This window comes from Euleptes europaea, chromosome 1 (genome assembly GCF_029931775.1).
Source record: "Euleptes europaea isolate rEulEur1 chromosome 1, rEulEur1.hap1, whole genome shotgun sequence".
In the NCBI taxonomy this organism is placed as follows: Eukaryota; Metazoa; Chordata; class Lepidosauria; order Squamata; family Sphaerodactylidae; genus Euleptes; species Euleptes europaea.
In genome coordinates, this window is record NC_079312.1 from 126730170 (window position 1) to 126791032 (window position 60863).

The 60863-nt window shown below is 44.7% G+C and overlaps 1 protein-coding gene across 1 annotated transcript; it reads left to right on the top strand.

Moving 5' to 3' along the window:
* Window positions 1-6998: 6998 nt before the first annotated feature.
* On the top strand, window positions 6999-60507 carry EVPL (envoplakin). Its single transcript, XM_056856891.1, has 22 exons — window positions 6999-7182; window positions 24751-24853; window positions 25745-25899; window positions 26109-26232; window positions 28400-28525; window positions 32063-32101; window positions 35556-35717; window positions 36521-36628; window positions 37451-37546; window positions 38504-38629; window positions 39587-39733; window positions 42788-42936; window positions 45826-45923; window positions 46184-46365; window positions 46786-46964; window positions 47135-47273; window positions 49301-49494; window positions 51802-51952; window positions 52306-52389; window positions 52481-52591; window positions 53904-53996; window positions 56774-60507. Exons 1-22 carry the CDS (start codon window positions 7112-7114, stop codon window positions 60215-60217), a joined length of 6081 nt encoding a protein of 2026 aa, XP_056712869.1. The 5' UTR covers window positions 6999-7111; the 3' UTR covers window positions 60218-60507.
* The last annotated feature ends 356 nt before the right edge of the window (window positions 60508-60863 follow it).

The window sequence follows — 60863 nt, forward strand, 5'->3', positions numbered from 1 at the left end:
ATTTTCTAATAAATCTTCCCTTTTCAAAAGTGCAATATATTCAGATATTTAAAGGACTGGAATGTTAGTTTTTAGACAATGGCCGTTTCCGCATTAAGTTTTTGCAGTGTCTAATGAAACGTTTTATTTTCTCATGTCCGCACCATTTTCCCTCCATTAGGTATTGGAAATGTTTTGCAATCATTTAATGTCGGTGTTATGAGCAAACACTTACAAAGTGATGTTTTCCTTTTCTCCATTTTAAAGACAACTTCCCCTGAGGTACAGACATGTTTGAGGTGTTATTCATTTCTACACCCCTCCGTTGTCCACACCCACTTTGTTGCCCATCCCCTCCTGCTCTTTAATTTTTTTAATGTATTGTGTTTTGACTAGCACAGGAATGCTGGAGCATTGGACTACCACCACCCCCACCTCCACCGATTCTTCTTTTTCTGTATGTGCATTTCATTGCTCATTCACTCATTTCATTTCTCTGAAATCAATAGGTCTACAATACAGAGTAAACACATTTAGGTGCCAAGCTTTATAACTAGAAGGGGAGAATGAGGCCCCCACCTCAAAAGAAGCACTTTCTTTTGAACATACCGATTGGCCCGTTTGAATTTTCCGAGCCAGGCAGCCAGCCCACATGCTCCAAGCCACAGGAGTATGATCTGCCTTTCTCAGTAGTCCCACATGGAGCTGCTTTGGAGCGCGCCCGTCCCAGAGAGCCTCACCAACCCCACGCCAGCCTCCAGCGGCATTTCAGTGCTTCTGGGACCCCTGCACCAGCTCTGCAGCGCCCACCAGGCATGAAGCCCGCAAACAGGGTTATGGATCAAGCACAGATGTTATCGACGCCCTGTCACTTCCCTTTCAGCTCTGAATCCTTAACTGAATTAAGGTCGGTGTCTACATAAGCTTCTTCCCAAAGTGATTGGGGGAGGGGGGAGTGCTGGCATTTCAGGTGTTACTTTAAATGTGAAAGACCACAACGGCCACGTGGGGAGGGTGGGCAGCAATGAGCTTTCCTGGGTCGCCATCATCAGGTGGAGCCAGTGTGGAGATAATCTGAGATAGGAGTAGTTCCAGACCAAGCCACCACTAATTCTGCATGTAAGAACATATTAACCAAACACAGATAGTAAAAGCATAGCTGCTTTTCCATGCCAACAGCTAGACGACATGTTAATACAGATTTTCTTTAATCTCTGAGGGCTCAAGAGCAAACAGGGAAAGACTTGTGGGTATAACTGTCGTCTTAAATCACATAATAATCTGGTTCGAAGGTGGCTGTTTGTCCAGTCTTGCACGATCCAGTTGTCTTCCAACAACTATGAAACCCTTCTAGTGCTCCACATATCACAAAAACATTTCTTGAGCCTTGCCTGAGGAAGATGTAAATGCGCAGTGAGTGACCAAAACCCTAGAATTCTTTGAAACGTCTGTTCACTCAAAATCTTTTGTACTTGCTTTCAGTGGGTGTCTCAGAGGTTTTGTGTGCGCCACCCAAGAGGCTGACTTATTTTAGTTCAAATCCTGCTAAACGAGTACAGACTGCAAGGGTTTCTGCCCAGTGTGCGTAGAAAGTTACTGACATTGCAGCTGAGCCAGTTCTGCTGGTTGCCCTAATACCATCTTTAGGTTACCCATCAAACATTTGGAGATAATCTCTAAGTGGCAGGTGCTTTCTGATTCCCAGAATGCACTGGGAGGAACGGAATGGGCGGGTCAGTTCAAAGTTGCTTGTGCGTGTTATTTATTCATTATATTAGCCACTAGGAGCAAAATGCTATTAGTGTGGTTGAATTTTGATCTGACCCAATATGGGACAGAATTCCAAAAGCGACCTATCCCATTTATTTCTCCATGGAATATTTAGTAATCTAATGCCTAGTTCCCACATACATGTTTTTCACTCCATGTATGCAACATCACTTGCATGTATGAAACTGCTAACAGAAACTGCTAACATACACAGCTTTCATATAATCCATTATTACCTCTCCCATTAGTTCACACATTCAGCTAGGAGGAGTCAAGTGCTTGAATAATCAAGTCATGAGATGTCAAGTAGTGTAACATGTATATAAATCAGACCAGAAATACCAGAAGAGAATGCTTCCTCATGCTTCTGGTGGCATGAACTAAACTGAGAGTGATAATTCAGAGTGTGAGTTGTGTTAGACTGCAGAAGACCAGCTTCAATGTCCAAATACATAATTGCCAGGGTACATGTTGTGTGTGTGTTGCCGTCAAGTCGCTTCCAACTCACGGCGACCCTATGAATGAAAGTCCTCCAAAATGTCCTATCTTTGACAGCCTTGCTCAGATCCTTCAAATTGAGAGCTGTGGCTTCCTTTATTGAGTCAGTCCATCTCTTGTTGGGTCTTCCTCTTTCCTGCTGCCCTCAACTTTTCCTAAAATGATTGTCTTTTCCAGTGACTCTTGTCGTCTCATGATGTGACCAAAATACGATAGCCTCAGTTTAGTCATTTTAGCTTCTAGGGTCAGTTCAGGTTTGATTTGATCTATAACCCACTGATTTGTTTTTTTGGCAGTCCACGGAATCCGTAACACTCTCCTCCAACACCACATTTCAAAGTGTACATGTTACAATCAACTTTAACCTCATCTCATCCTGTGCTTCAACTATTCTGGGTATTCTGGAAATTGGAATGATGATGATATAATCAGCCAGGGATATTTATTTAAATATTTATACCCCACTTATCTCTCCAATGGGAGCCTAAACTTGCATTGTTCTCCTTTTCTCCATTTTATACTCACAACAATGACCCTGTGAGGTAGGCTAGGCAGAGTGTGTGCGACTAGCTCCAGGTCACCCAGAAAGCTTCTGTGGCAGAGCAGGATTCAAACCGAGATCTGCAGATCCTAGCCTAACCGCTAAATCATGTTCGCTCTGGCAATGCTCTGTTCAGTGACCCAATACTTTGTTTCCGTGGCCAGCTCCAGTTGCTAAAGAGAAGAAAAAGGAGAGTGGCGTGATATTGTAGTCTCCCAGCTTTCAGCAAGTCATTATTTTGGAAAATCTAGCGGTCCCCAACATAGCAGCCATGGGTGCCGTGGTGCCAGCCGACACCTTTCTCAGTGGCCACCAAGCATTCTTAGAAAGTGGGATGGGGCAGGTGTGGCTTTTGCCCAGCAGGGCTTCTCATTGGCCACTAGAGGTCTGATTGGCTGTGCAGATTTTAAAAATTGTAGCTGTCACCACAGCGCAAAGATCTTCACTGTGTGACTGAAGTGTGTGTATGTAAGAAAATATTTTAAACAATGTGTAATTTTAAAAGGCACCCTGTTAAGCAGATAGGATTGCCAACCTCCGGGTATTTGCTGGAGATCTGCTATTACAACTGATCTCCAGTCGACAGAGATCAGTTCACCTGGAGAAAATGTCCGCTTTGGTAATTGGACTCTGTGGCATTGAAGTCCCTCCCCTCCCCAAACCCCGCCCTCCTCAGGCTCCACCCCAAAAACCTCCTGCCAGTGGTGAAGAGAGACCTGGCAACCCTAGCTGGCGTGGATGCCACCCATGATGGCATAAGTGCCCCTTATCCTGGGTTAAATGGGCACTTACGCTGCCGCGGGTCATACCACCTCCTAAGGAATTTGCCTCCCCCTTTTAGGATTGCAGCTTTAATATAAGAAAAGAGCAGACCAGCTTTAACTCCCTCTTTTTGGATTATTTCGAAATTCATGGAATTAGATATTAAACGGACACAGAAGGCATCAGAAATACTCATTTGCACCAAGGTGCTCAAATTTCCTTTCCCCAGCAACGAACAAAAGGGTTGTTGTTTTCAAAATGCCCATGAATCTTTTTAGTAATTGTCACCCAGATCAAAGCAGCGCTCTTGCCTCTTCAGCCTGTTCTCTCTGCATTCTTGGCCCAGAAAAGGACTCCTGTAACCGCACAAAGAAACTATTTGAACTCCACGTTCATTGTGCCCTTCAATGAAGCCACACCCTAATATTTCCCTGGCAAACGTCACTCCTTTCAACTCAGATGCTTGGCATGTTTTGAATTCAAGTTTCAGGTTAGTTGCATTTTTCCTGCACGCCCAGCACAGGGACTTTTGCCTGTCAGAGCCGAAAGGTGCTTGGCAAAACATTTGTGTTTAACAGTGTGCCAGCCTTGATCCAGCTAGTGGTAGGAAATGACCACTGAGATTTGATTTCATAGCCTTTTCGAGAGGAGCTTCAGATGCCACTTTACCTGTCAGTCTGTGCATTGTCTTCGGCCACCAATATTGGCTTTGCTGTGAATTGTATGCGAATTGGGAGAACAGCAAATACTGCAACTTCTCAACCCACACATTTACAATTAAGAAAACAGGTCCTAATGACCACTGCACTTATCTATAGGAAATGGCTGGAAAGGCAATCAGATATTGCCAGTCGTCTCTTGTCACCACATTGCAGATAGGCATGATTTAAATGTGATGCTGATGAGGAAACAGAGCTTCCCTATGTGACAATGGATGGGCTCAGCATCTTACTGGTATTTTGTTGTAATCTTTGCAAAGCATCTGTGGCCTTTTATGCAGGGATGTTTCTCTGCAGTCACCCCCACCGACTGCTTCGGGGCTTCTTTTTGATTATGCACGCCTTTTCCGTCCATCAGAGGTTGCCTCGCTCTCCCTGTGCATTTTGCCCGCATTTTCCAGATTCTGGCTAAAACAGCATCTGGAAAACACAGGCAAAATGCGCGGGGAGAGCGAGGCGACCTCTGACTGGCAATACCAATACTGGCAGAAAAGGCATGAATAATCAAAAGGAAGCCCTGAAGCACTTGGCAGGGGTGACCACAGGGAAACATCTCTGCATAAAAGGCTTGTGTGTGCTCAGTTTGCACATCAGAGATCCATAGCCCTTGTAGATATAGGCCATTAACGCATGGCTTAGTCCTATTTGTTTTGTCCCTGTTTGTTGATCCCACATTTGAAAAATTCAACGCATGGCAAGAAGCAGCACCGGTAGGCGCCACCATTGCTCTGCACTCCTCCAGCCTGCTGTTCCCCGGGGGGAGGCGAGGGGAAGCCGATGGTGGGTGGAGGTGCAAAAGAGGGAGGAGAGAGAGAGGCCACGTGGTCTGGGGGCAGAAAGCCGGCAGCAATGGGTGGAAGGAGCTTCCTTCACTTTGTCGTCCCCCAGGTGCAGGCGAGGGGGAGCCGGCGGTGGTTGGAGGCGGTGGTGACTGGTGGAAGGAGCCACTGTCACTCTGCCATCCCCCGGGTGGGGGTGAGGGGAAGCGGGTGGCAGGTGGAGGTGCAGGAGAAGGGAGAGAGAGAGAGGCCACAGGGTCCGGAGGGCGGAAAGGTGCCGCCGCTACTGCTAGGGCTTGGCAGTCTCCCACCGGGGAGTTGACCCAGGCACTAAAACACACCGGCAAACTCTGGCAACTGCCGCAAACCTTCCTTTTAAATCACAACAATGCAGGACTTGGAAAACCTGGGAAAGTTGCGAAAGGAGGTGGGTTGATCATGTGCACGAGAGACTAACGTGCGTGTTGACTTCAGAGATTCACAACATTAGCGGGAGAATCACCGAACAAAACGGCCATGCGTTTTCAACCATAGTCTCCAAGCAAGAGAAGATCATCTGCCTTTGCTACTCATCTAAATCAGGCCTATCTGCACAACAGATAACAGATTATTATTATTATTATAGTACATTTTTTAAACATAATGCTATTGCACACTTACAATATAAAGATAACTTTTATATGCACTGGGAAACCAAAAAATTCATGTGACTCGCTTTATTGCGATATTCACTTTGTTGTAGTGATCTGGAACCGAACCCACAACGTCTCCGAGGTATGCTTGCATACCCCACTGAAGTCCCTCCCTAAACCCCTGCCCTCCGTAGGCTCCACCCCCCCGAAATGTCCAGGAATTGCCCAACCCAGGGTTGGCAACCCTAGTTTCAACCCAGAATTTTATGTACCAATAAACGCGTTACGGCCTCCAACACTGCCACGCAGAACACAGGACCTTCTGTTTATAACAGATGTGCTCAGAGCAGGCCACAATTTGGTCCTCTGGATGAAACTAAGGGTGATAATGCATAACAGTAAATTAGGTGGTAATGTTTATTATTTTGCCAAAGGGGTGAACATAATGAAAACTGGTTTCCAACTACCAAACCAATGCGAGTAGAGGACATTTAACAGCATTAGGGTTGCCAGGTCCCTCTTCGCTACCAGTGGGAGGTTTTTGGGGTGGAGCCTGAGGAGGGTGGGGTTTGGAGAGGGGTGGGAATTCAATGCCATAAATTCAATTGCCAAAGCGGCCATTTCTCTCCAGGTGAACTGATCCCTATCGGCTGTAGATCAGTTGTAATAGCAGGAGATCTCCAGCTAGTCTCTGGAGGTTGGCAACCCTAAACAGCATTCAAATTTGAAGCAGGTCCTTAAGAAAAGTGTTTCCCATAATCAGTATGCTTAGAATCGCGCGCTGCTTAATATGTTTAATATTCTGCCCTTGTTTGTTGTTCACATTTCACAATCTCAGCTCAGCATACATAGGATTCTAGAATCTCCCATCTCGGTACCGGCCAAACTAATTTTAACTCAAAGAAAGGTAGTAATAATGTATGAAGTATGACCCCACCATGAACCTGCATTGAGCTTTTTTGGCATGATGGCTACTTGATCTGGGCCCTCGTGATGAGCAAGCTGCAGATCGTATATTACAGTATCCATGATTTCCTACCTGGGGATTAATCTCTGTGTAGAAAATGGTAAGACACGAAATGGTTGTCAGAAACCATGTCAATAAAGCTGGGTATGTCTCTGCTTGTACTGAAACATTCTTCCGAATACCAGGGTGGGGTCTCCCACTCACCCTCTAGGCCTTCTCATTCAATCATAAACTGGTTTTTCAAGTCATTATTTTTTAAAGACAAGTTTTCATCTCTGCTCTTGATCACCTGCAGCTTGGGGAGGAGCCGTCCGGATTCTGCTTTTAACAATCCGCAGACCTTCTCAGCCCTTCCTGTCACACTATCTCAACAGACGAGCAGGCAGAAGCAGCTATAATAAACCCACCCCTTTTGTGAAGAGCCCTTTGAACCGCCAGGAGAGGGGAGCTAAATTACTTCCAATATGTTCAAAGGGGTGGGCAAAGGCTCACCAAGCAAAAGCTCCCCGAACAAGTCTCCAAGCAAGCAAGCCAAGTAAGTTGTTAACTCTTTCAAGTCTGTCTTTAATGTCTGCAGAACTGGAGGAGTAGGGAAGGATCACTGTCCAGAGGTCATCTCTGAGTGGGAACTATAAACGCGAGAGTAGGATGCTGCCTACAGAAACGTCAAAAGAAATAATTGCCAAGTTCATGGGGCAACCTGTGCTAATTTATCTTCTGTGCGACAGTCCCCCCTTCTATTCAGCATGCAAAACCCCTCTGAATATCTGCCTGGCTGTTGAGTCTTTTTGGAAGTATGACCAAGATTGAGAGCATGCATGACTGCTAAAATCTTACCCTGGTTTTGTTCCTAGCACATGAAGTCCTGGGTGCTTTGGAAAAGTCTGTCTCAGTAACCTACATGATGTGTAGTACTGTGAGAACTGTGAACTGCTTATGTGCTTTAGTAATAAGGAACCCAAAATGGAAGGGGATCTTGAAAACAATGTGCTTCTGACTTCTTGGTAGCGGAAGAATATAGAGAGCAATTCAAGAATCTATTCGAGAATCCAACAAGTGCAGAACACCAGGAAACAGAACTTGCCTTTTAAAAACTCTCTAGTCCACTTTGTTGAGAGAGACGTTTGGAAAGGTAGAACAGCATCTGTTGACAGCTCAGGAATCAAAAGGAAAATGTATTCTTGGAGAGCAGGGATGTGGTACCAAAATACATGCTGTGTCTCCCCTCTCATTTTCCTGTTTCTACCAGAATACGTGCACTTCTTCATTAGAAAGGCATTAGGAGAAATATAGTCCATCAATACTGATAGCTTTCTTCAGTTCGCAAGTTAGAAGTTTTCTGGCTACTTTTTTAGTGCCGAGATCCAGATACACACAGCCCTTGACAGAAAATAGGAATTTGAGATCTAGGACACTGTCAATGCAGCACCATAAATGCCTACTCTAGCTGCCACATTTCACTTCTCCTTGCTGCTATTTCAATACTTCTCTGAGAAGGGTGTCATTATCCTGCATGGTATAATATGTGCAATGCAATGTGAAAGTTCATGAAAGAACTGGCCTAAGTGGGAGAGACGAGTAAATCAAGTTGGCAGACAGTAATTTAGTAATTATTTTGGATGAAGAAAAGTTTCTGGATTTGTGGTTCCTTCTGGCGAATATTTCATTGCTCTGTTGGGTAAAGGCGCAAAAGGGAGGTTTTCGATATGCCTACCCATCGGAGACTATTGTGGGGACATTGGGGACTTAAGAAGATGATAGTAGGCAACAACCAGTTGCCTTCCAGTTCAGTTGTTTCTGAGGGCCTAACTACATATTACATAGTCTGTTGGTCGTGTCCAGGTCCACCAGGAGGACTTTCGATCACATGTGTGCTTCACCTACTCACTGTACACAGAGGTCCTGATCCAAACTGGATCCCCACGTACTGGGGAATTGTCTGTCTTACTGCAGGGTGCAAGTCTTTTGGAAAATCCTCATGGTGAACCTCGGCACAACCCAAGGACTGTGTGATGTGTAGTTAGGCCCAAGTTGCATGGTGCAGTGTTTATGGATTCATCCCAGGTCTTATCAATCAGATGAACTTTGGGAGTTCTGTGTTGAAGCTTAGGGTTGGATCCAGAATAATGTTTCTGGAAGAGCATGGAACATCTTTTTGGCCCCCTCTCCTTCCCATGGCAGCCCAAAATGCCCCTCCTGTTCCTGTAGGTCCCCTCTCACCCAGCAACAAGAGTTCAGGGGGACATTTTGGGCCGCCATGGGACAGGTCAAAGGCAGGGAAATGGTGCTCTGTGGACAGAGGTCCTTGTCCCTGTGGAAACGTTAGTCTGGATCTAATAATTATTTCCCAGGTATGTGGGGATCTGATTTGGATTGGAACCATGCTATTTTCCTAACCTAAAATGGCCCTGGGGAAACATTATTTGCCTTACTGGGGAAACTCACATGTAGCCCATCAGTACACATTAGAAGAAGAAAAAAAGAAGAGCTGGTTTTTATATGCCGACTTTCTCTACCACTTAAGGGAGACTTAAACCGGCTTACAATCACCTTCCCCTCCCAACAGACACCCATATACAATGCAGCATTAGTACAACCAGACCCATATACAATGCAACATGGAGTGCAGCCCTGAAGAATCTTTCCAGTCATTTAGAACACCGAATTTTATCTCTAGTGGGCAGATACTCATGCCAGTGTAGAATAGTGGTTAAAGTGTCAGACTAAGATCTGGGAGTCCCAGGTTTGAATCCCTGTTCTGTCATAGAAACTTGCTGGGTGACTTCGGGTCAGTCACACAGCCTACCCTACTTCACAGGGTTGTTGTGAGGAAACAGATGTAAGCTGCTTTGGGTCCCCATTGGGGAGAATGGTGGGGTATAAATGAAGTAAATAAATAATGAAGAATTAATGCTACCCTGCCATCCTTAGAAGGGCATACCTCTGCTGAGGATGGCACAGTTTGTCACCTGTACATATCCTTTGCCTGTGGAATGGAGGAGGAAAGGATAACAGTTTTGTCATGCTGTTGGTTTTTATTTTAAAAAAATAAGGAAATATTTGTGAGACACTGTTGGATAGGCAAACACTTCTGCTTAGAATGAATGAAAGCATTTTAATAAGTTCATGAAATGGGGGGATGTTGGTGCTGCAAGGAAGGTAGCTGTTGTCAAAATGCCATATGAGTACACTGTGAGTGAGCAAACAGCACTCGGATGTAAAGCGATGTTCACAAAATGGAGTTGGATTGCGGGAGGTTTTGCTCATCACCAGGAAGCTGATAGGCACTATCTGTCCCATGCATTTATTTCCTTAATCCAAAACTAATTACAAGACAATATTTTCCAATGCCGGTGACATCAACACAATCATATTCCCCACTGTTTGCTAGCACAACTGACACACTATCAGCATGGAGTACAGAACTGCAGTTTTCCAGTGACAAAATGTTACAGTTGCAGTCTTGGGGAAATGAGAGAAGCCCCGCCACAAGAAATATTTAGATTCCCCACATCACAGATGTGAAAAAAGGGCAGTTACGTTCCACATGCCCCAGAGGAAGCATGCCAAAATTCAAGACAGCTGGAATATTTCACTTCCTACAATTAATTTCCAGCTTGGAATACTTACATGTTCCCTTTGTAAGATGACTTGAGTTCCTTGCCATGGACTTATTTACAGGGCATTCCTAAGACCATACATATATTCTAAGTACCACTTCATAAGAAAGACTAAGTGCCATTTGAAACATTTTACACCCTTCTGAGTCCACCAAAGTCCACTGGTTTAGAAGAATGTCACTCAGCTTAGGATGGCACAGTTGGCAAGTGCCACATTCCCAGCAAAGGTTCTACTTCTGCCTTCACGCGGTTACCTTTTGTTCTTGAGAGAAATGAAAAGTTAAGTGGGACTGGAGTCTAACCCGCCTTAGATCCTCTCCTAGAAGAGATCTTAACTCAAGAGCATATCTGGCCAAAAGCTGTTTACATTGCTTTTCCTCTATATGTAAAGCTGGAATAGCTGCTGCCTTTTTGTGCAAAAACTTGATACATATAATACATTCGCTTTAGGATTGCCAACTCCAGTTTGGGAAATTCCTGGAGATTTGGGGACAGAGCCTGAGGATGGTGGAGTTTAGGAGGGTATGGAACTCAGCAGGGATGTAATTAGGGTTGCCAGGTCCCTCTTCACCACTGGTGGGAGGTTTTGGGGGCGGAGCCTGAGGAGGGCGTGGTTGGGGAGGGACTTCAATGCCATAAAGTCCAATTGCCAAAGTGGCCATTTTCTCCAGGGGAACTGATCTCTATCGACTGGAAATCAGTTGTAATAGCAGGAGAACTCCAGCTACTACCTGGAGGCTGAAGAAAATAAACAGCACCACAGCTCATTCAATTAATGAAGTTAAATTTTACCATTCTCAAGAAATTCACCACAACTTAGAATAAATATGCATGTGTGCAGAACGACATAATTCCATATGAAGTATAACAGAAATAAGGCTTAATATCACATAACAGCAGCCTAATATTTAAAGGAAGAGTCCAACAAAAACAGGTTAGAGTTCACCATAGGTTTTCCTGGTTGTTCTGGCAACAGCGGTTGCCTATTAGTCCTTCCAAAAACGTAAAGGTAAGTTCCAGGACTCCTGTTTCAGTTGTAAAAAGTCCAAACGAAAAAATATATAAAGAACAACAAAACGCCACTTCCGGAGTCTGTGCACGTTTCGCAAACTTGCTTCATCAGTTGTACATTTGTTTTAAGGCAATATTTCCACGGGTACAAAGACCTCTGAAAGAAAAACTGTTGCATAAAGAACCCAATAATTGCAAAAGGAGCCCAATACTTACAATCTGAATACGGAAGAAAAACAAAGGTTTCAGCTTACCAATAACACGACCAGCAACCCACACGGGTATCAATCTATCTCTGTAGGCTGGTGCATTTAATCACTCTACTCCTTCATTTTAACAAGTATTCTGACTCAGTCAGCTACAAGGAATCAGGTCCTTACAGGAAGCTAGACAAATCGAACTCATTGTTTAATCCTGAGGGGGACAATGTTTTAAAGCGATAGATATACCGTAATTCTTGTTGATGTAATATTTTCATAACATCCTCCTGGTGGTATCGTTTCGGTCGGTATTGCCATAAGGCAAAAAAACGAATGTCGTTCTCAGAATGACCAAATTTTAAACAATGCTCCGTGAGCGGCGCCTCCATTATTTTTGAGCGGATTCTCGTTCGATGCTCACTAATACGTATTTTTAATTGGCGTGATGTCGAACCAACGTACATTTTTGAACATGGGCAGAGGACAGCATAAACAACATTTTTGGACAAACAATTTGTGAAACTCTGAAGAGCTGCCATTTCCTCCAGGGGCACTGATCTCGGTAATTACAGGAGATATCCAGGCCCCACCTGGAGGCTGGTAACCCTAATCAGCATGAAGAAAGGGATTCTTTTTTCCAGAGAGATCTCAGGTGGTAAAATTAACTTTTGACCCATTTATATAATCATTCTGCATGTTATCTCCTTTTTTAGTTTGTATTTTTGCATCACACAACGTATCACACAGCGTTGTTGTGAGCATAATACTGAGGAGAGGAGAATCATGTACACCAGACTGAATTCTGTAGAGAAATGGTGAAATAAAACCAGTGATAGAGGCTAAAAGCACAGTTAGAGTGAACAAGAAATTCTTCCTTCATCCGTCGGGTTGCCCGGTGGTGGCGGGCAAACCCCCGGCAATTCACCCCTCTGCCTGCCGACCAACAGAGGGTCGGCAGGTAAACGTGCATGGCGGTGCACACTGCGACACATCATTTCCGGTTTACAACCAGAAGTGCCGCCTCGCGAGGGGCCTTATACCACTCAAACTCAAGTGGTAAAAGGCCCCTTGCAATGTGTTTACACCCGGAAGTGCCGCATCGCAAGTGGCCCTTTACCACTCAGAGAGTTTACAACCGGCGATCACCCAAGCTCTGTCCCAAAAGCCTCCCGCCAGAGGAGAGGGGGGACCTGGCATCCGACATCACGGTTTGCACTAGGGCTGGCAGATCAACCTTTTAGACACAAGGGAACAGTCTGGATTTTGGAAGGAGAAAGATCCATTATGCCCTATGGAGTTGCAATGTTCTAGAATAAAAAGCAATAAAATAAAGAATGTCTGTTGAAATAGGAAGCATCTACTACATAGGCTTGAGGTAATTTGAACCAAAACTCCAGTATATATTGCTGACATCTGTGTGTGTGTGTGTGTGTGTGTGTGTGTTTTGGTTGTGATCCAGTTTACATGTTTTGGACATTTTTGTTATTTTAGTTGTGAGGTTTTAAATTGTCACTGGTTTCTTAAAACTTTTCAGTGCTATGTTTTTGAAAAATAAATTGCCATTATTTCAAAGCAAGAAAGCCTGGTGGCTTAGAGTTTGGAGGTAAGCAAGATTCTTAAAACCATGTGATTCTTCAGGCTCAAAAAGTCAAACCTGTGTTCTTAGACTCTGTAGCAGAAATAACACTTCGTATCTGCCAAACACTCATAAACATTAACTAAAATGAGCCTGTCCATTTTAGTTACGCATGCATTATCACTGGGATGCAGTCAACAAAACACAGACTGAATAACAGGTCACGGTAGAGTTCGGATCTCTCGATCTTTATGCCTCCCTCACTTCCCTTTTAAGCTCCAAGGAATGGAGTGAGGAGACTAATATTGCCTATGTTGTTAGGAGTAGCTTCAGATATTACAAACATCTGCCAGCCCCCAAGCAATCACTTCCACATTCAAGTATACCGCTTCCTTGTAATGTTCAGAGAGGAAGTTGTGTAGGAATGTAGTTACAGAGGCTGACCTCACATCTCTCGCCTGTACAACTTTCCTGTATCCCTTTCGGACGGTACAAACAGGCACTACAAGGCAAATACAGAACTAATTGCAGAGGTAGCGCTTTTTTGTAAGAACTGGATTTTTTTTGTAAAAGGGAAGATAAGAAAAATATACATTTGCACTTAGGAACAAAGATTGTTGTTATATCAGAAGCAGCTGAGTACAATTTTATTTCCTAACTAAGTTTATTGTAAGTATATCTTAAACAGATCCAACTTCACTCCATTCCTTCACGTTTCCGCACAAATAACTTACAACAGTTTATCCTCATGGGCATGCCACCTCTTTTGCCGCTGTATTCCTTTCCCCTGAGAACGTTTCACCCTGTCTGCACTTTTTAAAAAACAATATGTTCCCCTGGGGAGCATTGCGTCATTCGGGATGTTGCTGATGCACAGGACGCTTCCCCCTCATCAGCTGGCCAGCAGGGGGACTAATCGGCAGTGGAGGAGGCCTTACACCAGCATCTCAGCATTGGCACTGGCAAGAGGGCAACGTTGCTTCTGGCATGTGCTGGAAGTAATGTCATTTGGTCACCTACAATGTGGGAACACTCTGGTATTTGGGCAAATCCTGTATGGTACAAATGGCAACTACCATAGAGTTTTTGCCCAAATACCAGAGAGTTCCTGGGTAGCTGGTGACATGAGGACATCACTTCCAGCACCAACATGTTAGTTTCCCCACCAGCCCCAGAAGTAGGGTTGCCAACTGCCAGATACTAGCTGGAGATCTCCTGCTATTACAACTGATCTCCAGCTGATAGAGATCAGTTCACCTGGAGAAAATGGTCACGTTGGCAATTGGACTCAATGGCATTGAAGTCCCACCCCTCCCCAAACCCCGCCCTCCTCAGGCTCCGCCCCACAAACCTACCGCCGGTGGCAAAGAGGGACCTGGCAACCCTACCCAGAAGTACCAGTGGGATAGGGTTCCCAGGTGCCCGGTAAAGGAAGGCAATCTCCTGGGGATTCCAGCTGCTGCCTGCTGACACTCAGATGTTCGATGGGCAGAAGCAGGCTGGCAGAAAGGGGTGGAGTGATCTCTGTCGGGCTGAAAGGGGGAGCAGAGAACTGTGCCCTCTGCACGATGACATCACTTCCGGTACGATGCTCTATCATTCTTCCCAAAACTCTGGAAACCAAAGAGTTTTGGGGCAAGTGTTAGATCATCCCCCGGTGCAATGCCAGCACTTCCACATTGTGCCAGAAGTGACATCATCGCACAGGGGTCAGATTTCTGCCCCCTGTACCCACCTCCCAACAGCTCCTGCCAGTTGCCAGGAAGGACCTGGCAACCCTACAGTGGGAGGAAATTTGGGGTTGGGATGTGAACTGCCATAATGTCAACATGGTGCCATCATACCATAGAGTTTTTGTGAATCCTAGAGCATCCCATGATGTCACTTTGTGGGATGTGTAAGATTTTAATTAATTTAATTCTAGCATATTAGAAAAATGTCTCATCTCTTTATTTTTGCTGCAAAAATAATTAAAAATCTCTTGCTTTCAATTGTGAAGTTGGGTTTCTTTTTATTCAAAACTTAAATCTGTTTAAAGAAATAAATCTTTTTATTTCCAACGACTTCTGGTTTTTACCAATAATGACAACAGTGCACTGGGATGACGCAGATTAGGGTTCCCATTGGTCCGCTTAAGGTGGGAGTTCTTCTGCCCATTATAGCCCTTGTCTGCTAATGTTCAACTGATCAGTGGGTGGAAACTGGGGCCAAAGGGGGGGCACGATCGTTCTAAAAATAAAAATAAGGCCTCAGATACTTACCAGAAGTTCTGACCGTAGAGTTCCTGGCTATTCCTAGATATACTCAGAAGTGATAAGGGTTGCTTTAGCAATTGCCAGAAACTCTACCGTCAGAGCTTCCAGTAAGTAGGTGAGGCTTTATTTTTCCTTTAATTTTTTCTTCTGACTCTTTGCCCTCGCACACAACCCCATGCACTGCCTGGCAACCCTATACCCCAACAGCACCACGGGGCCAGCCTGGAAACCCTACATACTTCGTGTTCCCTGTCCCACTATTCTACAGTTCCCAGCAGGCAGCGCTTCCAATTATGTTTATAGCCCCTACTATATTTAAGAACTTTTCTGGAAAATGCGGGGAGACAGCAAAGTGACTTCTAAGGGAAAAGACGTGCATAATGAAAACAAAGCCCCGAAGTAGTCGCGCGGGGGGGCGGGCGTGATCACCCTGCATAAAGGCCTCTGTTTCCCTATTTCTGTTAGCTACCTTGAGTTTTTCTGTTGAAAATAAAAGGTAGAAGATAATCAATAATAAACTAGGGCTGTTAAAGACAAATCGCTCAGGATTAGGCACAGAAAACATGTGACGCCAATGCACACTAGCTAGGACTTAAAATTTTGCCTTATCCAAACCAGAAGGCTTTAGCCAAGGAGCAAAACTTCATTTCCAGTGTAGAAGAGTATTTGATTTTTATTTTGTAAAATAAAATAGGTTCTTTTTTGATCAGGACTTTTCTTAAGGGGACAACATGGAGTATGTGTTTGTGGGATTTGCCTTTGAGTATTTTTTGATAAGTAGAGTCTATTGCTGGAGAGTTATTTGTATGTGATTTGTGTGTGTGTGAGAACTTTTTTGTACTGAAGTATTTTTTTCCTTTTAAAACTGGATTTTATGATGTTGTTTTATTAGACTCATAGAATCATAGAGTTGGAAGGGACCACCAGGGTCATCAAGTCCATCCTCCTGCACAATGCAGGAAATTCACAACTACCTCCCCACACATCTAGTGACCAGAAGATGGCCAAGATGCCCTCCCTCTCAGGTCACAGAAGGTCACAGAATCAGCATTGCTGACAGATGGCCATCTAACCTCTGCTCAAAAACCTCCAGGGAAGGAGAGCTTACCACCTCCCGAGGAAGCCTGTTCCACTGAGGAACCGCTCTAACTGTTAGGAAATTCTTCCTAATGTCTAGACGGAAACTCTTTGATTTAATTTCAACCCGTTGGTTCTGGTCCGACCTTCTTGGGCAACAGAAAACAACTCGGCACCATCCTCAATATGACAGCCCTTCGAGTACTTGAGCATGGTTATCATACCCCCTCTCAGTCTTCTCCTCTTCAGGCTAAACATACCCAGCTCCTTCAACCTTTCCTCATAGGCTTGGTCTCCAGACCCCTCACCATCTTTGTTGCCCTCCTCTGGACACGTTCCAGCTTGTCTACATCTTTTTTAAATTGTGGTGATAAAAATCACCTTGGCTTTTAAGCAAAATCAGTATTTAATGCAAAAAAATGTTTTTGTCAGAAGCAAACTTGGCTTCCCTCTCATCAGAGATGGCATTTGAGCAGCTGACGAGCAGACAAATCACTTTCTGAATTAGTACTTTAAAGGAACTAAACAAAAAGAGCTGAGGGATCATGGCTTTACGATCCTGGATAACTTCTGACCAGCCTTGGATGGTCTCCAAACATGCTTGTTAAAGTCAGATAAGAACACCAATTAATTACAGGAAGACAGTTACACAGAGGGTAGCACAAAACATACTTTCAGGATAAAGTTCTCCATCAAAATGAGGATTTTAAAACAAGTGTAGTTGATTTATTTACTTAATTTATACTTACCTTTCACCCAGGGTGGACCCAAAGTGGATTAGATCCTTCTCCTCTCCTCCATCCTATCCTCGCAACAATCCTAGTCCGTAGGTTAGGCTGAGAGTGTGTAACTGGCCCAAGTAGGGTTGCCAACCTCCAGGTACTAGCTGGAGCTCTCCCACTTTTACAACTGATCTCCAGCCGATAGAGATCAGTTCACTGGGAGAAAATGGCTGCTTTGGCCAATAGACTCTATGGCATTGACGTCCCTCCCCTCCCCAAACCCTACCCTCCTCAGGCTCTGCCCCCAAAACCTCCTATGAGTGGCGAAGAGGTACCTGGCAACCCTAGACCCAAGGTCACCCAGTGATCTTCTATGGCAGAGTGGGGATTAGAATCTGGGTCTCCTATAGCCTAATCTAACTACTGCATCACCTTGACTCTTAAGTGGTAAGCCTTGGCAGGAAACCTTTCGATGGAGGTATGATCAAAGAAAAGATCCACTACGTAGAGCCTTGAGCCTAGGGAAGGAGATGGATTGATTCTGGCGAGAATCCCAGAACGTGTGGGAACATTTCTCCTTATCTCACATGCATGAGGCAGCATCGCCAACCAAACACAGAACACTCTGTAATTATGTGAATTTAGAAAGGAACACTTACTGAATGACATGGAGACTGACAGATAACAAGGAAGGGCTTCATGAGCTGGTAGCTGTTCATTTCAGATGGAATTCAGTTCTTGGGTTGGTCTGACTAACAGTAAAGGTGGGTCAGCCTAATATTTACAAATACCTTGTGGTTTCCTACTGTAACTGATCATAGCATGCATTGTAAAGCATGAATAATTTTGCATTTGCTGTGACTTTCTTTCGATTAGGTCAGATGGCTAAAATGCAGAAAGCCAAATAGCTCCATGGGGCTGCCTCAGCACGCCCAGGAGGCCGTGTGGTAATGACTAATGTTCCTGCTCTCTAAAAAGAAAGAAACAGTTGGGCGGTGCTGGGTTTTTGCTATCGCTGCTGCTCCTCATTCCAGGGAGGGGGGGTGCCTTGGAGTGTCAGCAAGAAACAAGCCGCTTGTGCAACGGGCTGATAAATCAGAAACTAGTTTCTGTTATCCTCACTGTTATGGTCAATAGCCTCTTGAGAAGCGAACACGGGCCTGCCTGCGTACCATTTTCTGGATTTTCCCAGAAGTGGACATCACTCCATTTACAAGTGCCATTTTTATTTGTTTCCCCTTTCTCCTTCCATCTGCTGGGGTGCTGGCAGGCAAGGCCTACTGGGGGCAGATCTCCTGCCTCCAGCAGGCACATTGGTTGTAAATCAAATACAGTGTATTAATAACAAGATTACAAGAATGCAAAGAATACCTCACTACCTAGAGCATGCAAACATACAAATACAAAATGCAAAATGCAACAGATACTGAACAACACAATCACTAGAAATATATACACTATATACAATGAGTATGCTAACATGGTCCCACAGTTCACTTGTGCAAAATCAGTAGAGAAAAAGTCTTTTCGAAGTGGAGTGGAACAATGATTTAATCGGGAGCCAAGGAGCCCTCTCTTGGTTTAACTCACAGTCTTGAAGTCGAACTAAGTCCCTTAAAAAGGAAATGTAAACCGTGCGGTAGGGACCACAATCCAAATATGGTTCAAATTCACAAGAAGTAGTTCAGAATCTCAGGACAGAACACAGATCCCAGATAATCTTTGTGTTTCACCAAAAAGGCTTCATCAGCTTTGCATCTCTCTAGAAGGATTTCAAATCACCTTGATAAAGGTTTGAAAAATGTCGCCGCGTATAGTCAACTGTCTCTCTGAGAGCAACTATCTATTTGTGAGCACAGAAGCTGGCAAATGTGTAGAAGTCCTTAATGTATGCATATTATTAGTAACTACCATCTGGAAATATTTCTGATATACTACAAGGAACACTTCTCAGATGGGATGAATTTTGTTTGCTATGAGAATTTACTCCCGCAATATCATGTTTTGTCAGAACCCTTTACTAAAGGTGATGGGTATTTTTCTCGCTTTCCAGAATGGGATAGAAAAACAGACATTGTTAGGATCACCAACTCTGGAATCCAAAATTCCTGGAGATTTGTGGGTGGAGCCTGGGGAAGGTGGGGTTAGGAGCAACCTCAGCAGGGTATCATGCCATAGAGCCCAACGTCCAAAGTTGCCGTGTGCTCCAGGGGAACTGATCTCTGTAGTCTGAAGGTCAGTTTTAATTCTGGGAGATCTCCAGGTCCCACCTGGAGGTTGGCAACCCTTGCTATTGTTCATTTCAACACAGAGTGGTATACACATTCAAGTATTGATATGGGAAGTCAGCAGTAGGTCAGTGGAATACTACAGCTCTATTATCAGGCTGCTAGCAGTACAATTTTATTAGAGGAGTGTATGAAAAGGGTAGTTTCCTGATTAGGGATTGAACTATCAGGTTGTACGTGGATCTGCAGTTCAGTTCTAAATAGAGTTACACCTTTCCAAGTGGGTTTAGAAGGGCGTAACTCTGTTTAGGATTGTGCCATCGCTTGACTTGTTCACCCTCATCTAGTTTATTATGGCCCTTGAATTTAAAAATCTGTCTTCAACAAAGACACAATGCTGCTTGTGACGCTAAACAGTAAACTATTTGAGATCTACTAATTTGGGAATCAGGAGCCATGGAGCTTTCCTGAGAGACATCTCTGTCAGGATAGGATAATTAAGCTATAAGTCTGGAAAGAAACTAGCCCAGAGTTTTCCTTGGCCAGAGATGTAAATTCCTGACCAAGGGAGAACGGTTGTAATCCCTTCCCTGTTTGCTTGCACAATCTTGCCTTTACAAAGCATCCTCTGCAATTTGACTTGCACTTTGCAGATACTTGCTGTTCTGGCTTCACCGCTCTTGCTGTGTGAAAGGCCCAAACTGCCTATTATATGACATGTGTGGGCATTGCTGATGTGTGTCTGCCTAGCAGTGTTTAGCTGAAAATATGCATAATGTGATGTGATCCTATTAGCATCTCCCTGTCTTCTGTTCTGCTTTCTTGCCAGTTGCTTGAGTGTGTTGTCTTTTGGTGTGTGGGCCCCATCAGTTGCAAAACCATGTTGACAACTGATGTCAGGCCTTGCAGGGCTTGCTCATGGCACAATTTCTGGAGGGCTGGGCAGGAGGAGAGGCTACTCCCAGACCTGCCCTGCCACCAAAATGCCACTGGATTTGCCTTCTTCTCAAGTCTCAGCCATCAGAGTCACTGCTCATGAAGGTGACAGACACCCGTCGCTTCCCCATCCTGTGGCTCCTAAGAGAAAGACGGGCTCCAGCAGGTTCACCCTGCTCTAGGCCATTGGAAACGTAAGTAGGGTTGCCAGCCCCCAGGTACTAGCTGGAGATCTCCTGCTATTACAACTGATCTCCAGCCAATACAGATCAGTTCACCTGGAGAAAATGTCTGCTTTGGCAGTTGGACCCTATGGCATTGAAGTCCCTCCCCTCCCCAAACCCCGCCCTCCTCAAGCTCCACTAAAAAACCTCCCATTGGTGGTGAAGAGGGACCTGGCAACCCTAAACATAAATTTGTAAGGCTGAATAAGCCCATTGCTCCCTCAGCCTGCATCACCCAGACTTGCTTGGGGTGGCAAAATATCTTCAGTCAGCCAAACACAGAGGTGAATGGATCCAGCTGGCCTGCAGAAATCTTGGAGGGAGTTATCTGTTGCTGCTGATGACTATCCAGTTGGTAGTCTTGTCAGTCTCATGTCCGTTTCCTAGATGGCTTCTCCCTAAATTCCTCTGTTATATAAGGGAGGTGTGGTTCTTGAGATGTTAAGGAAGAGGGCTAGAATGAACATAGTAGAGTACTCCTGCTGAATCTGACGGAGTATTGCTAGGGTTGCCAGGTCCCTTTTCATCACTGGCAGGATATTTTGGGGGTGGAGCCTGAGGAGGACGGGGTTTGGGGAAGGGAGGGACTTCAATGCCATAGAGTCCAATTGCCAAAGCGGCCATTTTCTCCAGGTGAACTGACCTCTGTTGGCTGGAGGTCAGTTGTAATAGCAGGAGTTCTCCAGCTAGTACCTGGAGGTTGGCAACCCTAAGTATAGCATAGAGACCCTTGGACAGACTACGCTACGGTGGTCATCATGGCTGACAAAGCTTCACCATTGCATCCTTACAGCACAGTCTGACAAAACTATTCCAGATGATAAATGGATTAGTGCTCTTTTCACCCAGTGGTGGAGTCATCTACAACCTGTTGGAGTATTTTTATTCCATGGTTTACAGATGAAGTTTCTTGCATCCAGTCCAAACTGGATTTTTGTACAACAGTTAAGCAAACAATAGTTTACGGCCTCAGATTATGAGAAGCCAGACTCTAGATATAAAAACATTACTAAATCATCACATTTGTGTAATGCTTTAGGGCCTCTTAAACTTGACATGGATTAGGGGTTTAGCATGTCTTAATCCGGTCCCATTCACAGTCATACTGTGATTCAAGTTCCTTCACCAAAGACATGACATCTCAAGAGAATCATATTAACACAGAGAGCCCAGGTTGAGGCCTGGGTACCCTGTGAGAAAGTTGGCAAAACTCCTTGCATAAAATGAATTAACCCAGTATGTCAACAGTAGATGCAAACAGAGAAAATGATTTGTTGAAAGGACATTTTGAACTTAGTACTCTGCAAGTCTACCATAGGCAGGCAGTTTTTCTGCACATAGAACTATGTCTACATAAACAACCAATGTGATATAAATTATCTTAATTCAAGCGTAGGACCAGCAAGGACTTGCAGGGGCATCTAATTCCCCCCTCCTCGCTATTTCTTCTTTCCCTCAATGTAAGCCCCCAGAGCCCCTCTCCTTTTCCTGCTTCCTTCTCTTCTTCCCATCCATAAGGCCACCTATCTTTCTCTGCCCCCTTGTCTTCAGATTTCTCTCCTTCCCTTCCCCTGGCAGCCTCCAACTGGAAAAACTTTGGCTCAGTGGTGTGGAGCCAGCCTCCAGGCAGGGCCCAGGGGGTACCCAAAGCAGCTTGCATCCTCCTCCTCCTCCTCCATTTAATCATCACAACAACCCTGAGAGGTAGCTTATGCTGTGACTATGTAACTGGCCCACGGGTCACCCAGGGAGCTCCTCTGTCAGAGTAGTGATTAGAACCTTCCTCTCCTCCTAGTCTGAAACGCTAACCGCTACACAATACTGTCTTTTGTGGGGTGGCTGCTGTTAAACAATGGCAAGTAGCCAGTTTTGGATGAATCATACCAGGTAATCCAGTGGTATCAGGTAATCCAGTGGATGATGCTAAGCCTGGCCCCAATGTGTTCACCCTCAAAGGCCAAAGCAGCGCTGGAAATGGCCCTGCCCTGACCCTGCCTTTAAGTGACAGAAACTAAAACTTGAATGCTGCCAATACTGTTGTGGTTGCCTAGCAGTGAGTGGCCACAGAGGGCAATTGTTTATTGAAGCAGCTGGCAGTGCTTCTGTTATTTTGGGAGGGTTTTTTAAACTTTTTGAAATTAAGATTTCAGATTTTTCTGCAATCTTGGGGCTTTCTTCAGTTTGTAGAAAGATCGGTCTTGACTGTCCATGGCCAGCATGGTGTAGTGGTTTGGAGAGGTGGACTCTAATCTGGACAACCGAGTTTGATTTCCCACTCCTCCATATGAGCGGTGGAGGCTAATCTGATGAACCAGGTTGGTTTCCCCACTCTTCCACATGAAGCCAGCTGGGTGACCTTGAGCTAGTCACAGCTCTCTTAGAGCTCTCTCAGCCTCACCTACCCCACAGGGTGTCTATTGTGGGGAGGAGGAAGGGGAGGTGATTGTAAGCTAGTTTGATTGGTGGAGAAAGTCAGCAAATAAAAAAAACCTCTTCTTCTTCTTTCAGTTTCTGGATTTAAATATCCACAGATATGGTCATATTGAGAATTGATTATGAAAGTTATTAAAGGGCAGCTCAAATGATTTTTAAAATCTTTCTCTAGAAAAAGTTTAATCATGATTCTTAAAGAATATTTCCGAAGGGGTTGTTGAAATATTTTGTCAAATTCCAATTAGGGTTGCCAACTCCAGGCTGGAAATTCCTATGTAACTAGTGAGAGCCAGCATAGTGTAGTGGCTAAGAGTGATGGACTCCAATCTGCAGAACTGGGTTTGATTCCCCACTCTTCCACATGAAGCCTGCTGGACGACCTTGGGCCAATCACAGTTCTCTCAACCCCACCTACCTCACAAAGTGCCTGTTGTGGGGAGAGGAATGGATTTGTGATTGTAAGCTGCTTTGAGACTCCTTAAGGTAGAGAAAAGCAGGGTATAAAAAAACCAACTCTTCTTTTCTTCTTCTAGAGATTTGGGGGTGGAACCTGGGGACAGTGAGGATGATGAGAGACCTCAGCAGGGTACGATGCCATTGAATCCACCCTCCAAAGCAGCCCTTTCCTCCAGGGGAACTGATCTTTCTAGTCTGGAGATCAGTTGTAATTCTGATAGATCTCTGAGCCCCACTTGGAGTTAATGCAGATAAGACCTGTGTCAAATCAAATAAAATATTTATTTCAATACAAGATCAGCTCTGAATAAAAATTAATCCTGTCGTGGCTTTGTCAGTGTCAATGAAATGATAGCTCCTCATAGTATTCTTCCATCTGGACAAGAATTTCCTTTGTTATACAGTAGGAAAAAAGACGGCCTAGGGGACCCAGTTTCATGCAGCCCCCTAGGAAATTGTCTGAGCCTCCCCCCAGCACACACACACACTTCCTAGAGTCTTCAGACCATAATTTGAGAAGCACAAAATCAGAGGACATTCTTGGCAATAGTTAAATTTCAGAGGGCATTCTAGACAACAGAGGAAGAGGGAGGCAAGAAAGTCATGCATCACTTAAGGAAATCCTTTGCATCAGCAGAGGTTTCTGGTGGATCCAAACCCCTTTCATTGCTTTCTCGTTAAATGGAAAGTTGGAGAAAAGTCATAATGTTCTATGAGTAGCCAATAATATTTAAAGAAAACTAGCAGTGCATTCCTGAGAGGAATGGCTGCGCTGCCTTCAAAGGAGGTTCCCGCCCCACTGGGGCCGAAAACTTCCCCTTTGCGGGAAAAACCCCATGCAATCCTTCATAGGGTTGCACGGGAGATATGCCACCTAAAAATTAGCGTATCTCACAAAAATTAAAAGGGTGTGCCCAGCCCGAAAGGGCTTTGGAGTCCGCCTAAAGGTGGCTCCTCCCCCAGCCCGGTGCTGGGACACCTTCCGGGACGCCTCCTGGGATGCTGGCGCGGGCTTTTATGCCAGCGGTGGGACGCCAGCGGAAGGCCCCTTCACTGTCCCGGGGCGGTGCTGCTGCTGCGGCAGCCAGCAACAAGCGTCCGGGCCTTTCCACCGGCATTGGGGCCACCAACGCTGGTGTAAGTTACCCGGACGCCAGCACGGGGCCCCCGAATGCTGGCGCAGCGCTTTCCTGGCTTCCTAAGGGCTTTTGCCCTTCAGGCTCAGGAACGCGCTGTAGGAGGAGTAATAATCCAGCTGGGCTTGGTTTACCTGCTGCGGTCTAAGAGCACAATGATTAATCTGGCCCTGGCCTCAAGCAAATAATTTTTATTTTCCTCCGCCTGTTTTCTCTTTTCTTGCCCCAGGTCCTCAGGCGCCAATGACCTGGCTGTACTCATCTCTCGCATGCAAAGAAATGCCGACCAAGTGGAAAAGCACATTCTTGAAACACAAACCAAACTCAAACAGGTAAATGTGGGAAGTCAATAGGACCATACCATGAGGAAGGGACAATAGGACACTGCACTTAGGTGTCATAGACCCATCCTTCATTAATTAGGGCCAATTTATGCGAGATTCTGGAGTTACACATTTGGCCATAAAAAAGAACCATGCAGTCGCCAATATGGATCTACACCATGAAACTGGGGAGAGGGGTTTAGTCTTCTTCCGCACACCCTGCATTTTTTATGGTCATGTTTAACCCCTGATTGGGGGGGGGAGGATGGGCATAATATGGGTACTTGTCTTTTTCCCCTCCAGGGTATAAAGCAGTCCAGAGGGATATCTGGGGAAATAGAGGGGAGAGTTAATCCTCCCCCCTTCTTAACACTACAGTTTTGGTCCAGATCAGAGGGTCCCATGGTTACTTCTCAGGGCCAGATTACATGGCTGGCATTCCAATTGTAGAGCTTTAGTGTCCTGTGCCCTTAATTCAAGGTTGGGTTTTTTTAACCATCCAGGAAGGCAGAATAGTATAGCCTGATGTCGTCAGATCTCGGAAACTAAGCAGGGTCAGCCCTGGTTAGTATTTGGATGGGAGACCACCAAGGAATACCAGGAAGCAGAGGAAGGCACTGGCAAACCACCTCTGTTAGTCTCTTGCCTTGAAAACCCCATAAGGGGTCGCCATGAGTCAGCTGCGACTTGGCTGTACTTTACACCCACACACAAGCTAATAGCCATCAATGTATTTGCTGGTGGTGAATTCTGTGAACACTCTGCTTGGACTTGTGAAAATGCAGGCACTGAGAACCTCACAAAAAGTATTAAAGTATAGTAACGGCCTTCTTTATTTGTATGTTCTCCCTGCGTTATCTGATGGGAATGGTTCTCAGATCGCGACTTTTCTCATTGCAGGATATCAGTAACCACCGGCAAAACCAGACTTTTGAATTCCACCAGGAGAATGGCAAGAAGCTGAAAGAGGCAGAGATACTATTGAAAGACCTTTTCCTAGATGTGGACCGAGTCAAGCGACTAAAGCATCCCCAGGCCTTGGAAATAGAGAAAGAGTGAGTAGTGGACCAATCGCAGTTGTAGCCCACCTGCTGAATCAAATCTTGTCTAAAACGAGATATCGTTAAGTAAGTGCCTGGGTGCACATTTAGGTAGCTGACAAAAACAGGTGGCAAGCTCCAGTCCTTCTTCAAACACTTCGGCATCCTCAGAGGTCTTGGTCCAGTCCCCCTTTAGAAAAAGTTTTTTTTCCTTTCTTACAAAGCATCAAGCAACTCCATGGCCGAGTGACATACCAATGTGCGGAATACCGAGATCTCTATGAAAAGTTTACTGTTCCTGAAGCTGGATCCAAAGTGGACTGGGCAAAAATTCTAGAACAAAAACAGGTAAGCAGAAACTAACCGGACATGTTGCTCCTGATTTGAGTGTCTGTATTTGCAAGTCAAATGCTAGAGCCAGCAAGGAGAACAAAGGCCTAATTTCATGAGACAGGTGATGTGAATCAGGTCAGGTTTTCCCCTGCCCGTCTTGCAGTCACGCATGCAATGAGGGACACACCTGCAAATGCACTGTGGGACCCAATTCCACTCTGTAGCAGAAGGAGGAGGGGCTTCAGCCTTCCGTCCTGTGCTGTTTTTGCCAGTAGAAATGGCTGTAGGAGGCTCTGTTTGCCCCCCCCCAACTCACATCACCCATCTCATGGTTAGACCCCATGATTCAAAGAGCCCTTCTGAGTGAGGCTATATGCGTCTGCATGCATTGGGACTTTGATCCTGTCTGCAACTTCCATGATCCAGTACCATTGTCTCCTGAGATCCCCCAAGATTTGAGAATGGCTTTTGGGCTGTGAAAGAGGCAGCTTTTGGAAGGAGGAAGCCAGAGTGCGGAACTGTGTGGAACTCTGGATTGGGGCCAGTGATATTTGCATACAGAAAGCTAACTTATGCAACTCTTCAAATGTGTCATCATATGAACTGATATGATCTATGTCGCAGATTTGCCTGTGGACAATATCATCTGTTATCTGAGTTTATAAAGGTCTGCTTCACCATGGGAAAAAGCACTTATGTGGATTTTCATATTCGCACATGCTGAAATGGCCCTTTTCGTTTGTCGGTTTAAATGGTTTGTTTCCCACATTTCCATTTAAAATAAATGTCTAAAGAGGCCTACAAACTTTAATATACATTAAAACGAAACCCAGAAACCAGTAGCTCAGCGTAATTACAAGCCAACCAAAATTACAGCACACTACAAGCCTTGGGGAATAAGATACTTTTAATCTGGTGTGTGAAAGATGTAAGTGAACACCAGGCATTGCTTGGGAAAGTGTGCCACAGACACAGTACCATAGCAGAAAAAATCCTGGTGAGTTCACAACCAGGTTATCTGTATACATTTATAGGTTTACACACTATGCAACTGGATGGCAATGCTGCCAATCAGACTTTTATCACCACATGAGGGAACTATGAAAGACAAGCTCATATTTGCAATGTGAAATTGCCCAGTATCTCTGGGCAAGCTTGAGAGAGATTTTAAAAGTGCAAACAGGTTAAAGCAGGGGTGTCAAACATGCGACCCGAGAGCCTGATCTGGCCTCTTAAGAGCTCTTATCTGACCCACAAGTCAGCTGAGGCAGCCACCCCCCCACCTCAATCTGGGCTGGCGAGGCATGGCCCGGCCCAACCATGTCACATCCAGCTAGGCTTGCCAGGCCCTGCAGTTCCACCGCTGGGAGCTTTGCAGGGCTGTGGTGGACGTGCGTGCGCACACCTGGCGCACCTGGCCGGTCTACCCGGAAGCGACGTGGAAGCTCTAGCGATCCTGGCCGAAACTCTATGGTTTCCATAGAGTTTCAGCCGAGGTTGCCAGAGCGTCCGCGTTTCTTCCAGGTAAATCCAGAAGTGACGCGTGCGGAACGTGTACGCCCCTGTGCCTGCCAGCCCTCAGCTGGCCAGTGGGCAACCCGGTGGATTGGTGGGATTTTACCCGCCACCACCAGTCACCTGGCAACCCTACATCCAGCCCTCATAACAATTGAGTTTGACACCCCTGGGTTAAAGGGGTTTATTTTAACTGTACCACTGAACTTCTCAGATGCCTAATACAGAAGAGAACCTGCAGAACTACTAAAGAGCAAAGTCTAACAAACATTCCTTTTGTCTTATACCTGGGGGAAAGGAGGAGTGATATGCTTGCAGCCAAGAACACTAGAGTGTCCTACTTCTCCTCTAGGGTTGCCAACCTCCAGGTACTAGCTGAAGATCTCCTATTACTACTCATCTCCAGCCAATAGAGATCAGATCATCTAGAGAAAATGCCCACCATCTAACCCAATATGGTTTGCCATCTAATTAGCCCAAACCCTGCCCTCCTCAATCCCTGCCCCAAAACCCTCTCACTGGTGGCGAAGAGGGACTTGGCAACCCTAAGCCAGCATGAGCAGTAGATATGTGCCACTTATAGAGCTAGAGTTCAGAGGATTTAGCACTCTGCCTACAACTGAGTCATTCTGAAAATGCCTGACGCTTGCCATTGGTTTTGTTCCAGAAACAAGTCAATGCAGGGGAATACGGCCCTACCGTGCCAGAGCTGGAGAAGCAAATAGCAGAACACAACATCCTACAGAAGGAGATAGAAGCATACAGCCTCCAGATCAAGAACCTCCATGGGCCGGTGAGATGTCTGCCTTTCCATTCTACATCCTGTGACAATTATCACAGCCCTGTGTAGCTAAACTATGGGGTATGACTAACAGAGCTATTTTTCCGATGTTGGACTCAATACAGGTTGACTTTTACAATTTTGCTGTGCTAAATCAGTCTTATGGCCCCAAAGATCGATGGGGTCCCCATATACACCCTGAGCTCCATATGGGTTATAACTATCCCATTCTCTTCAGTGCTGTGGGGTCTCTGGATGAGCATCTCCACAGAATGTGCAGAGAATTCTCTGATGCTGAACAGAATCTGGCTGCTCCAGCTCAATCGGAGTTCAGTACCGGCGTGCTAGTTGCAGAAAACCCCTCTCATCAAGGAATTTCAAAATAATTAAGCTACAACAAAGGCCCCAGTTTAGTCTAGAGCTGGGTATTTAAGCTAACATTGCAGGTTCCTACCTTTCCTGGGCAAGAAATTACTTACTTTGTTTTGTCCCTGAATAGGGTTGCCAGATACCAGGTAATGGTGGGGGGCAATTGCCCACCAATTAAGGGGGATGGCCATTGGTTCTCAACTGGCCAGCAGACAGAAGCAGGCCAGCTGAATGGTTTCCAAAGAGTTTTTGGAGGAAAGCTAGAGCCTTCCTGTCACTTCCAGGGTAAACCCAGAAGTGACGTTATTGCACCGATCACTCTCCCAGGCCCACCACAATGAAGCTCCCACTGGTGGTGAGGGGAAACTTAGCAACCCTATCCCTGAAGCTAGTCCCAGTGAGCTCTTGAAGATAAGCCCTTGTTCAGCCACTGTCCTTTTACTTAATGATGGGTGCTCTTCATTAGTCCTGGAACCTCAATTGCACTAATAACTGAACTGTAGAGATAATAACAGCCCATAGGTCCAGACTGAACCATAATTACCTTAGTAAAGTGAAATTAGTAGTGTTGACTAATTAATGACCAAAATCTGCTTTACTCAGCTAGTGGTTACATTCCTCCTGCCTTTATATAGAAAGAAATCCAACAGTTCCAGAGGTTCCCAACTTTTTTTTTTTTAAGGACATTTTCTTAATATATTACAACAGTAAAGCACCCCACTTCCCTCCCCCTTATTTATTGCCCACCCTCTACCCCGTGTGACTTTCAGAAAAAGTATCACTCAGGTTATCATATATTTTCTAACAATTATATTATTATAAATAACAAAAAAACCCACCATTTTTACAGCTGCTTCATGGTCTCGGTTAAATCCATCTTTGCTGTATTCTTCCAATATACAAAGGCCAGTCATTTTTAAACTCTTCAATATCTTTGCCCTGTAGGCTACTGGTTAATTTGGCCATCTGTATATAATGCCATAGTTTTTCTCTCCAGTCTTTTAATTTTAGCCTAATTTCTCCTTTCCAAGATTTAGCAATTATTACTCTCGCTGCAGCAAAGCTGTCATGACAGATGACTCTGTCTGCATTTTTTATATCTTTAGAAAAGATACCTATTAAACCTATTTTATAGTTCCTTGAATCAAATTGTTAGTGTTGTGTATGTATATAGTTGGGGAGTAAGCAAGGGAGACTTAGGAGCTTGAGTTCTGCACGAAGGATCCTAAACCCTGCTCACCCTATTCGTCAAGCAAACAGACCCCATTGGCTCTAAGCCAATATGTACCATTGGTCACCAGGAGGTTATGTCCCCCTATCACGGATTAAGGGGGGAGTGGCCACAGGCGGCCAAGGGGGCATATAAACAGGGGTTGCTCATTGTGTTAACCAGTTCTGTTCCTGTAATCAATAAACGCGGTTGTTGTTTGAACTCCGTGTCTGACCTCGTGAATCCTTCCCACGCGGACTTAGCAGTTAGTTTCCTGAATAACCGGTTTCCAAAATTTTTTAACTAATTTACAGGACCACCACGAATGAATGAACGTCCCCCTATATTCTTTATATCTCCAGCATTTCTCAGATATAAACTTGTTCCCAACTTTTTTGAGCCTGTGGGCACCTTTGGGATTCTGACACAGGCCCAAGCACAAAATGGTTGCTGCAAGCAGCAAAGCCAACCACAAAATGGTTGCCACAAATGGCGGCTTCAGGGAGCGAGGTCATACATACCTCTAATAGTAACTCTTCAACATTTCAAGGGGAAGCTCTGTTTAACCGAGTGCCTTTTGTTTAAAAATATTTTGTGGTAAAACACACAGCTTATCTTCAGTTATTCAGTGAAGATCCTTGTGGTGTGGTGGTCGCTGCTGCTGAAGCAACTTTTAAAAAATCTGCACAGACGATCAGCTCTCCAGTGGCCAATCAGAAGCCCCACCCACTTTCTAAAAAATGCTTGGCGATGGCCAGGAAAGGTGTCCGTAGGGATCATGATGCCCACAGGCACCATGTTGTGGAACTCTGAAAGGTGGTTTTGGTTCTAAACCAAAGGTGGTAATGCTAAATCATGGTCTGGCACTGTGTAAAAACTCTGAATGGAGCTGAATCATCTCTTCTCCCCATCCCTCCTTTCCTTGCAAGCAGCAAGCTGATGAACTACTTCCTCTCTTTCAACAAAGCATAGTTGGCCATAAAATCTGAACCAGCAATCTGTGGCTTTTGCTTGGTTTGCAAACTAGGATTACAAACCATGGTGTGTTCTTGGCTTGCAATTCCCTGTTTTCAGGGAAAATAAAAACACACACATAATTTTCAAGTTCAGATGTACCGGTAATGGCAGTTTGGTGAAAATGAGAAAGTTATCAGCTTATGGTACGTGAAGGAGGCGGGATCATGTGAATGAATCAAAAGCTCATTCTAGTCTCCTTCAAATAGTTCTAAACCATGCTTTACATCTGAATCATGTCAAGGAAACAAATGTAGATATGCTGTTTCATTAATATTGGAACTTAAGCTTTCACTGCCCATTGTCATGTCTCTGAATTTGAAATTCCCATGGTGAGCCCTTAATTAATCTGCAAAGAATACTAGTTATTTGGGGGAAAGGTGAACTTACGAATGTTGCAAATAAATAAATACAGTGCCAAAAGTCTATCTGTGCAGGCCTATATGCAGTCCTTAGCCCACTGATTTCAGTGGGTTTAAACTGGAGTAACTCTGCATAGGATGACACTGTGAATGAACTAATGAGCATCAGGTCAATGCAGATCAAAACTAGCTCAAGGAAAAATCACTGAACAGATCAGAAGAAACCCTTCACAATCCCGCTATATGCAAATAGGGTTGCCAACTCCGGGATGGAAAATACCTGGAGATTTTGGGGCGGGGCCTGAGGAGGGCGGGATTTGGGAGGGGAGGGACTTCATTGGGTATAATGCCATAGAGTCCACCTTCCAAACTGCCATATTCTCCAGGTAAACTGATCTTTGTTGCTTGGCAATCAGTTGTAATAGCGGGAGATCTCCAGCCACCACCTGTAGGCTGACAACCTTATATACAAACCAATCTCTGAATAATGTCTGCAGTAACACAAGGTCTGTTGCCAAGCACATTCAGCAACGTAGGTAAAAATTCTGGTCAATTATTTGATGCCCTCTCTCTCTTTTCTCTAAAACCAAATAGGAAGCAGTGGATTTGAAGAGCCAGCACAAGGACTTGCTAGTAAGCATCTTTTTTTCAGTGTAATTTACCTTCCTCTTTATTTTTCTTGATTCACTGATTGATTGGCAATACTCATCAAGTGTAGGGTAGGTATGGTTGGAATAGTAAGGTGGGCTTAGTCAGGGTTTCGGATGGGAGGATTCCTTATGGACTGTTTGGATGAATGAGGAAACAACTCCCCCCCCCCAGTATTCTGCATCAATTGCCTTGGGTTTCGCATCAAGATGTCAGCCCTCATGCACAATGGTTTTGTCTATCCCACATTTATCTTGCCCTTCTGGCAAAGAGCTCCAACTGGATATGTAGTTCTCCCCTCCTCCTCTGTTTTATCCCCACAACAGCCCTAGAAATTAGGTTAGGCTGAGAGACTGGCCCAAAATCACTCAATAGCCATTTATGCTTGATTATTAGCCGTGCGATCCCCGTGGAGCTGCCCTGGTCTTCTTTTGAGATATTCATGATTTTACATCCTTCGGGGGCCCCATGGCCACCCCACTCTTGTCCCGCGGTTTCAGGACTTCTTTTACCACTAATTTAAATTTTGCCTCGATCCCAAAGCGAAGCTAATTGAGGCAATTTGCATGAATAGTCTCAACTTCGGGTTTTCTTTTCCCCTGCCCATTCTCTGTTCCCCTGCCCTCATCCAAGCCCTCCCAGAAAAGCCATTTTGGTCAGGAGTGTAAAGATCTCAGGAACAGAGCTGGCTCCCCCGCCCCCCAATAGGCGGCCTGTCTGGTCAGTTTCAGCAGCATATTAACATCTCCAGGAACGGAGGTGATCAAATGAAAGAATCCCATTGCTGGGCTAGTGGGGGAATGTTGACGTATGGGCAGGCTGCTGGGCTGATAAGGCAGCAGTGGCGGCTGTGGGGCAGGAATTCACCAGTGGCAAGCCGCAGCATTTTTTTGTTTGTTTTATGGTGCTTTTTAAACGATATAATGCTTAATTTATTAATATTTTAGTGATAAAACACTAAAATATTAATAAATTAAACGTTATATCGTTAAAACAGCACCATTAAAAAAATGCTGCAGCTTGCTGTAGGAGACTTCCTACCCCATGGCCGCCGCTAACTGTTCCCCCTGCCTCATAAGCGTCCTCTCTGTTGTCCAGGAGCCAACAAGGGGCGCTGGCTGACAGCCACTGCCGCTCGCAACCTGCCGGTCATTGGTGCCCCTTGGCAGCCAATACAGGAAGGAAAGACTACACTGATGTAATTTACTCCTGCAACTCCTGGGGTTTCTTTGGTGCAATAAGCCCCCATGCATAGGGCTTTTACGATTCGGATCAGAAAACCATGCGTCAGCAGAATGGCAAACTCTTCAAAGCATAAATGGCCAATGAGTTTTTAATGCTGTGTGGTAATTTAAACTCCGGTCTTCCTGGTCGAAGTCCAGCGTTCTAACTGCTTCTCACCACACTGGCTCTCTAGTTCTGGAGTTTCTGAGTCTGGCAGCTGCCGTTCACCCCACTTACCAGGCCAGATGGCTTGTTGGATGCAAATGCAATCTTTTTCAGCCATTTCCCAATACCAAAGTAACCAGCTGTTCTTTGTGGGGGCCCTTTAGCCGTGATCCTGTATGTCGCAGAGGATAGTGTACTGCAGTAGAAGTCTAACTGCCCATTCCTGAAAATTGGGCCGAAACGTCTTAGGAGGCGTGACCTTGCCGCCAGCGTAAGTGCGTGCAATCGCGTGTTTAAACGCACTTACGCTGGCGGTGAGGCCAGTCCTGCCAGCGGCCTCTCCGTGGCGCAGGCCATGGCGTAGAGAGGCCGCACCAGTGCAGGGGGGCGTTCTAGGGGGAGGAGCCGCCGGGTAGGCGGCTCCCTATCCCGTTTCGGCCCTCGCCACCGGCGCCACGAATGGTGGTGCTGTGCCTGCTTTTTAGCAGGTGCAGCCTCGCTGTTCCCTATGTGGCGAAAGACGTCGGTAAAACAAAAAAAAGCTACAAAACAAGCTTTTTTTGTTTTGTGGCGTGTGCGATTTGGCTTAGGAAGAGGTGCCGCCGCGCTTCTTCCCCACCAACTCCACACACCGCATTTTCAGGAATGGGCTGTAATAACCATATGCACTTAGTCTCAGTCCTCCTCAAAGTGATAAAAATTCAGTGGTGTCTTTAATCTTAAACTACCTAAACTGCAGTCATGGATTGTAATGAAAATTATGTCTGGTATGTAGAGTGTGTGTATTTTTATAGGACATGCATGAATTAGCCCAAATCGGTTATGACTCATTGAATCTGCTTATGACTTCCTGTAACAACTCCAAAGAGGCATTTTTCATTCCCATTGTTGTAATGTGAAGTTTGCGTCCTTGAGAAGTTTCTTCAGCAGTCATTAACAAGCTACGATAACTTTCTCATGAATAGCATGTATCTGCCAGCGTAAATTCCAGAAAATGGAACACTGAAACTGCTTTTGGCAGTCAGCAATTAGTTTTCACAGTTTCACCTAAAAGTATCACTTGTATGTTCAGAGGAATATCATGAAATAGACAATTGAGCAGAAATATGTCTTTTCACACACACACACATACACTATAAGCTCTCAGTACCTTGTAATGTATGAACTTCTCAGATCTTTTGTAAGATATGCTTTTGTAAGAGACTTAGAACTTTGATTCATTTGATTTAATTTAGGTAGAATAGAAACATCATGTATTCTCATTTATTTTTATTAGCGTTTATATATCCCAGTGTGATTTATGTTCCTTTAATATTCCTATATAGTATTTTCATACATTTGATTAGATCACTTTTAAATAAAGTTTTAAACTACAGCACTGAGAGCCAAACTAGATGTTACGGCATCTGTGGGTCCAACCCTTGGACACTGACACCATTTTAGAGATGAATTCTGCCATTTAGAAATGCCATGAAACAGTGCAACAGGTCCAGGTGATCTTATTCCCCCGCCCTGTGCACATTTTCAAGTGCTGAAACAGCCCCACCCACTATGGCCGTTTTGGCACTTGAAAGGGCACGGGGTGGGGGTGGGGGTGGGGGGAGATAAGATTGTCTGGTCTTGCTGGGCTGCAGCCACATGCCATTTTTAAATGGCTGAATTCATCTCTAAAACTGTGTCTAGTTTTGCCCCAAGTAATTACTGGCTGGGAAAACTAGATTTTCACATTGGTCCTGGAAAAAAATTACCTTTTGGTTTTCCTTTACAGTCAGAAGCTTGAGACATGTAAATGATGGCTGCCAAAGGGAGCATCCACACACCTCACAGTACTGCGAATAATTAGTAGCTTGCGTATTGATAAAATTCAACCGAAGAGATAGCTTAAGTTTCCATGTGGTTGTGTTTTGGTAATACCCCCTCACAAATGGGTCTCTTAGAACAGAATTAGATGGAGGGAAATTATATAGCACTGATTACCCTGAAAAGAGCTATAGAAATGATGCATACATGTTGTGACTAGGGCACTGAAGTTTTCTCTCCAACCTGACAGAAAGCCTCTATCTGGCGAGGCCAAAGCCTGGGAAGCCTCTACAACCACCTACAAGGTTGCACTAAGGAGCTGGCTTATCTCACAGAGCAGCAAAACAAGATCTTGAGGCAGGACTGGAGCGATCAACTGATTGATCCCCAAACAGTGCGGCATGAATATGAGGTAAGTCGTACCATAAAGTCTGGTGGGTATGAATGGAATTGGTTTGTGATAAGCAACTTAGAGGCCTTCCATATTCTAAGAAGACTTGTGGATCAAAGTCTCAAGCCTCCAGTCTGTAACTCACAGATCTGCAGGGGATATTTGAGAGCTAGCTACTACAGATAGTAGTTGGGCTTCTTGTTGCTGCTGTTGACTTCGACCTCAGCCATGCAAACTCCATTCTGATCTGAGTACACTTGTAAAGAGAGCTGAAGGATATATATACATTCAGAAGACCCCCAAGACGAGCCTTGGCCTTGGCTACTCATGTCCTGAGCCTTGGCCTTGGCTACTCATGGCTGTCTGAAATAGGTGATATTCCTAGTTATTATGGCTCAGTCTCAGTCGTATTTAAAACGAGTGTGGACCCTGGAGAACATCACTGTTCAGGACTGTTCCGACTGACCATATACTGTATACCACCTAGTACTCTCAATTTTTATAAACACAGATACCCTCACAGAAGAAATGGGGCAGCAGGCAAACTGAAGTGGGGAGATCATGGTCAGTTGCATTAACTTTCGTTTTATTGGTCGCCCTTCTCACTTTTTCTGTGGTTGTCATCTCCTGTAAACACCTCAAGCAGCGGTGACTTCAGAAAAGGCAACCTGTTACCAAACCTATGGCCAATATATTTGGCAGCCTTCATAGCAACTTGAGCTAGTGCTTTCTCACTCCCATCTCTGTCAAAGAGGTGCTTTCAAGATTGTTCTCTCTCAGCATTTGGAGCCTCTGTTATAGAGATTCTTTCTTCTCCATTGCAGGAGTTCAAGACTAATGAACTCCTTAACCAGGAAGAATATGTAAATACACTGCAGGATGACGGGGAGAGGATGATTGAACTGAGGCATCCAGCAGTCCGTCCAATCCAGGTATGTGCAGCATTTTTACCTCCATCTGTCCCCAGATCTCAGAAAGGTAGAGAAAGGGCCACCTCCACATATAACCTGAGAACTTCTTCTGGGTCCCTGCTTCGTGCATCCATAGTGATGGAAGCAAGATGAATGGGCAAGTGGGATGTGGGGTTTTTTAAAGCAATTGTACTCATATTTGTCTGGCTTCCTTATCCTCATGTGTCAGATTAAGATCTATATACCCAATTCCCAAGTTTGGCCCCCAAGGTAGATACCTAAAACCAAACAGATTTTTTCTGCAGACTTGGAGGACCCTCTGGGTCTGCAGAAAAACATCTAAAAAATTTTACAATTGTTGGGTGGTTTAAATCACCCCCCCCCAATTAAACTCTACCGTTGAGGGGGCCTGCTGTGGTGGTGATGGAGCCCAGGAACCGCTGCTAGGCCTGGTTGCTGTGGCAGAGCCCAGAAGCCAGCCTGGGCCTGGCTGCAGCGGTGAAGCTCCAAGGTGAATCAGCGAGGATGGTGATGGAAGGGGGAGATGGGATCCCCCCCCCACAAGTTTCATGGGCCCCCACTTGTATTTCTAAAATTAAAATAAAGTTCTGCTAATAGTGCAATCGTTGGTAGCTTTAACTGATTTCAGACTTGGTTTCTCAGGGATATACAACATGCTTTTATTGCTGCAAAGCAGCTGAAAAGGAGGGGGTCCAGTTTGGCTTTGAACTCTTTCCTTTCCCATGCTACCACTATCTACCACTGTTAGCCCTGATCCAAATGGCAACTGAAGGAACTCAGCTGGACAGGGATTAAAATAAGAATGTGATCTTTTTTATGCAGGCTCACCAGGAAGCCCTGAAGAGTGAGTGGCAGAATTTTCTCACCTTGTGTATCTGCCAGGAGAACCATTTGAAGAACATAGAGAACTATAGGAAGGTAAATTGTATTGGGGGAGGAAGGAGGATTCCAATTAATGACACAATGGAATCCAGAGGAGCTCAAATTTTCCCTGTTAACATCAGATTTTAGCCATTGAGCTTTGGTGTAGAAATGATTTAAAATATACAGGAACTTTTCACTAAACTCTTAAAGAGCCCAACAAGGTTGCATGAAGTTTAACAATGGGAGAGTATTGTTTGTGCTTTGCTTTGACCCATACCCTTCTGCCTCATCATATGTCTTGAACCCCAGTGCCTCATGTATCTCTCCTTATCCATAAAAAGTGTTTTTAGGCCATTTATACAGGGCTGTTTCCCCATGGTCACCCCCACCAACTGCTTCGGGGCTTCCTTTTGATTATGCATGCCTGGCTAAAACAGCATCCAGAAAACACGGGCAAAATGCCCGGAAACATGCGGGGAGAGCGAAGCGGCCTCTGATAGACAGGAAAGGCATGCATAATCAAAAGGAAGCCCCGAAGCAGTCGGCGCATGACTGTGAGGGAAACAGGCCCTAGAGTCAAAGTATATATTCACAGTCACTGAGCTGTGAGGATGGCATTAAGGCATAACCTTGTCATGCTTTAGGACAAACTCAAAAACATAAGTAAGTCCCACACCCACCTATGTATGCACATATCTACACACATAGTGAGCATGAGTCACAGAACAGTCCCATGCTAGCATTTCTCTTAGAATCTTCTGTTCTGAGCTGCTCATGGAGGCCCCGGGCCACTCAGACAAAATTGGATGGGGACCATCATGGTGCCCTGAAACTTGCAGGAACTTAATGGGGTGCAATTGTACTTTCAGTCCTTGAAAAAAGCACCATTGTGAACAAATGTTCAATCGAGCTATTGTTAAGTGATTTGGTACAACAGAATAGAAGGTATCGTCCGGATCAGCCATCTTAACTTCTCTCTCTTTTTCCTTTGGTCTTCTGTTTTGATTTTAGTTCTATGATGATGCTGATGCTGTGAGTCAGTCACTTAAAAAGCTGAATGATGATCTCGATACGAAGTATAGCAAGTTCAATAAAGATAGCCCAGGAGTGGTGTCTGACTTAGTCCGTCAGCTGGAGGTGAGAACTATAGGACAGAACTGAGGGACTTGAGTAGACTCTTCTTCATTGGTTTATTGTCTGGCTTCATCTGGCAAGCTTGTCTTTCCTGGATTATTATGACAACCAAAGCCAAGTATTTTTGTGTATGGCTTCATTTAAATTCAGAAACATACAGAGCCAGGGAGTTAGTTATATGTTGGACATATGGTCTTGATTCATACCATTACATTGGATGAAGTCATTGGAACAACAACAACAACAGGAAAAGGGTGAGGAGAGGGAAGATGAATAACGGGGGCGGGCAGGGGTTGGCTTCTGTGTCTGGCTTCTCTCCCAGAAGACGTTGCTTTCCAGATAAGAATAAGTATAACTCATCCCCAAAGTTAGGGGTATCCTGTGTCTAGGCCAAGTCTGTGAGCCACCAAGCCAAATACAGCCTATCAGAAGAAGAAGAGTTGGTTTTTATATGCTGATTTTCTCTACCTTTTAAGGAGAATCAAACCGGCTTACAATCTCCTTCCCTTCCTCTCCCCACAACAGACACCCTTTGAGGTAGGTGAGGCTGAGAGAGTTCTAAGAGAACTGTGACTAGCCCAAGGTCACCCAGCTGGCTTCATGTGTATCAGCCATGTATGGCAGCCAACTAGGGATTTGATTACCCCTGCCCTGTTTTACCTGCCTGCCTGGAACTGCAAAAGAAAAGGGTTGTCAAGCAACTGGCAGGTCACAATATTTGTAGCTGGGCTACTAGCTTTATAGCCTACTCTAAGCTAAGAGGAAGACCCAACAAGAGAAGGACTGACTCAATAAAGGAAGCCACAGCCTTCAATTTGCAAGATCTGAGCAAGGCTGTCAAAGATAGGACATTTTGGAGGACTTTCATTCATAGGGTCGCCATGAGTCGGAAGCGACTTGACGGCACTTAACACACACAAGCTATTATGTACCAATTAATTCTCCGGTTGACCTTTCTAGAACGATGAGAAGACTGTGAAACAAGCTGAGAAGAGCATTGCTGAACTGAAAAGGAGAAGTAAGGAGATCGGTCCTTTGAAACTACGCAGGATCTACCCCTCCCAGCCCATTATTGTAGATACCATCTGTGACTGGGACTTGGCTGATGTAAGGAAACATTTTCATATTTGAATCTAATTTGCCTGAAATGTTACGCTTTTCAAATCTGTATCTCTCTGGTTTCTGAAGGCTTGTTTATAGGACTGCCAACCTCCCGGTGGTGGCTGGAGATCTCCCGCTATTACAACTAATCTCCAGGCGATAGAGATCAGTTTGCCTGGAGAAAATGGCCGCTCAGAAAGGTGGATTCTATGGCTACTGAAGTCCCTCCCCTCCTCAAACCCCACCCTCCTCAGGCTCCACCCCCAAAATAGCCAGGCATTTCTCAACCAGGAGCTGGAAACCCTACCTGTTTATATCCTCCTCCTCCTCCTCCTCCTCCTTGTTTAATCCCAGCAGGCAAAAGAGAAAGTTGCTGTGAGGTCCTTTGTGCCATGTTTAACAAGGAATAATGCAATGTGAGAGCACTCCACATTGATACCCCCCCGCTTCCTCTCCGAAAGGCAACCATGTGAGATGATCATAAAACCTTCCAAACTGTTACTCTGTTTGGGTGCTAAACCATATTGCCTTGCAGAGTCTCCTCGGAGGATAAGGGCTGCAAAGTTTGTGCACAGCAAAATGGACTACTCTGTGCTTCTGTCCCCAGGTTGGATATTTATCCCATTTTCCTCACCATTTTGCAGGGTCTTGTGAGAGTTGAACGGTAGGTTTGCCAGGTCCCTCTTCGCCACCAGCGGGAGGTTTTTGGCACGGAGCCTGAGGCGGGCGGGGTTTGGGGAAGGGAGGGACTTCAATGCCATAGAGTCCAATTGCCAAAGCGGCCATTTTCTCCAGGTGAACTGATCTCTATTGGCTGGAGATCAGTTGTAATAGCAGGAGATCTCCAGCTAGTCCCTGGAGGTTGGCAACCCTATTTGTAGGGGCTCAAAAATACGACACGAACTGTTCTGAGGCTATGTTAATTTTGACACAAGGTGATCCTATAGTTTGTGATTAGTTCAGGAAGGTGAATAGAATGCCCTATCTGACAGGATATGTATTTAAGCATTCCAGAATGTTTAAATCCTTCAAATATTAACCACTCTTTATGATACCAGAATCTGGGAGTTATATCATGGAGTCACAAGCTCCTAGGCCAGACGGCATAGTTTTTCACAAGTTTCGCGCAAGTCTCCCTTGTGCCCGTCTGCCAGCTCTGACCCTTGGGCTTGCTGGAGTGGTTCAGTTCGGTGTAATTTCTTGGACATGCTTTGGGCATTGTATGGCCTTGGACTCCTAGGGATTTGTTGGGGTAACAACGGGCATAGTCATGCTACTTGGTGAATCTATGGGCATTGTAAAACATTGCCTATCATTTGTCAACCACAGAAGACAGAAAAATTCCCCTGCAAAAAGAGCTCTGGACTACCCCTCCTGTTGTTACCCCTTAGAGCTCATCACAGAGCTGTGAAATGATAGGGCAAAGCTATCTTGTCTCGCTAACAACTTCGCCCCCAAATCCCTAAAACAGTATAATAGCTAAATTGTAGCATGCCACAAGCAGAGCCCAGAGATATTAGATTAGGGAATACTGTCTTAGCCAAAATGGATGTGTCACTTCCATAGGGAAATTAAAATCTAATGCTGAAATAGAAAACAAATTATTTTAATTTTAAATCTGGCAGATTTCACACATTTGAAACTGTGGGGTTTGAATGGGAACAGCAAAATATGTTCCCAAGGACAGAACCAAACATAAGACTCAAAACTGAAATCAAAAACATGTAATTTATGTGAGGATATGTTTCCTGTTTTGCTTTTTAAAAGAACATTTTCATTTGCAATTTTGTATAGTAATTTTCTAAACATTTTAACATTCATTTCAGCTGTAGTAAAAAAGAAAGTTTTGTCAACTGGCCTTCAGTAAAGTTTTCATCAGTAAAGTTTCTTTACTGATGCAAAATATGGAAAGTCCGTTTGTCTCTTCAAGAGGCCATTTTCTTTGTGTGTAAGCATCACTTTGCCCTAATGTCCCATAAGGTTGCCCCTTCGATTACTAAAATACCTTGGTTGAAAGTTATTTTTATAGTACAGGATGAAGGGATACAGGGATGATACCTGAGGTGTGTAATGACCCAACAAAATACCTCACTCTTGTAGACTGTCCTTCAACCCAATGCCTCAAGGAAGAATAATTAAAACAACAACTCTGAATTGTTAACACTTCTTCATCTTAATGTATAGCAGTTGCTATGTTATATATAGTTGTAACTTGTTAGGTATGCAAAACTCCTTTTCCTCTTCAGTCACTTTAACAAAACCTCAAAATAATACTTAAAAAACCCCTATGATGGGCAGGATCTGGAGAACTGCAAGCTGAGTTCTAGCCCTGGAACATATATTTCCCCCTTCTCCGGTACTGTTACAGCCTGTGCATCCCCTGACAGCCACTCCTAAAGGCCCGAGATCCTCAGTAACAGTGTAGGATAGGGTTGCCAACTTCCAGGTACTAGCTAGAGATCTCCTGCTATTACAACTGATCTCCAGCCGATAGAGATCAGTTCCCCTGGATAAAATGGCTGCTTTGGCAATTGGACTCTATGGCATTGAAGTCTCTCCCCTCCCCAAACCCCATCCTCCTCAGGCTCCACCCCAAAAACCTCCCACCGGTGGCAAAGAGGAACCGGGCAACCCTAGTGTGGGATATAGTATGGGAAGCTACAACTGGAAAGGCAATCCAAAGAAATTGCTGGATCTTTCCCCCACTGCCCCCATAGAATCAGAAGTGCTATCTGTTTATGTAAGTGGTAATGTGGAACTAACCCAATGGAGGCAGTCATTGAAACACCACACAATGTTTATAGTAGACCCTTTATAGTAACAGAATAACTACAGGTGAAGTTGGCCAGCCTGGTGAGGAGAAGTTTTCTATGTATTTTAATATTCCTTTGGGATCAGTTAGTTAGACCCAGAGCACTTGCGTGTTTGAACAGTGAAGGGCAGGATTTTGTGACATCTGAAAAAAAAAAGTTTGGAATTTGACTTTTCTGGCAATGGCTGGCCATATTTAAACCCACTCGAAACCAAGACCCTCATCCATCTCCCTTCTCTGAGGTGCAGCTTCAAAGGGGTGAGAAGTATACTTTGAACGACAACAGCAACCAAGAGAACTGGGTGGTACAGAATGCCAGCAGAGAGACCAAGGCAGCTCCTGCCGCTTGCTTCACTATTCCACCTCCAGACCTGGAGGCCATAGAGAGAGTTAACAGGTGAGCACACAGCTTATTTCCTTCTCTGTTTTGTCCTGAGTGTACATAGCTTGCATATGAGTTTCAAAGAGCTGTGAATACATTTCCTGCCTCTTCTTTATTGGTGACTTTTAAAAACAAATCCTTTGTAGGAATGAGTATGAGGTTCTGATCCTGAAAATTTTCCTGAGGCATCATAATCATTAGAGGTCTCAGTAGGGTTGCCAACCTCCAGGTGGTGGCTGGAGACCTCCCGCTATTACAACTGATCTCCAGGCGATAGATATCAGTTCCCCTGGAGAAAATGGCCGCTTTGACCATTGGAATCTTTGGCCTTTAAGTCCCTCCCCTTTCCAAACCCCGCCCTCCTGAGACTCCACCCCCAAAATCTCCAGGTATTCCCCAACCTGGAGCTGGCAACCCTAGGTATCAGGGCCTTTCTGTAACACAGGATTACTGAGGGGGATGTACGTACCAAAAAGTTCTGGTTCCCACTGGTGGCAGAATTTACAGGATAGGGATGGGATTACCTATGCTCTGATGTTCCCCTATGCCAGCTAATTGAGTGCAGATGTGAATTGGCTCTACAGAGCATCACTGTATATGAAAATTATTGTGATACTCTTTAAAGTAGGCTTGGAGTCATGGATATTGGTTTCAGTCATATACACTGTGATCACACACAGGACACCGATTCACACTGGGTGATTTTCATGTGATGAGCTTTGACAGTGAGACATGTGATGCAGTGGCTAGAGTGTGGGGTGAGGGTCTGGGAGACCCAGGTTCAAATCCTCACTCTGCCATGGAAGCTCCCTGGATGACCTTGGATCAGTCACACACTCTCACCGTAACCTGTCTCACAGTGTTGTTGTGAGAATAAAATGGAGGACAAGAGAACAATATGTTGCTTTGAATCTCCACTGGGGAGAAAGACAGAACTGAAATAAATAAATACTTATGCTGAATATGTGATTATACCTTAAGGCACTTGTAATAGTATCCATATAAGCATTTTCAGGAGGTACAATACGAGCCAGTATAATTAAGCATAAAGAACTTAACTATATGGCCCCTACTCCCCTTTTCTCTGGATTATTTCTTTCAAAACACCACTGTTTATGTAGCTAGTTGCTCAGCACTTTCTCTGAAACAGGTATTTTAATTAGGCTACATCCTTCCCAGTTCCTTGCACGTCACTCTTTGTAGATTCTGCCTCCCCTCCCATGTGGATCTGTGACATCCTGGCTAATTAGTGCTGGTATTTCCTAGGTGGCATATATACACCCAAGTATTGACAACCAACTAAAGCTAATTCTGATAAGAAATCTACAGGATTTCCTTCATTATATACCCTTGGGAAATACCCTTGGGCCTCTTGCCACTATTTATTCTTCTGCTTATTCTTTTCATGGATGGCATGTACATTGACACCTATTCTTTTTTCAGTCACACTTTTCAATCGCACTTTTCTGCCCTCCAACCAACCATAGAGGCCACCTGGTCTGCCAGAACACACATCCCTCCCCAGTCTCTTCTTTGAGATATCACAGATATCATCTGTAGGAATGTGCACATGGACACACAACAAAACCCATAGTGGAAGATGGCTAAGCAACTTCCACAAATAGGTGATGTCAATACAAGATCACAGCTACACAGTAGACATAGTAGCACTAAGGAGCTCTGATTCACAAATGGTTCATAAATAACGTTCAGTCCAGTGGCTACCTGAACAAATCACTTTGAAGATAAGCCTGTAAGAGAGCGTAAATGTTATATCAGTACGATGAGATTTCTGGTCACAATCTGCCCTGAAGAAATGAGAATGGATATCATCTGGAAATCCAGCAGTTATTTGACAGCCCTGAGAAACTCTAGGGAACACTGACTAGCTCAGTTAATGAGGAACAGTAATCTCTGAATATATTAGCTACTTTTTATTTATACACACAGGGCGGATAAGGTATGGTGAAAACAACTGTTTCCTGCTTTTCCAGAGAATTGAAATGGTGGAAATGCCATTGTAATTGATGTGATTCGTAAAACACTCCCCAGTGTCTAGTGACAGGCTTAATATAATTAATACACTACAAAGTAACACAGGATTGCAAATGCCTCATGAGTATGTATTAGACTGAGAGAAATGTACCTTGTCATCATGAACTTTATGAACAAAGAGCGGTTAAAACAAAGGGTGGTTACAAAGCTAGTCCATATGGTACCCAAGAGGTATGACAGCCGCATATGCATTGCTGTTTCCCCCATCAAATGCCTCTGGGGGTCCGTAACAAGCAGTCTCTCCGTTCAGGCAATGGCTGTGGTCATTTCCTATGCCATCTGTCAGTCCGTAAAATTGCTTCCCAGAGATGTTACGGGAGCAGCAAGGGAAGCGGCTCCAGTAGAAGCAGCCCCCCCCCCCGCCCACCCGCTCAGATACAGAATAAATAAAGCATAGATGGTAGAGTGAATTATACATAAACAGATAGCGGTACTTCTTTACTGTACTGATGATTGCTGGGGAGGGAGGACAACAGATGTGATTCCTGCCCCCGTCCCCTGATCAATTCATGAGGAACAAAAAATGTGTGATTGTGTCAATGCACCACTAGGAAACTCCCTTCTTTTTTAAAAAAAGTGTGTAGACCAGTGGTTCCCAAACGGTGTTCCATGAAGTACTTGGTACTCCTCGAAACATCTCCTAGTGCTCCGTGAAGAGATTGGAAAGAAAAATACTACTGTCATTCGGTTTAGTATATAGTTGCTAGGTGAAAATTAGTGCTCCGTGATGAATTTCTCTCATGAAAAGTGCTCCATGACTCAAAACGTTTGGGAACTGCTCGTGTAGACAAACTTGCATTGCAGGGAAAGGCATGCTGTGAACGTTAACTTCTTTACCATCATATTTAGGCTGGAAAGTGAGCTGAACACAGTGAAGGAGAGGAGAGCTATAGTCCAGAACACCCTGAGAAGCAGCCACAAAGAGCCCATTAAACCCAGCCAGCAGGGTACGTGTCATATTGGCTGTTTTCTTGTTGGAAACTGCAGTGCTGCTGCAGTGGGATTGGGCAGGTGAAGCACTCCGCTACATTTCCACGGAACTGCAAGATCCTACTTTGGGTTTTCTAGCAGAAAGCTTGAGGACAGATCAGCTTTCATTGTGAATGTGACAAATGTGGGGTGGAAAATGTAGGTACAGTAGCAACTGCGAACCTGTATGGAAATTCCAAGTTTTGCTTGCTTTAATCGAAATTAATTGTCGATCCAGTTCCAGTTAGAGGCTCTACCGTGGGTCGAGGTGAACCCCATGCTGACTATCTACTCCACAAACTGGAAAAGATTGATGGCGATTTGGACCAGGTCAAGAAGGAGATATTTGGTCGCCTGAGGTCCCCACTAAACTACAGTGCCCCTGCAGAGGATCTTGTTCAGCGGGTCCGAGACCACGAGGCAAGTGCTGAGAGACGGAGAGCTTGCTCGCTTGGCCGCGATCTCTTTTCTCACACATTTGGTGAAAGATTTTAATGGAAACGGAGCCAAAGTCTGTAGTATTGCCATCTTTGTCCATTGTATTCTATCATTTTATTAATATGATAATAATATGTTGTCACTGTTTTAATTTTGTAAGCCACCCTGGAGGCAGAAAAAGAGCAGATAAGAAATGCCTCAAATGAATAAAAAGCAAATTAGGCCACATAAACTGATATGCTGTTACACACACACCCCACTAGCCCAATGGCTTTGAATCCCCTGTGTGTTGTAGAGACATGTGTCTCCACCCGAGATCAGCCTTGGTCATTTTACAGTTGCCTGTTGCTCTACGTTGAACTTCAGTGCTTGATGTAAACAAAACAAAAAATCTTTTATCAGGGAACAACAAGGAGATTTGAAGACACTGGTGCAGAGAAGGAAGCTGTTCAGAAGGAGTGCGAGACCTATCTTTCTGAGAAGCCAACTAGCACCTCTGCCTCTCAGCTCCCTGTGATGCTGAACAACATAAAGAACAAATACAATGATGTTAAGGTGCTCTCCAGGCTCTACGATGAAAAGTAAGTGACATCAGATCAATAACTGTTAGCAATGAATGGTCAGGCTGTCCGTGATGGGAGGGCAAAAATGCATTGTAGAGGGCTTCCGGCATTTTGACTCCAATAATACGAGTGGAGGAAAACAAGACTGGAGTGAAATTTTGACCTTTGGCTTTACACTGTCTTCTCAGAGCCAAAGCAGGACTGAATCTGGAGAATCAAATAGAGAACACGGACAAGATCGTTAGCACCTTTGAGGCCAAGCTGGCCCATGATGGCACCATCCCAGCTTCGCCCAATGCACTGCCAGATCGGGCCAATGAACTGCAGGTGAGAGTCAGGGGCATAGCTGTGATCAGGAGCTATGGTCTGAGGAGGAACTGTGGCTCAGTGGTAGAACATCTGCTTTGCATGCAGAAGGTCGCAGGTTCAATCTGGCATCTCTAGTTAAAGGATTGGGTAACAGGAGCTGTGAAAGACCATCACCTGAGACCCTGGAGAGCTGGCAGTACTGACGCTGATAAACCAATGGTCTGATTCATTATAAGGCAGCTTTATGTGTTTGCAGAGACACATGGAGCTCATTTGTCCAACCTCATAGTTTTTGTAACAGGATACATGCAATAGTCGATCAGTTCTCAACAATTTTCATTCATAATTCTCCAGGAGAATATCAAATCAATATCATAATGTCAGAAATTACTTTGCAAACTGACTAGTCAAACAGTTGTCCTTGCTCATGAATTCATCTCTTCAGAAACAGAGAGGTGTGATAGGAGAAACATCTTGTATCTCTTCACCTGTAAATCTTGTTTTAACTGAAAATGGAAGAAGAAAAAGAGTTGGTTTTTATATGCCAACTTTCTCTACCACTTAAGGGAGACTCACACCGGCTTACAATCACCTTCCCTTCCCCTCCCCACAACAGAAACCCTGTGAGGTAGGTAGGGCTGAGAGAGCTCTAACAGAGCTGTGACTAGCCCAAGGTAACCCAGCTGGCTTCGTGTGTAGGAGTGGAGAAACAAATCCAGTTCACCAGATTAGCTGCTGCTGCTCATGTGGAAGAGCGGGGAATCAAACCCCATGGAGCACATGGAGGCGAGGAATGGAGCCCAGCACTTCTCCTCTGCCTTTTCTCTCAGTGCTGTGTTACTTTAGTCGTTTTCTCCCTGGCCAGCTCCAATAGCAGAAGTGAGCTATTGGAATGCAGTGATGTAGAAGAGGACAGGGTTTTGCTCGTGTCCCCATGCCCTCTTCGCCACACACACGCTACTTAACATGTAAACAGGAGACGATGGGCAATAAATATGTGAAGATCTTTCAATTATCTCTAGTTTGGCAGATACCCACCCACCCCTTGTCCAATCCAGTTCTCACCTGCCAGGTCTACCAGAGATCACTCAGTCCAACCAGACCCCATTCAAGCATCATTGTTCTTCACCTTCCAGAAATCAGATGTAACCCAGAACCATCGGGCATGAGTTAATTCCAGAGGTCAAAAACATTGCAAAGAGAGCTGAGCCAAACTCAAATGACAGATCTCAAGATATGGAGTGTGCCTATTATATGAGGTGCTTTGGAACACAGGCAGGATAATTCTGCTGCAGTTGTCTTGTTTGTGGACTTCCTAGAGGCACCTGGTTGGCTGCTGTGTGAACAGACTGTTGGACTTGATGGACTTTGGTCTGATCCAGCATGGCCTTTCTGATGTTCTTAGAGGGTTGCATGAAGCCTCCCCAATATGGCTCACTGGTTCTCTTCCACAGATGTTCTTTGTGGCCCGTGACAAAAGTAGGCGGAGCACATCTTGGTCTTAGGGGCAAAATTTGCCAGAACTGTCCCCACTGGAGAGACCTTTGGGGAAGATGACCTTTGGCACAGGGTGCTGAAAAATTTCTAACTTTGCCCGACAGGGCTTGAATGTCTCTCCTGGTTCCTACAGTCTGTTAACTGGACAGACTGCATCCCCTCCAGCAAGCTTTTGCACAACTGCCTTGATGTTCTTCCTTACCCCACTTCTTTCCTGGTCGCACTTCTAAACTTACTCTTCCCATGGGCCTGTCCATGTAACTTTCTCTCCAGTGATACAACCACCTGGATTTGCATCTTTTCCGTTTTTTCCTAAAACTCCCGTGAAACCGTTTCTTTGTCCTCTTTCACACTTGAAAAAAATAATCAGTATTAATGAATATCGGTGCCTTTCCTTTAATTTCTGCTCAGTACAACTAGTCTATCTCAGCCTTTGGGTGGTGCAGGATTGAATACTCCAGGAAGGCAACTGTCCTAGATTATTTTTTTTCACACGAGGGTTTAAATAAAGATTGCTGTTCTGAATCAAGTGTCTCTTCCCTTCGTAGAAACTGAAGCGAGAGTTAGTCAAACATGAAGACAGCTTGTTAAAGCTCAACCGTGGCCTCAAGGACGCCGAGCACAGCTGCAGTGCCGTGCAGAACAACTTCCAAGAGTACTGCCCAGATCTACCAAGGCAAAAGAAGGAGGTCCAGCTCCTTAATGACCGCTATCATGCGGTAGCGGACCAACTGGATCACCGGTAAGAAGCCAAACCCTTTCCACACATGGCCAGTCAGAAAACCTCTTGTTTAAAATGCTTGATTTGGAGCTGTCGGTCTTTCAAGTGATGGCTTCTGAGACCACTTTTCTGTCCAAGATTTCACTGCAATTGTACTGCAGATGTCCCCAAAGGCCACATAATGAAGCTGCCTCTGTATGGAAACATAAGTGAAAGTGTAGGTAGGTCTGGTAGCCATTTTGCTGTTGATGGCCATTTATGCAGAGCTGTTTTCCTCACGGTCACCCTGCCGACTTCTTCGGGGCTTCCTTTTTATTATGCATGCCTTTCCTGTCTGTCAGAGGTCGCCTCGCTCTCCCCGCATGTTTCTTCGCATTTTGCCCATGTTTTCCGGATAGTGTTTTAACCCAGAATCTGGAAAACTCGGGCAAAATGCACGGAAACTCACAGGGAGTGCAAGGCGACCTCTGACAGTTGGGAAAGGCATGCATAATCAAAAGGAAGCCCCCAAGCAGTCGGTGGGGGTGACCACGGGGAAACCAGCCCTGCGTACATGGCCATTGTCTCATCTCCAAATGACCAGCTCATCATTTCCCAGCAGCAAGAGAGTTGTGTCACGCTTCCTAGAGCTAGAGTAAAAGTGGTCCCATCTTGCAGAAGCAGAGATTTGCCTTGTCAACAGAGAAGGGTGAGTGTGCCTTTTACTGCTTGGACAGGGTGGGCCCTGTCCGTCGTGAAGCACTTTTCTATAACAGCAGTACCACTTGAGTTTGTCTGTCACTGCTGAGTGGAGAGAGGTTTTGAAGAGCAACAGACTTGGTGGTGGTGGGAGGGGAGTTCAAAAGGAAAAGCACCCAGTCTTGGTATTACACTGTACATACGCACATACAGAAGGAAACTGGAATGGTCACACTGCACCTAATTCAACACACAATGCAGTCAACTGTTGGTCTGTGGTCATACTGGAAAGTGCTGGATTGGCAGACCGAATGGGAAGACTCAGTAGTGAGAAGTAAACAGATATGTTTAGCCTCCTTTATAAAGTATCAACTGGGATCTCAGAGATGGATGGGGAAACTTTCCTCCTCATTTTCTTTTAGGGGGCACCAGTATATGTTCAACAACATAAAAACAACAGGTGTCACAGTCTCCCCACCTTCAGACGTGCACACTGGCCTGAGATGGGTTATGTCCCTTTAAAGTTTGAAAGGAAAGGAGGGACTAAACTGGCCCAGGTATTACCTGGCCAGCATTGGTCCTGCGGGCAGCTCCATGGCTATGTTGCAGGCCTTCCTCCCAGTTACAGTGCCCCCCACTGGCATCAGAGGTGGTAGAGCCCATCCCAGCAGATGGAAAATGGTAGGCGGGTTCCTGGACTCCTGTGCCTTGCTACAATACATGGACTATTGGTCTGATTCAGCATGGCTATTTTTATGTTCTTACATAGTACTCAACTAGGATTGTCAGGTCCCTTTATGCCACCGGCTGGAGGTTTTTGGGACGGAGTTTGAAAAGGGTGGGGTTTGGGGAAGGGAAGGACTTCAATACCATAGAGTCCAATTGTCAGAGCAGCCATTTTCTCCAGGGGAACTGATCTGTCGGCTGGAGATCAGTTGTAATAGCGGGAGATCTCCTGTGATACAGTAAACAAGGGTTCGTGGGGGGAGAGAGAGACCTGAGATCGTTATTCAAGAAAACAGTTTATTCTGGCAGCTGCGACCCAGAGCACTCTACCGAGTAAAAATCTCTGAGCCCCGATCATACTGAGGAAGGGATATTTATCCAAATTCAAGATATGACAACCCATCAACATTCAGGGTAGCGTTGATAACACTCCAGACATAGAGGTGGCGCAGTACAGTTCAGTTCTATCCAGTTCTTGTTATGGTTTACTGTAACCCTCCATGACTCTTGCCCCAGTTACTAGCTCACAGACACACAGGGAGATTCTGCCCAGCAACAAGCTATTCCCTGGCTGTCCTAATACATATTACAGAAAGGAAAAGAGATTATTACAAATTGCTAAATCAGTGGAGCTTCCATAGTCAGTGGAAGTCTACCTGCTGTCACACCTGCTACTACCTGGCAGTTGGCAACCATACTTTTAGCCTATGCCACTAATCTACCCAACCAACTACTTTTGGGAAATAATCTGATCCATAGAGTCAGGGAATCTAATCCACAGAGCTGGATAGTCAAATAGCATTGATGGGTGGATCCTTCCCACACACTGGGCCATAAAAATAAATACACCACAACACATCATGCAACCCTATGCTCAACCAAGAGGTTTCTTTTATTAATCTGTGTCTTCCACTTTATGTGCAGGGAGAAGACGCTCCGGAATACCAGCCTCACCTACCAGCAGTTCCAAAATGCCAATGAGAACTTGATGTTCTGGCTCAACAATCTGCCCACGTATCAGGTCAAGACCACAGATGGGCCGAGTCAAATCAACTACAAGCTGCAGGCCCAGAAGGTGAGCACTGTGATTTCTTCAGCTAAGGAGTGGGAAGAAAGGCTCCTGCCATGCTTCTCATGTGCGGGACTTAATAAAATGAAGTGATGAAAATAGGATATGGAACGAGATAGAATGGAAAGCAGTTCTGCAAGTGTAAACTATCTTGGGGCGAGTTCTTTATTCAGTGGCTGCAATATCAAGCAATGAGTGCATGTGTGAAGAAGCCATATCAAAAAGCAGGATCGCAGCCCCTTTGGAGCATGCCCTTTTTTAATTTGTAGACTATCAGGTACTCTGCTGCTGCTTTATAGAGAAATGATACTGTACCCTGCTGGATTTTATCCTAACTTTGATTGTTTGTTTTTCTGTAGAGACTGGCAGATGAAATACAGAGCAAAGAATCTGCTAAGAATTCTGTGGTCAACTTATCCCAGAATGTGCAGTCGATTCTCAATGTATGTTTTCAGATTTTCTGCTTATTTTCCACTTCCAGAGGGTGAACCAGCCTATTCTCCTTTGACTCTTTTATTTATTTATTTTAAACAGGATTACGAAATACAGGCAGGAAAATATCGATCATCCCTGGACCCTGCTTTGACTGCTTACTCCGCTAAGCGTCTCCGGGTAACTCCACTTCAGGAGAGCATCCAGATGCAGGTGAGAGCTTGAGAGCTTGAGTACAGGTTGACTATTTGTGTTTATTCCGTTTAACCAGAATTTAGGCTTTCAAAGCACCTTACAAAATATAAAAATAGTGTTATTAAAGATAGTAGTTTAAGAACATTTTAAAAAACCAAAATCTGACAAAGCAAGCATCAGACGTCACTTATAAAATGCTGAATGAGCTCATCCATTAAACTGAAGCTCTTCCTTTGGAGTGGATGCCATAGATAATTACCACTACCCGATATCACAGAACTGGCTAACAATTATCTGGTTCAGGGTTCCCAACCTCTTTCAGCCTGCACCTTTAAACCTTTGGAATTCAGACACAGGGAGGTGGGCACAACCACAAAATGGCTGCCACAGGAGGCTGAGCCAGCCATAAAATGGCTGCCACAGGAGGTGGAGCCAACCACAAAACGTCAGGAAGTGAGGTTATGCATAACTCTAATAGTAACAGTTTAACATTTCCAGCAGATGCTCTGCTTAATAGGATGCCTTTTAAAAGGAACATGTTGTTTAAAAAAAAAATTCTTGTAAACGTAAAGATTACCTTCAGTCATGCAGTGAAGATCACTGTGCTGAAAGCAATTTTTAAAAAATCTGCTCAGCCAATCCGATCTCCAGTGGCCAATCAGAAGCTCTGTTGGGCAAAAGCCCCACCTGGCACCACCCACTTTCTAAAAACACTTGGCAGGTACCAGAAAAAGTGTCCACAGGTGCCACTTTGGGGGATCCTGATCTCGTTCATCTTCTTCCTGAAATACCCAAACTTTTCAGTCACACATATCACCCCCCACTATTCTTTGTTACAAACAGAGAACAGGAATGATCAAGGGACACTTTGGGGGTTACTGCATTATGTATTCCCAGCGATGTATTAAGAGTTTGAAAATGTTATAAAAAACATCGCTTTAAAAGGGTTTTTGGATGCCACGGCTAAAAAATGGTTGGAAGACGTCTTCACAGCTAAAGGGGCCAAACAAAGTGCGAACAGTATTTTTTATAACAGTTTCAAACTCTTAATACATCGCTGGGAATACCTAGTGCGGTAACAGACTTTGTTGTGCACCCATAGGGCACAGATTGACAAAGCACATTCAGATGGCTTAAGGCAAGCAAGACACATTCCTGCTGGTAATGTCCCCCACTCCTGGTCCACACTTGCCTTTTGCCCACAGAGCTGAATTTGTTCAGTGCCGTAACACAACAGATTTCAATAGCTTGATGTAGAAGGGAAATGGCAAGGTGCCATTGGAGGAAGCACCATGATGCCTAAATGATGTTTTGGCCCAATTTGCTTTAGGAAAATGAGGTGACAAAGCTCTACACGGAGGCGGCGGCTGAAAATAAACAACAGATCAACCGGCTGGAATTTGCCAAGAAAGTTATGGACAAGGTACTTGTGAATCTTGCTTGTTTATTATTTAGATGCCTGCCTTTCTCCCAGGCATGCTGGGACCCAAAGTGGGTAATAATAATACAAAGACAATATAAACAATTTAATAAAAAGCAACACATTAAACACAGAAACTAAAACAACTTATGCCCCAACTAGCAGGGTTGTCCTCCCCTCCCCCGGTCTAGATTTAGGCTGTCCCCAAAACTCTCTGGAACAGTTGTTTAACAGCTTTGCTAGAAAGCCAGAAGGGTAGGATTTTCCCCGACCTCTTCCAGGAGGCTGTTCCAGAGGCATGGGACAGGCACTGAAAATCCCAAGCCCAGACCAGGCCAGAACATGCCTTAGACTAGGGGTGTCAAACATAAGTACCAGGGCCCAGATCTGGCCCCTTGACAGCTTTTATGCAGGCCGCAAGCCAGCTAAGGCAGGCACCTCCCCGGACCTGAGGTGTCAATGCTCAAAGACTATTAAATAAAAGAAAATACTGTAAGAGTGTTATTGTGTTAAGCATGTTTGTATTTTAAGTAAAAAATATCATTAATTGGCTTTGCCTGCGTGGTGTAGTGGTTAAGAGCGGTGGTGTGGAGCAGTGGACTCTAATCTGGAGAACTGGGTTTGATTCCTCACTCCTCCACGAGTGGCAGACTCTAATCTGGTGAACCGGGTTGGTTTCCCCACTTCTACACATGAAGCCAGCTGGGTGTGACCTTGGGCTACTCACAGCTCTCTTACAGCTCTCTCAGCCCCACCTACCTCCCAGGGTGACTGTTGTGGGAAGGGAAGGTGATTGTAAGCCAGTTTGATTCTTCCTTAAGTTGTAGAGAAAGTCGGCATATAAATACCAACTCTTCTTCTTCTATAAAGTTTGCATCTATGGTAATTGACATGAAATTTTATAGTACACATGGTCCGGCCTGACAAAGTGACATTTATGTCATATCCAGCCCTCATAACAAATGAGTTCGACCCCCCTGCCTTAGACAACAGAGCTTGCTGGGTAGATCACAGCTGCTGCACAGGAACTTGCAGCAAGTGGTCCTTCTTCAAGTATGTGGGCAGGTAGGTCAGGAAGGGCTTTAAAGTTTGAGCACCGACACCCTGAACTGGGCCCGGAAACTAATCGGCAGCCAGCAAAGTAGCATGGTTCCATCGGCTAGCCCCAGATTACAGATGAGCTACAGCATTTTGCACCAGCTGCCGCTTCTGGATCATCTTCAAGGGCAGCCCCACGTATAACGTATTACTGTAATCTAGCCTCAAGATTACTAAAGCATGGATCAGCACATCTTCACAGCTGTAAAAGTTACTGAGCTCACAGTCTTCAGAAACATATTAGTAAATGGCTTAGCTACAGTTTATCCTATTGCCATAAGAACATAAGAAAGGCCATGCTGGTTCAGACCAAGGCCTATCAAGTCCAGCAGTCTGTTCACACAGTGGCCAACCAGGTGCCTCTAGGAAGCCCACAAACAAGACGACAGCAGCAGCATTGTCCTGCCTGTGTTCCACAGCGCCTAATATATTCTGCATGCTCCTCTGAACCTGGAGAGAATAGGTATGCATCACGACTACTATCCATTTTCAGTAGCAGCCATTAATAGCCCTATCCTCCATGAACATGTCCACTCCCCTCTGAAAGCCTTCCAAGTTGGCAGCCATCACCACATCCTGATGCAGAGAGTTCCACAATTTAACTATGCATTGTGTGAAGAAATACTGCCTTTTATCTGTTTTGAATCTCTCCAGCTTCAGCAGATGACCCTGTGTTCTAGTATTATGAGAGAGGGATATAATATTATGCCATATAATATTAGGTGTTTAGTCAAACATTTTGGATGCTCTTCCTTTTTTTCTGTTAGATTAATGTTTAATGGGACTGAAAGAGATTGTAAAATATAAGCACATAAGGACAAAACCTATTAAAAAAGAGAAGTATTGAGATGGAATTTTTTCTTATGGAGAGAGGAGAAACATGATTCTATTGTGTCTACAATTCATGATTAAGAATTCATCTGAGTTGAGGATGAATGATCAAGTTAAGCACAATTGTCATTCATTACAAAATGAACATTATAAATGTATCTTTACTTTGATACTGGAAGGTGAATTTGGATGCCCTTCCATGCCATTTGTAAGTGTCACAATGATTATAGTATTTATATTTTTTCTTAAGTATTGAAAGGCTTTCAAACATTTTCCCAGCAATTCTTCAACAGCTGTGTAAGGGAGACCAGTACTGTTACCCACTTATACAAACTTGGGGAGCTGGGGCAGTAGCTTATCTAAAATTAATTCATGACCGAAAATTAGTAATTCACAGCTCTTTCTCTTTATCACTGAATTTCTTCTCTAGACAACTGAAATATTACTGCATATCCAAATAACCAGTTGTATAAAACATTGGGAAAGAGCCCCGTGGTGCAGAGTGGTAAGCTGCAGTACTGCAGTCAAAGTTCTGCTCACGACCTGAGTTCGATCCCAACAGAAGTCGGTTTCAGGTAGCCGGCTCAAGGTTGACTCATCCTTCCATCCTTCCGAGGTTCGGTAAAATGAGTACCCAGCTTGCTGGGGGTAAAGTGTAGATGACTGGGGAAGGCAATGGCAAACCAACCTGTAAACATAGTCTTGATGTGACGTCAACATATGGGTCAGTAATGACCCGGCGCTTGCACAGGGAACTACCTTTACCTTTATAAAAATTAGCATTGGGATAATTTTCATGGCAGAATGTTTCCTCCCCTTTCTAAAGCTGCTTATGCCTTTTCCTTCTGCAGAAAGAAGTAAACGAGGCAGTGCAGGTGATACATGAACAAACCCAGCAGTCTGAAAACGCAGCCAAGTCACAGAAAGAATCATACACCCTTAAATCTCAGCTGGAAGAGGAAAGGAGCAAGAAAGCCAGGGCTCAGCAGGAGCTGGAAGAACAGAGGAACAAACTTCTGACACTGAAGACCCAGCGGCCCATTGAAAGAGTAGAGGAGAAAGAAGTGATGGAGTATTACAGAGATCCCACTCTGGAGAGCAACCTGTCTAAAATATCTCAGCAAATTGAGGATGAGAATAAGAAGAGAAAGAGCCTGCAGGCAGAAATTGAGATGATGAACCATAAGGTCCTTCAAATGGAGAAAGACAGGAAAGTTGTGAAAGCCCAGCTACTTACCAAAGAGATTACTAAAATAGAGAAAGATCCAAGCCTAGATGCCCAAGCAGCCCATCTTAGAGAAGAAATCAGGCGTCTCAGAGAGAATTTAACTTCTTCCTCTGAACTTGAGCAACTCAGGAAAGAGCTGCGGTTTCTGGAGCAAAAACAGCCCAACATTCGAGAGAAAGTGGTGGTAAAAGAGGTGGTCAAGCTGGAAAAGGACCCAGAGATGCTAAAATCAGTCAGGACATTGCAGATGCAAATTGATGAAGACAGTTTCAAGAGAAAGTCTGTGGAAGAGACAATAGGGAAAATGAAAAGCAGAATTGAAGAGCTTGAAAAGCTGATTGAAACAGCGGAACCTAAAGTCATTGTAAAGGAGGTGAAGCAAGTGGAACAAGACCCAGAGCTTCTGAAGGAGTCTTCCAAGCTTCAGACTCTAATTGAAGAGGAGAGGAACAAGAACTTGGTACTAGCAAAAGAACTAACAGACCTTCTGAGCATGCACAGCACTGTGAAGTGGCAAAAGCCTAAGGTGGAGGTTAAAGAAATAATAAACGAGATCTTCCGGCTTGACCCAGAGACAGAAGAGGAGATTGCACGTTTGAAAAAGGAACTCCAAGAAGTTACAAGGAAAAGAAAAAGGGTTGACCAAGAGGTGGACACATCCTTATCTGAGCTCAATGTTCTCCGGTCTCAGAAACCGACAGTGGAGTTTAAAGAGGTCATCCAAGAGGTGGTGAAGATGGAAAAGAGCCCTGAGATTTTGAGAGAAATAGATCTATTGAAACAACAATTGAATGATTTTGTGAATACAAATGGAAGGATCCAGGAACAGTTGATCAGGATTCAGGGAGAACGGGATGAGTGGAAGAGGGAAAAATCAAAGGTTGAAACCAAGCTGGTTACTAAGGAGGTTGTACGATATGAGAACGACCCTCTGTTAGAGAAAGAAGCTGAACGTTTCCGCCAGGAAGTACGTATTGCATCACAAAAGAGAAGATCAACTGAAGATGCCATTTATGACCTACAGAATAAGTACATGCTCCTGGAAAGGAGAAAGCCTGAGGAAAAAATTGTGGTCCAAGAGGTAGTAGTTATGCAGAAAGATCCAAAGCTCCGAGATGAGCATAGCAGAATGAGTAGAAGCCTGGATGATGAAGTGAGCAATCGCAGACGGCTGGAACGTGAAGTCCAACAGCTTCGGGCAGCAGTGGAAGAGGAGGAAAAGTTGCTTAACTTCCAAGAAGATAGAAACAAACGGCTTGCTTTGGAAAAGGAAATGCGGCAGATCACGTTGAGAATAAAGGAAATTGAGGAAAGTCCTACCCCAGTTCAAGAGACAATAATCATGGAGGAAATGGTCAAGTTAGAGAAAGATCCAGTTCTTGAGCAGTCTACTACCAACCTGCGAATAGATTTGGATAATGAGAAGGCTGAAGTGTTGAACCTACAGAGGGAGTGCAAGAATCTAGAATGCCAGATTGATGCTCTACAAAAAAAGAAGTCCCAGGAAAAGACCATCTACAAGGAAGTAATCAGAGTAGAAAAAGATAGGGTATTAGAAAATGAACGAACCCGTCTTTGGGATCTGTTGAGTAGGGAGCGATCTACCCGACAAAATGCTGAAGAAGATATCAGGCGTCTCATGGAGAAAATTGAGAGAGCAGAAGGCATGAAGAGGACATGGTCCAGAGAAGAAATTGAGCTCCAGAAAACACAAAATGTGATAATGCAAGAAAAAGATGATATTGAGAATGAATTAATGGAACTAGAAAGGCAGAAGCAACAGAAAATCCTCTTCCTTAGAGAGCAGACAAAGCTTTTGAGTCAGAGGACGGAGAATGACAGACAAAAAAAGATGCAACTTGGTCAAGAACTTTCTCTCCTTGAATCAAACATACTCAGAGAGAAGGACCTGATTTATGAAAAAGAGAGGACTATCCGTGAACTCCAATCCAGAGTCAACAGAGAAGAACTGAACCAAGAGACCAGGATGAGAGAGACCAATCTTTCAACAAAGATCTCCATTCTGGATCCAGAGACTGGCAAGGACATATCACCCTACGAGGCCTACAAGAGAGGTATGATAGACAGGAGCCAATATATACATCTGCAAGAACTAGAGTGTGACTGGGAGGAAATTACAACCCTCGGGCCCATAGGAGATATGTCTGTCCTCCTTGACAAGAAGAGTGGAAAGCAGTACTCGATCGATGATGCCTTGCGATTTAGAAGGATTACAAAGGAAGAATTCCAGCTCTACAGGGAAGGCAAGCTCCCCATCTCTGAGTTTGCTCTGCTGGTAGCAGGAGAAACTAAGCAGACTTCATCCCTGTCTATTGGCTCAATAATCTCGAAGTCTCCAATTACATCCCCCTCTTTCCAACAAAAACAGGACTTCTTTTCTCATCCACAAATGCCTTTCTGTGATGATACTTTCCCCATCGCTGGGGTGTATGACATAACCACTGACAACAAATACAATATCAAATCTGCTCTTAACAAGAAGCTGGTGGACCCAATGACAGCTCAAAAGCTTTTCGAAGCACAAGCAGCTACTGGAGGCATTGTTGATCTTATCTCACGAGATCGTTACTCTGTCCATAAAGCCATAGATAGAGGGCTGATTGACGACACTTACATGCAGAGGCTGCTGAATGCCCAGAAGGCATTCACAGGGATTGAAGATCCAGTCACCAAAAAAAGATTGTCCGTAGGAGAGGCAGTTCAGAAAGGGTGGATGACCGTAGACAATGCCTTTCCATACCTGCAGGTACAGCATCTGACTGGAGGGCTAATAGATCCCAAGAAAACTGGTCGTATCCCAGTGGCAGAGGCTGTCCAGACAGGTATGCTTAGCAGTGATCTGGCCATGATGCTGCAAGACGAATCTAATTATGAAAAGGATCTTGTCGACCCTATCGTCAAAGAAAAAATTCATTACGAGGAAGCTATGGCTCGTTGCCGGAAAGATCCTCTAAGCGGGCTCCTCCTCCTGCAGGCTGCCTCTGATGGGTACCAATCGTATCAGTCAGCAAACCGTTCGCCCACCTTGCCCCGGTATAGGCATTGAGGCAAGCACTGTACCCTTCAGTTTCCACATTTCCTCAGGTGCTTTAAATCCTCAGCAGAGTTCATACACTGTCCATAGGCAAACAGTGTACCTGGTACTTGTGGCTGGGAGTGTGCTGTACTAGATAGCTAGTCCTGTTTCCTTATACCAAGGCAGCAATGCATTTCAAGGAGAAGCTGGCATTCCTGAAGGTAGAAGGGTTCTAATGCAGTATACTGTAGGACAGCAACCGAATAAATAAGCTTGGGGAACTTTTTACTCTATGTCTTTGTATCAAGGTGCTTTGAGTTCAATTGTTGTCATGCATGCAATAAATTTTTTAAAGATTTAAGACTCCATTAGTTGTCTTTAAAACTGGGGACACTTCAAGTCAGGACCCCAACGGTGATGCAAGGTGTAGAAGTAAGCTTATATCTGAACTGAACTAAAGAGTAATAGGGAAAAATATTTTTTTTAAAAAACCAACAGTGAGAGAGGTTACATGGAAACTCCTAAACAAAAGCTGAATGTGATCTGAAGTTTCATAGGCAATCCGAGACAGTACAGCAAGCTTTAGAATGTCAGCAAGACCTCTGTGTAGCAAGTACAGCACTCACACTTGCATACTTCCTGTAACAATGAGGGTTAGCAACTTGCTTTAGAATGA

Coding starts and splice junctions, on each gene's coding strand:
- EVPL (XM_056856891.1), top strand. CDS start 7,112: ATGTTCAAAGGGGTGGGCAAAGGCTCACCAAGCAAAAGCTCCCCGAAC. Junction 46,965..47,134: donor TCCAGGCTCTACGATGAAAA/GTAAGTGACATC, acceptor CTGTCTTCTCAG/AGCCAAAGCAGGACTGAATC. Junction 52,390..52,480: donor ATGTGCAGTCGATTCTCAAT/GTATGTTTTCAG, acceptor TATTTTAAACAG/GATTACGAAATACAGGCAGG.